Raw genomic sequence first — 72089 nt, forward strand, 5'->3', positions numbered from 1 at the left:
AGGGTCTCAGGTTTGGAAGGGGAAGGAGTTGGATATCCCATCTCATGCTATAGGAATGGTCTCAGGATTGGAATGGGAAGGAGTTGGATATTACATTCTTGCTATAGGAAGGGTCTCATGTGTGGAATGGGAAGGAGTTGGATATCACATATGCTATAGGAAGGGTCTCAGGTTTGGAACGGGAAGGAGTTGGATATCACATCTCATGTTATAGGAAGGGTCTCAGGTTTGGTATAAGCATTGAGATATCACATCTCTGCTATCGGAAGTGTCTCAGGATTGGAATGGGAAGGAGTTGGATATCCCATCTCATGTTATAGGACGGGTCTCAGGTTTGTTATTAGAATCATTGAGATATCATATTGCATGCTGTAGGAAGGGTCTAAGGATTGGAATGGGAAGGACTTGGATATCACATCTCATGCTATAGGTAGGCTCTCAGGTTTGGAAAGGAAAGGAGTTGGATATCACATTTCATGTTAGAGGAAGGATCTCAGGTTTGGTATTAGAGGCATTGAGATATCACATCTCATGCTATAGGAAGGGTCTCAGGATTGGAATTGGAAGGAGTTGGATATCACATCTCATGCTATAGGAAGGGTCTCAGGTTTGGTATAAGCATTGAGATATCACATCTCATGCTATAGGAAGGGTCTCAGGATTGGAATGGGAAGGAGTTGGATATCACATCTCATGTTATAGGAAGGATCTCAGGTTTGGTATTAGAAGCATTGAGACATCACATCTCATGCTATAGGAAGGGTCTCAGGATTGGAATGGGAAGGAGTTTGATATCACATCTCATGCCATAGTATGGGTCTCAGGTTTGGTAGACGCATTGGGATATCACATCTCATGCTATCGGAAGGGTATCAGAATTTTATTTGGAAGGAGTTGGATATCCCATCTCATGCTATAGGAAGGGTCTCAGGTTGAAATGGGAAGGAGTTGGATATCACATCTCATGTTATAGGAAGGGTCTCAGGATTGGTATTAGAGGCATTGAGATATCACATCTCATGCTATCAGAAGGGTCTCAGAATTGGAATGGGAAGGAGTTGGACATCACATCTCATGTTATAGGAAAGATCTCAGGTTTGGTATTAGAAGCATTGAGACATCACATCTCATGTTATAGGAAGGGTCTCAGGATTGGAATGGGAAGAAGTTGGATATCACATCTCATGCTATAGGAAGGGTCTCAGGATTGGAATGGGAAGGAGTTGGATATCACATCTCAAGCTATAGGAAGGGTCTCAGGTTTGGTATAAGCATTGAGATATCACATCTCATGCTATAGGAAGGATCTCAGAATTGGAATGGGAAGGAGTTGGATATCACATCTCATGTTATAGGAAAGATCTCAGGTTTGGTATTAGAAGCATTGAGACATCACATCTCATGTTATAGGAAGGGTCTCAGGATTGGAATGGGAAGAAGTTGGATATCACATCTCATGCTATAGGAAGGGTCTCAGGTTTGGTATAAGCATTGAGATATCACATCTCATGCTATAGGAAGGGTCTCAGGATTGGATTGGGAAGGAGTTGTATATGACATCTCATGACATAGGAAGGGTCTCAGGTTTGGTATAAGCATTGAGATATCACATCACATGCTATAGGAAGGGTCTCAGGATTGGAATGGGAAGGACTTGGATATCACATCTCATGCTATAGGCAGGATCTCAGGCTTGGAAAGGGAAGGAGTTGGATATCACATTTCATGTTAGAGGTAGGATCTCAGGTTTGGTATTAGAGGCATTGAGATATCACATCTCATGCTATCATAAGGGTCTCAGGATTGGAATGGGAAGGAGTTGGATAGCACATCTCATGCTAAAGGGAGGGTCTCAGGTTTGGAAGGGGAAGGATTTGGATATCACATCACATGTTATAGGAAGGATCTCAGGTTTGGTATTAGAAGCATTGAGATATCACATCTCATGCTATCGGAAGGGTCTCAGGATTGGAATCGGAAGGAGTTGGATATCACATCTCATGCTATAGGAAGGGTCTCAGGTTTGGAACGGGAAGGAGTTGGATATCACATCTCATGTTATAGGAAGAGTCTCAGGTTTGGTATAAGCATTGAGATATCACATCTCTGCAATCGGAAGCATCTCAGGATTGGGATGGGAAGGAGTTGGATATCACATCTCATGCTATAGGAAGGGTCTCAGGTTTGGAAGGGGAAGGAGTTGGATATCCCATCTCATGCTATAGGAATGGTCTCAGGATTGGAATGGGAAGGAGTTGGATATTACATTCTTGCTATAGGAAGGGTCTCATGTGTGGAATGGGAAGGAGTTGGATATCACATATGCTATAGGAAGGGTCTCAGGTTTGGAACGGGAAGGAGTTGGATATCACATCTCATGTTATAGGAAGGGTCTCAGGTTTGGTATAAGCATTGAGATATCACATCTCTGCTATCGGAAGTGTCTCAGGATTGGAATGGGAAGGAGTTGGATATCCCATCTCATGTTATAGGACGGGTCTCAGGTTTGTTATTAGAATCATTGAGATATCATATTGCATGCTGTAGGAAGGGTCTAAGGATTGGAATGGGAAGGACTTGGATATCACATCTCATGCTATAGGTAGGCTCTCAGGTTTGGAAAGGAAAGGAGTTGGATATCACATTTCATGTTACAGGAAGGATCTCAGGTTTGGTATTAGAGGCATTGAGATATCACATCTCATGCTATAGGAAGGGTCTCAGGATTGGAATTGGAAGGAGTTGGATATCACATCTCATGCTATAGGAAGGGTCTCAGGTTTGGTATAAGCATTGAGATATCACATCTCATGCTATAGGAAGGGTCTCAGGATTGGAATGGGAAGGAGTTGGATATCACATCTCATGTTATAGGAAGGATCTCAGGTTTGGTATTAGAAGCATTGAGACATCACATCTCATGCTATAGGAAGGGTCTCAGGATTGGAATGGGAAGGAGTTTGATATCACATCTCATGCCATAGTATGGGTCTCAGGTTTGGTAGAAGCATTGGGATGTCACATCTCATGCTATCGGAAGGGTATCAGAATTGGATTTGGAAGGAGTTGGATATCCCATGTATTAGAGGCATTGAGATATCACATCTCATGCTATAGGAAGGGTCTCAGGATTGGAATTGGAAGGAGTTGGATATCACATCTCATGCTATAGGAAGGGTCTCAGGTTTGGTATAAGCATTGAGATATCACATCTCATGCTATAGGAAGGGTCTCAGGATTGGAATGGGAAGGAGTTGGATATCACATCTCATGTTATAGGAAGGGTCTCAGGAATGGTATTAGAGGCATTGAGATATCACATCTCATGCTATCAGAAGTGTCTCAGGATTGGAATGGGAAGGAGTTGGATATCACATCTCATGTCATAGGAAGGATCTCAGGTTTGGTATTAGAAGCATTGAGATATCAAATCTCATGCTATAGGAATGGTCTCAGGATTGGAATGGGAAGGAGTTGGATATTACATTCTTGCTATAGGAAGGGTCTCATGTTTGGAATGGGAAGGAGTTGGATATCACATATGCTATAGGAAGGGTCTCAGGTTTGCAACGGGAAGGAGTTGGATATCACATCTCATGTTATAGGAAGGGTCTCAGGTTTGGTATAAGCATTGAGATATCACATCTTTGCAATCGGAAGTGTCTCAGGATTGGAATGGGAAGGAGTTGATATCCCATCTCATGTTATAGGACGGGTCTCAGGTTTGTTATTAGAATCATTGAGATATCATATTGCATGCTGTAGAAAGGGTCTAAGGATTGGAATGGGAAGGACTTGGATATCACATCTCATGCTATAGGTAGGCTCTCAGGTTTGGAAAGGAAAGGAGTTGGATATCACATTTCATGTTAGAGGAAGGATCTCAGGTTTGGTATTAGAGGCATTGAGATATCACATCTCATGCTATAGGAAGGGTCTCAGGATTGGAATCGGAAGGAGTTGGATATCACATCTCATGCTATAGGAAGGGTCTCAGGTTTGGTATAAGCATTAAGATATCACATCTCATGCTATAGGAAGGGTCTCAGGATTGGAATGGGAAGGAGTTGTATATCACATCTCATGTTATAGGAAGGATCTCAGGTTTGGTATTAGAAGCATTGAGACATCACATCTCATGCTATAGGAAGGGTCTCAGGATTGGAATGGGAAGGAGTTTGATATCACATCTCATGCCATAGTATGGGTCTCAGGTTTGGTAGAAGCATTGGGATATCACATCTCATGCTATCGGAAGGGTATCAGAATTGGATTTGGAAGGAGTTGGATATCCCATCTCATGCTATAGGAAGGGTCTCAGGTTGAAATGGGAAGGAGTTGGATATCACATCTCATGCTATCAGAAGGGTCTCAGTATTGGAATGGGAAGGAGTTGGATATCACATCTCATGCTAAAGTGAGGGTCTCAGGTTTGGAAGGGGAAGGATTTGGATATCACATCTCATGTTATAGGAAGGATATCAGGTTTGGTATTAGAAGCATTGAGATATCACATCTCATGCTATCGGAAGGATCTCAGGTTTGGTATTAGAAGCATTGAGATATCACATATCATGCTATCAGAAGGGTCTCAGGATTGGAAAGGGAAGGAGTTGGATATCACATCTCATGCTAAAGGGAGGGTCTCAGGTTTGGAAGGGGAAGGATTTGGATATCACATCTCATGTTATCGGAAGGATCTCAGGTTTGGTATTAGAGGCATTGAGATATCACATCTCATGCTATAGGAAGGGTCTCAGGATTGGAATTGGAAGGAGTTGGATATCACATCTCATGCTATAGGAAGGGTCTCAGGTTTGGTATAAGCATTGAGATATCACATCTCATGCTATAGGAAGGGTCTCAGGATTGGAATGGGAAGGAGTTGGATATCACATCTCATGTTATAGGAAGGATCTCAGGTTTGGTATTAGAAGCATTGAGACATCACATCTCATGCTATAGGAAGGGTCTCAGGATTGGAATGGGAAGGAGTTTGATATCACATCTCATGCCATAGTATGGGTCTCAGGTTTGGTAGAAGCATTGGGATGTCACATCTCATGCTATCGGAAGGGTATCAGAATTGGATTTGGAAGGAGTTGGATATCCCATGTATTAGAGGCATTGAGATATCACATCTCATGCTATAGGAAGGGTCTCAGGATTGGAATTGGAAGGAGTTGGATATCACATCTCATGCTATAGGAAGGGTCTCAGGTTTGGTATAAGCATTGAGATATCACATCTCATGCTATAGGAAGGGTCTCAGGATTGGAATGGGAAGGAGTTGGATATCACATCTCATGTTATAGGAAGGGTCTCAGGATTGGTATTAGAGGCATTGAGATATCACATCTCATGCTATCAGAAGGGTCTCAGGATTGGAATGGGAAGGAGTTGGATATCACATCTCATGTCATAGGAAGGATCTCAGGTTTGGTATTAGAAGCATTGAGATATCAAATCTCATGCTATAGGAATGGTCTCAGGATTGGAATGGGAAGGAGTTGGATATTACATTCTTGCTATAGGAAGGGTCTCATGTTTGGAATGGGAAGGAGTTGGATATCACATATGCTATAGGAAGGGTCTCAGGTTTGCAACGGGAAGGAGTTGGATATCACATCTCATGTTATAGGAAGGGTCTCAGGTTTGGTATAAGCTTTGAGATATCACATCTCTGCAATCGGAAGTGTCTCAGGATTGGAATGGGAAGGAGTTGATATCCCATCTCATGTTATAGGACGGGTCTCAGGTTTGTTATTAGAATCATTGAGATATCATATTGCATGCTGTAGAAAGGGTCTAAGGATTGGAATGGGAAGGACTTGGATATCACATCTCATGCTATAGGTAGGCTCTCAGGTTTGGAAAGGAAAGGAGTTGGATATCACATTTCATGTTAGAGGAAGGATCTCAGGTTTGGTATTAGAGGCATTGAGATATCACATCTCATGCTATAGGAAGGGTCTCAGGATTGGAATCGGAAGGAGTTGGATATCACATCTCATGCTATAGGAAGGGTCTCAGGTTTGGTATAAGCATTAAGATATCACATCTCATGCTATAGGAAGGGTCTCAGGATTGGAATGGGAAGGAGTTGTATATCACATCTCATGTTATAGGAAGGATCTCAGGTTTGGTATTAGAAGCATTGAGACATCACATCTCATGCTATAGGAAGGGTCTCAGGATTGGAATGGGAAGGAGTTTGATATCACATCTCATGCCATAGTATGGGTCTCAGGTTTGGTAGAAGCATTGGGATATCACATCTCATGCTATCGGAAGGGTATCAGAATTGGATTTGGAAGGAGTTGGATATCCCATCTCATGCTATAGGAAGGGTCTCAGGTTGAAATGGGAAGGAGTTGGATATCACATCTCATGCTATCAGAAGGGTCTCAGTATTGGAATGGGAAGGAGTTGGATATCACATCTCATGCTAAAGGGAGGGTCTCAGGTTTGGAAGGGGAAGGATTTGGATATCACATCTCATGTTATAGGAAGGATATCAGGTTTGGTATTAGAAGCATTGAGATATCACATCTCATGCTATAGGAAGGATCTCAGGTTTGGTATTAGAAGCATTGAGATATCACATCTCATGCTATCAGAAGGGTCTCAGGATTGGAAAGGGAAGGAGTTGGATATCACATCTCATGCTAAAGGGAGGGTCTCAGGTTTGGAAGGGGAAGGATTTGGATATCACATCTCATGTTATCGGAAGGATCTCAGGTTTGGTATTAGAGGTATTGAGATATCACATCTCATGCTATAGGAAGGGTCTCAGGATTGGAATGGGAAGGAGTTGGATATCACATCTCATGCTAAAGGAAGGGTCTCAGGTTTGGTAGAAGCATTGAGATATCACATCTCATGCTATCGGAAATGTCTCAGGATTGGAATGGGAAGGAGCTGGATATCACATCTCATGCTAAAGGAAGGGTCTCAGGTTTGGAACGGGAAGGAGTTGGATATCACATCTCATGTTATAGGAAGGGTCTCAGGTTTGGTATAAGCATTGAGATATCACATCTCTGCTATCGGAAGTGTCTCAGGATTGGAATGGGAAGGAGTTGGATATCCCATCTCATGTTATAGGACTGGTCTCAGGTTTGTTATTAGAATCATTGAGATATCATATTGCATGCTGTAGGAAGGGTCTAAGTATTGGAATGGGAAGGACTTGGATATCACATCTCATGCTATAGATAGGCTCTCAGGTTTGGAAAGGGAAGGAGTTGGATATCACATTTCATGTTAGAGGAAGGATCTCAGGTTTGGTATTAGAGGCATTGAGATATCACATCTAATGCTATAGGAAGGGTCTCAGGTTTGGTATAAGCATTGAGATATCACATCTCATGCTATAGGAAGGGTCTCTGGATTGGAATGGAATGAGTTGGATATCACATCTCATGTTATAGGAAGGATCTCAGGTTTGGTATTAGAAGCATTGAGGCATCACATCCATGCTATAGGAAAGGTCTCAGGATTGGAATTGGAAGGAGTTGGATATCACATCTCATGCCGTAGGAAGCGTCTCAGGTTTGGTATAAGCATTGAGATATCACATCTCTGCAATCGAAAGGGTCTCAGGATTGGAATGGGAAGGAGTTGGATATCCCATCTCATGTTATAGGAAGAGTCTCAGGTTTGGTATTAGAAGCATTGAGATATCACATCTCATGCTATAGGAAGTGTCTCAGGATTGGAATGGGAAGGACTTGGATATCACATCTCATGCTATAGGGAGGGTCTCAAGTTTGATATTAGAAGCATTGAGATATCACATCTCATGCTATAGGAAGGGTCTCAGGATTGGAATGGGAAGGAGTTGGATATCACATCTCATGCTATAGGAAGGGTCTCAGGTTTGGTATAAGCAGTGAGATATCACATCTCATGCTATAGGAAGTGTCTCAGGATTGGAATGGGAAGGAGTTGGATATCACATCTCATGTTGTAGGAAGGATCTCAGGTTTGGCATAAGCATTCAGATATCACATCTCTGCTATCGGAAGGGTTTCAGGATTGGAATGGGAAGGAGTTGGATATTCCCATCTCATGTTATAGGAAGGGTCTCAGGTTTGGTATTAGAAGCATTGAGATATCACATCTCATGCTATAGGAAGGGTCTCAGGATTGGAATGGGAAGGACTTGGATATCACATCTCATGCTATAGGGAGGGTCTCAAGTTTGATATTAGAAGCATTGAGATATCACATCTCATGATATCGGAAGTGTCTCAGGATTGGAATGGGAAGGAGTTGGATATCCCATCTCATGTTATAGGACGGGTCTCAAGTTTGTTATTAGAATCATTGAGATATCATATTGCATGCTGTAGGAAGGGTCTAAGGATTGGAATGGGAAGGACTTGGATATCACATCTCATGCTATAGGTAGGCTCTCAGGTTTGGAAAGGAAAGGAGTTGGATATCACATTTCATGTTAGAGGAAGGATCTCAGGTTTGGTATTAGAGGCATTGAGATATCACATCTCATGCTATAGGAAGGGTCTCAGGATTGGAATCGGAAGGAGTTGGATATCACATCTCATGCTATAGGAAGGATCTCAGGTTTGGTATAAGCATTGAGATATCACATCTCATGCTATAGGAAGGGTCTCAGGATTGGAATGGGAAGGAGTTGGATATCACATCTCATGTTATAGGAAGGATCTCATTTATTTAACATTTATAAAGCGCTCACACAGCCCACAGGCATCGAGGCGCTGTTACAGGAATTGTTTGTTTTTCTTAGTTGTGTAATTGTGTTGTTCTTTTTTTTTTTTTGTCTTAGTTACGTATTTGTAACGCGCTTAAACACCCAGAGGTTTCTAAGCGCGGACCCGGGGATCGAACCTGTTGTTGCTTCGTGTTGTCTTGCTTCCAAGACGCGCACGCTGCCGCTGAGCTATCCTCCCGGGACGATTAGAAGCATTGAGACATCACATCTCATGCTATAGGAAGGGTCTCAGGATTGGAATGGGAAGGAGTTTGATATCACATCTCATGCCATAGTATGGGTCTCAGGTTTGGTAGAAGCATTGGGATGTCACATCTCATGCTATCGGAAGGGTATCAGAATTGGATTTGGAAGGAGTTGGATATCCCATGTCATGCTAAAGGAAAGGTCTCAGGTTGAAATGGGAAGGAGTTGGATATCACATCTCATGTTATAGGAAGGGTCTCAGGATTGGTATTAGAGGCATTGAGATATCACATCTCATGCTATCAGAAGGGTCTCAGGATTGGAATGGGAAGGAGTTGGATATCACATCTCATGTCATAGGAAGGATCTCAGGTTTGGTATTAGAAGCATTGAGATATCACATCTCATGCTATAGGAATGGTCTCAGGATTGGAATGGGAAGGAGTTGGATATTACATTCTTGCTATAGGAAGGGTCTCATGTTTGGAATGGGAAGGAGTTGGATATCACATATGCTATAGGAAGGGTCTCAGGTTTGGAACGGGAAGGAGTTGGATATCACATCTCATGTTATAGGAATGGTCTCAGGTTTGGTATAAGCATTGAGATATCACACCTCTGCTATCGGAAGTGTCTCAGGATTGGAATGGGAAGGAGTTGATATCCCATCTCATGTTATAGGACGGGTCTCAGGTTTGTTATTAGAATCATTGAGATATCATATTGCATGCTGTAGGAAGGGTCTAAGGATTGGAATGGGAAGGACTTGGATATCACATCTCATGCTATAGGTAGGCTCTCAGGTTTGGAAAGGAAAGGAGTTGGATATCACATTTCATGTTAGAGGAAGGATCTCAGGTTTGGTATTAGAGGCATTGAGATATCACATCTCATGCTATAGGAAGGGTCTCAGGATTGGAATCGGAAGGAGTTGGATATCACATCTCATGCTATAGGAAGGGTCTCAGGTTTGGTATAAGCATTAAGATATCACATCTCATGCTATAGGAAGGGTCTCAGGATTGGAATGGGAAGGAGTTGGATATCACATCTCATGTTATAGGAAGGATCTCAGGTTTGGTATTAGAAGCATTGAGACATCACATCTCATGCTATAGGAAGGGTCTCAGGATTGGAATGGGAAGGAGTTTGATATCACATCTCATGCCATAGTATGGGTCTCAGGTTTGGTAGAAGCATTGGGATATCACATCTCATGCTATCGGAAGGGTATCAGAATTGGATTTGGAAGGAGATGGATATCCCATCTCATGCTATAGGAAGGGTCTCAGGATTGGTATTAGAGGCATTGGGATATCACATCTCATGCTATCAGAAGGGTCTCAGGATTGGAATGGGAAGGAGTTGGATATCACATCTCATGCTAAAGGGAGGGTCTCAGGTTTGGAAGGGGAAGGATTTGGATATCACATCTCATGTTATAGGAAGGATATCAGGTTTGGTATTAGAAGCATTGAGATATCACATCTCATGCTATCGGAAGGATCTCAGGTTTGGTATTAGAAGCATTGAGATATCATATCTCATGCTATCAGAAGGGTCTCAGGATTGGAAAGGGAAGGAGTTGGATATCACATCTCATGCTAAAGGGAGGGTCTCAGGTTTGGAAGGGGAAGGATTTGGATATCACATCTCATGTTATCGGAAGGATCTCAGGTTTGGTATTAGAGGTATTGAGATATCACATCTCATGCTATAGGAAGGGTCTCAGGATTGGAATGGGAAGGAGTTGGATATCACATCTCATGCTAAAGGAAGGGTCTCAGGTTTGGTAGAAGCATTGAGATATCACATCTCATGCTATCGGAAATGTCTCAGGATTGGAATGGGAAGGAGCTGGATATCACATCTCATGCTAAAGGAAGGGTCTCAGGTTTGGAACGGGAAGGAGTTGGATATCACATCTCATGTTATAGGAAGGGTCTCAGGTTTGGTATAAGCATTGAGATATCATATCTCTGCTATCGGAAGTGTCTCAGGATTGGAATGGGAAGGAGTTGGATATCCCATCTCATGTTATAGGACTGGTCTCAGGTTTGTTATTAGAATCATTGAGATATCATATTGCATGCTGTAGGAAGGGTCTAAGTATTGGAATGGGAAGGACTTGGATATCACATCTCATGCTATAGATAGGCTCTCAGGTTTGGAAAGGGAAGGAGTTGGATATCACATTTCATGTTAGAGGAAGGGTCTCAGGTTTGGTATAAGCATTGAGATATCACATCTCATGCTATAGGAAGGGTCTCTGGATTGGAATGGAATGAGTTGGATATCACATCTCATGTTATAGGAAGGATCTCAGGTTTGGTATTAGAAGCATTGAGACATCACATCCATGCTATAGGAAAGGTCTCAGGATTGGAATTGGAAGGAGTTGGATATCACATCTCATGCCGTAGGAAGCGTCTCAGGTTTGGTATAAGCATTGAGATATCACATCTCTGCAATCGAAAGGGTCTCAGGTTTGGAATGGGAAGGAGTTGGATATCCCATCTCATGTTATAGGAAGAGTCTCAGGTTTGGTATTAGAAGCATTGAGATATCACATCTCATGCTATAGGAAGTGTCTCAGGATTGGAATGGGAAGGACTTGGATATCACATCTCATGCTATAGGGAGGGTCTCAAGTTTGATATTAGAAGCATTGAGATATCACATCTCATGCTATAGGAAGGGTCTCAGGATTGGAATGGGAAGGAGTTGGATATCACATCTCATGCTATAGTAAGGGTCTCAGGTTTGGTATAAGCAGTGAGATATCACATCTCATGCTATAGGAAGTGTCTCAGGATTGGAATGGGAAGGAGTTGGATATCACATCTCATGTTATAGGAAGGATCTCAGGTTTGGTATAAGCAGTGAGATATCACATCTCATGCTATAGGAAGTGTCTCAGGATTGGAATGGGAAGGAGTTGGATATCACATCTCATGTTGTAGGAAGGATCTCAGGTTTGGCATAAGCATTCAGATATCACATCTCTGCTATCGGAAGGGTCTCAGGATTGGAATGGGAAGGAGTTGGATATTCCCATCTCATTTTATAGGAAGGGTCTCAGGTTTGGTATTAGAAGCATTGAGATATCACATCTCATGCTATAGGAAGGGTCTCAGGATTGGAATGGGAAGGACTTGGATATCACATCTCATGCTATAGGGAGGGTCTCAAGTTTGATATTAGAAGCATTGAGATATCACATCTCATGATATCGGAAGGGTCTCAGGATTGGAATGGGAAGGAGTTGGATATCACATCTCAAGCTATAGCATGGGTCTCAGGTTTGGTAGAAGCATTGGGATATCAAATCTCATGCTATCGGAAGGGTATCAGAATTGGATATGGAAGGAGTTGGATATCCGATCTCATGCTATAAGAAGGGTCTCAGGTTGGAATGGGAAGGAGTTGGATATCACATCTCATTGTTAAGACGGATTTCTGAACTCTGTCCTGGTGGCGCAGAAGTTCAGAAGGCCAACCTAATTACTTGGAACAGGGTAACCTCTGGACGAGCCAGACCAATCAAGGTAGCGATCGCGGCGGTCAAGACTAGGTCTCAAGAGGGGTGAGGGTGACTGAAAGCCCGCAATGAGCACACAAAGCAAGATCACTTACAAACTACTCCAAACAGTTTTTATATTAAAAATATATACACATTTATTTCAAGGCCTTTAAAACAATGACTGTAGCGAGAAAATCACAATATAACTATATTAAACCAACACATACCATATCAACACAATATATATACAAATACGACAGTCTCAAGCGTTATATGCACGAAATGGGTAGTCCACCTAAAAGGGAAGGAAGACAGGCAGTGCGAAATAATGCTTAGACCCAGTTCGCCTTCAGAGGCACCTAACTAGATGGAAGTCTGAGCCCTGCGAAGAGTGGAGCCTTGTGCTCAAAAGTACCTGCACGCGCTGGTGCCAACGGGCAAAAGGAGAAGCTCTTCGAGGGAAATCAGGCAGTTCAGTTTAGTGCACAAAAGAAGAAGAACAAGTTCCGCGACTCAAGCGCAACCTCCACAGTGGGCAGAAGCAGAGCGCGAGTACGGAAAAGGGTTGCTGTTTTACACAGCGGGGAAAAGCAATAGGCTCCTGCAGGAGGGCGACCAGATCCTAGCTATGCTACTCACCGGTCCCCGATGCAAGCAGACCCATGCTTCTCCGCGTCAGTTTCTGCAGCTGGCAGGTTCAGAAGAGCAGGGAACGCCTTGTCGTCGTGTTGAGTAAAAAGACGTCCCAATCGAAGAAACCTGCACAGTTTGTTACCACAGCAGGGCAACGGAGCGGCCGTGTGTATCTGAGCCAAATGTACACTACTCACTTCCGACTTGGGAACGCCAAGTGTACGAAGCGTGTGAGAGTGACAAGGACTTGAAATACTACACAACCTGGCGGCGGTTACAGAGCAAGACTCCCGTGTAAGCTGGTCAGTCAGCTGGATGGCCCAGAGACACTTCCGAAGGCTTACTGGCAGGAGATGGTGAAGATGCCGAGAATAGCTGTTCCCGCTATTCCAAAGGGTCGAAGTACCAGTACAGGCCTTCTGGTTCGATCAAAGGTGAAAAGGGTTTCACAAGACGACATTAGTGCAGAGGAGAAGTCCTTCAGCGGGTCACCAGCGATTCCTCGGTTCAGCCTCTTGGTTGCAGGATACTTGGCTCCTGTATTCCTTCGTTTGTGAGAACTCAGGAGATCGACATGGTAGTGGTGTTTCCAGCCCCCTCTTATCCACGGTTCCCTTCGCGCCAAAACGGAGGGGACCCAATGGGAGATCCGCTCATCAACACTCACACCATTCGTGGACCAATCACGGACCACGGTGGTCCCAGGCATTCACACCACCCTAGACTCTCTGGCACCCAGGATGTGTATTGGGACCAGACATCCCAGCCCACATCCTGGAGGCACACACAAGACATGTAGAAGCCCGCGAAAGCATCCGTGTTTCGTGGGAAAGTACATGCCCAAATAAGGAAGGCCCCGGGTCGGCTCGACCTGGGGAAGGTGAAGGGAGCAAGACGGTCAGCGGACAGGAGAAAGGAGCCTCGTGGTCTGGCCATTTTGGGAGCCAGACCACCATTTTGGGTTAAGCACGGAAAACACGCTTAGAACGCCAAAAGGAGCTCAAAACACAAGAAACGATCGCTGCCACCATTCCCGTCCCTGAATCACTTGCACCGATCAGATACAATCCTAAACAAGTATCTAGGGCCTGTAGAAGGCTAGAGACCCAAGAGAGCTGTAACTTAGCTTACAGTGCCCTCTTGTGTCATGTTGCACGAAAGCCGCAACATTATAAAAGAAACTACGGGAAACAGCGTTCCCCGGTACTGACTGTCTTAAGGGCATGTCAGTTTCCCCGTAAGAAAGGAGCGAAAGCCCAGAGGAGTGCAGCAGAAGGCTGCACTTCTCTGGCAAAGTCAAGAACAAGGTGAAAAACAACAGCAAAAAGTTTAGGGTTTGCCACATGGAAGGAAAATTACCTACAATTACGAAATCTTTCCTAACACTCGCCCCTCCCAGACTATGGACAGGGGGAACTAATCCACCCCTGGATGAGTCTCTTGTTCAGGTCGGTTAAACATTCTGGACAACCCATCAGCATTGCTATGTTGGACACCTGGCCTATGCTCAATAGTGAAGTCGAAGCCTTGTAGACTTATGGACCACCTAAGCAACTTTGGATTCTCCCCCTTCATGTTCATTAGCCACTTTAAAGGCTTATGGTCAGTTTGCACAGTAAAGTGGGTCCCATAGAGGTAGGGCCTCAGCTTCCTTAGGGCCCACACAACAGAGAAACATTCTTTCTCTACCGTGGACCATCTGAGCTCTCTGTCCTTAAGCTGGCGGCTAATAAAACCAATAGGGTGTTCCTTACCCTTCTCATCTACTTGTGATAGTACAGCTCCAATCCCAGTGTCAGAGGCGTCCGTCTGCACGATAAAAGGTCTTTGATAATCAGGGGCCCTGAGGACAGGGGCCTGGCACAAGGAGTCTTTTAAGCCATTGAAGGCCTTCTCACACTCGTCGGTACAAGTTACCTTCTTGGGTTTCTTCGGAGTTGTGAGGGCAGTCAGAGGGGCAGCTATGGTGCCATAGTCTGCCACAAAATTGCGGTAATACCCCGTGAGTCCTAAGAAGGCTCTCACTTGGGTTTGTGTAGTGGGGGTAGGCCAGTCTCGTACTGTTTGTACTTTACTGGGAAGAGGCTGTATCCTCCCTCCACCTACTTCATGTCCAAGGTAAACCACGGAGCCTTGTCCAATCTGGCATTTACTAGCCTTTATGGTCAGGTGTGCTTTCTGAAGAGCCTGGAGCACAATCCCGAGGTGTTTCACATGGTCTTCCCAGGTGGCACTGAAAACTGCTATATCGTCCAGATATGCAAGACAGAATTCGTCCAACCCATTCAACACATGATTCACAAGCCTCTGGAAAGTGGCAGGTGCATTCTTCAACCCGAACGGTATTACCCGGAATTGGTAAAGGCCGTCTGGAGTAGAAAATGCTGTCTTCTCCTAGGCATGTTCTGCTAAATCTATTTGCCAATAGCCAGCAGTGAGGTCAAACGTGCTGAGGTACTTGGAGGCACCCAAAGTATCCACCAGCTCATCTGTTCGAGGCAAGGGGTGTGCATCTGTCTTGGTGACAGCATTCAGAGCCCTGTAGTCCACGCAGAACCTCAATTCAGAAGTGCCTGCCTTTGGAACCAAAACCACAGGGCTGGACCAAGGACTACTAGAGGTTTCAATCACCCCAAGGTCTAACATTTTGTTGACCTCGGTCTTAATATAAGACCGTACTTTATCTGACATCCTGTATCCCCTACTTTTGGTAGGTACACTGTCTCCTGTGTCAATGTTATGTGTGCACCAAGGTGTCAAACCAGGCGACTGTGAGAACAGGGGGGAAAACTGCCTAAGCAAACTTTTCACCTCAGCCTGCTGATCAGAAGTCAGGTGAGGGGCCACTCGGACACCCTCAAAGGAGCTATCTGAAGGACCGCTTTGGAACAGGTCGGGGAGAGGTTCAGACTCCTCTTCCTCAACATCTGAAGCCAGTAGCAGTGCTGCGATTTCGACTCTTGGGACGAAAGCCTTCAGCCTATTCACGTGGAACACTTTTGGAGCCTGTCCAGGCCTTCCAAGGTCCACTAAATAGTTAACCTCACCCAGGGGCTCCACCACTGTGTAAGGGCCTGACCATTTGTCCTGTAAATCTCGAGGCCTTATGGGATTCATGATCAGGACTTGCTGACCAGGTGTAAAGTTGATGAGGGAAGCTTTCTGGTCGTACCAATGTTTCACCAGCGCTTGTCCTGCCTTCAATTTATCACTAGCCAAGCCCATCAGAAGTACCATCCGTTTTCTGAGCCCTAGCACATAATCAACTACGTTGGTAGTAACAGGGGGAGTGGGCATCTCCCATCCCTCTTTGACGATGGCTAAGGGTCCCCGTACGGGATGACCGAACAGAAGTTCGAAGGGGCTGAAGCCAACACCCTCCTGTGGTACCTCTCGGTAGGCAAACAGTAAGCATGATAAAAGAAGATCCCATTTTCTTCTCTGAGGTTCCTCCAGAGCCCCAATCATGCTCTTTAACGTTCTGTTGAAACGTTCCATCAGACCATTGGTCTGGGGGTGGTATGCAGAAGAGAACTTGTAGGTGACCCCACATTCTTTCCACATAGCCTGCATATACTTCGACATAAAGTTGGTGCCACGATCCGACACAACTTCTTTAGGGAAGCCAACCCTAGTAAATATGCCAAGTAAAGCTTTTGCAACTGACTTGGCAGTTACAGTTTTCAATGGGATGGCCTCAGGATATCTGGTTGCATGGTCGACCAGCACCAGGATAAACATATTGCCTGAGGATGTTTGCGGGTCAAGGGGACCAACGATGTCGATCCCTACCCTTTCAAATGGTACCCCCACAACTGGGAGCGGTAGCAACGGAGCTTGGATTGTCGCGCCAACCTTACCAGACAACTAGCAGGAGGCACAACTCCTGCAGTGACTTTCTACTTGCACCCCCATCTTGGGCCAGTAGAAGTGCATGGATAACCTTTGCTTGGTCCTCTTCATACCAAGGTGACCAGCAAGGGGAACTTCATGCACCAACTGCAGGAGGAAGGGCCTAACAGCAAGGGGAACCACCAACCTCCTATGGTCTCCTTCTGTAGACTCTGTGGGCTCACTATAGAGGAGTCCACCTTCCCAATAAATCCTATGCGTCCCAGGAGGTTCACCCTCAAGCTGGGAGCAGGCATGTCTCCTTAGGCCTTCCAGAGATGGGCACTCACGTTGGCCTTTACTGAATTCGTCCCTATCAGGACCTCCTTCAACTAACAAGTCTTTTAGTTCAGGATGATCGTTGGGGTCAAATACTTCAGGCATCGCCACCTCCTCGTCAGGCCCGGGCGATTGACCAACTTTCTCCACCGCAGTGGTAGGCGAGCTCGGGGGAATATCCTCTTTCCCTCGTCTTGACTTGTCGACTCCTTTCGCCTTGGGTTTCCCCTTCGGCTGGGGCGGCGTATTGGTCTTGGCCAATGCTGCCCGTGCTTGAGACCGTGTGTAGGGTCTTTCGGGAGTGTCTCCTACGAGCCCTAAAGCTCTGAGATCATTACCTAACAAGACCTTTCCCCGGACGTTTCTCTGAATGCTCACTGGAATCCTGACTGCTGTACCATTAAAAGTAAGATTTACAGGTATTACTGGGAACATACGGAGTGGGCCGTCAGCCAACTTAGTGGGCATCAGAGTAGCTCTGGCAACTTCCTCTGAGTCTACCAAGGTAGAATCCACTACAGTGCGACTGCACCCACTATCCCTAAGAGCTGGAGTATCTACCCCATTGATCAGCACACTGTCTTTAAAGTAGTGCTTGGTATTATCCGGAATCCTAGCATAAGCCTCTGCGACTTTAGGCTCCCAGGAACCCAGGGAAACTAAAACTACCTCAGCCTCTATCCCGCTGGGAAATGAGTCTGAGGAGAAGGATGCTCCTGTAATCTCTTCTTCCTCGTAGGAGGAGAAGGCCAGATTAGCGGAGTGGACCCCCAAAGGTCTAACCTTACACCGCGGATCCCCCTTCACGTGGTCAGTTGCTCCACAAGCAAAACAAGATCCATTGGGTCTGTTTACATAGGGAGGCTTATTGTGACCAGAGTTCTGTTTCGGAGGCTGACCTCCACTACCCTGCGAGTTCTCTTGTGTCTTACCCTTATGTTACTTTTTGTGGCCCTTATGAGAAGAAGATTTAGCAGATTCTCCACCCTCCATATCTTTGGACTTTTTCCCTTCCTCCTGCTTACCAGGATGAGTTTTGTCCTTATGGGACACTCGATGTGACACCCATAAGTCTGCTGCAATGGCCAGCTTCTTAGGATCTATCTCCTTCGAATCGGCCAAATGCTGCTTAAGCTCCGGCGAAGAAGATGCAAAAATGTGTTCCAGCATGACAAGATTTATCATGCCTTCGAAGGTAGAAACCTTATAACCTTCGACCCAGCCAGTTAAGTTTTTCAAGGATTCAGTGACATAAGATACCCAAGTACCACCTTCCTTTTTCTTATACTCTCTGAAAGGTTTCAAATATTGGGCCGGAGTCTTCCCAAACTTTAAAATGAGAGTTTGCTTTAACATTGCGAAATCAGCTTGCTCAGCCTTCGACATTTCCATAATGGCACTACAGCCAGAATGGGGCAGTCTGCTGAGTAACCAGGCAATCTTATCAGCATTGTCAACTTGTTGAACTTCGCATGCATACTCAAACGCATTCAGCCAGTCCATAATGTCATTCCTTTCTTCATACACACTGAGCAGATCTTTCGGAAACCGTGGATGAGAAGAGGCCCCAGACCCATGTCTAGGACCCTTGGACCCATTTGCAAACTGAAGCTTGGCCAGTTCCAACTGGTGATCCCTGTCTTTTTGTTTTTCTGCCTGTTCGATTTTTAGTTTGGCTATGCTGAATTCAAGCTCCTGCTGCCTAAACCGCAGCTCTTGCTTCTTGAATTCAAGCATAGCCTCCCCATCAGAACTGGCAGAGGAAACATTAGACATCTCGTCCTCCCTGTCCTCGTAGTCGCGATGGATCAGTGCAGCGGCAGAACCGTCGGTTCTACCAGTGAGAGCAGCCCCACCACCTTCCGCACTATCCTCAGAAGTTATAGCGTCAAGCTGCGCTTCTTGCCACGCCACGATTCTTTGGATCATTTCCAATTTCGTGCCTTGAGAGGAAACACCTCTCTCCGCACACATCTTTTTCAATGTTTCTGATTTGGAAGCATTTAAAGTTAACAATGTATTTGTTTCCATACTGTTAGATAGGACTATGGCCTTTTTAAAGTTATACTACAACAATTCACTACCTGTCCTGGTTGGAATAACCTGAAATGCCTTAGTTCGTGCGCAACACTGGATACCTTCAGTCGTATCCCACCGCTGTACACCAATTTGTTAAGACAGATTTCTGAACTCTGTCCTGGTGGCGCAGAAGTTCAGAAGGCCAACCTAATTACTTGGAACAGGGTAACCTCTGGACGAGCCAGACCAATCAAGGTAGCGATCTCGGCGGTCAAGACTAGGTCTCAAGAGGGGTGAGGGTGACTGAAAACCCGCAATGAGCACACAAAGCAAGATCACTTACAAACTACTCCAAACAGTTGTTATATTAAAAATATATACACATTTATTTCAAGGCCTTTAAAACAATGACCGTAGCGAGAAAATCACAATATAACTATATTAAACCAACACATACCATATCAACACAATATATATACAAATACGACAGTCTCAAGCGTTATATGCACGAAATGGGTAGTCCACCTAAAAGGGAAGGAAGACAGGCAGTGCGAAATAATGCTTAGACCCAGTTCGCCTTCAGAGGCACCTAACTAGATGGAAGTCCGAGCCCTGCGAAGAGTGGAGCCTTGTGCTCAAAAGTACCTGCACGCACTGGTGCCAACGGGCAAAAGGAGAAGCTCTTCGAGGGAAATCAGGCAGTTCAGTTTAGTGCACAAAAGAAGAAGAACAAGTTCCGCGACTCAAGCGCAGCCTCCACAGTGGGCAGAAGCAGAGTGCGAGTACGGAAAAGGGTTGCTGTTTTACACAGCGGGGAAAAGCAATGGGCTCCTGCAGGAGGGCGACCAGATCCAAGCTATGCTACTCACCGGTCCCCGATGCAAGCAGACCCAGGCTTCTCCGCATCAGTTTCAGCAGCTGGCAGGTTCAGAAGAGCAGGGAACGCCTCGTCGTCGTGTTGAGTAAAAAGACGTCCCAATCGAAGAAACCTGCACAGTTTGTTACCACAGCAGGGCAACGGAGCGGCCATGTGTATCTGAGCCAAATGTACACTACTCACTTCCGACTTGGGAACGCCAAGTGTACGAAGCGTGTGAGAGTGACAAGGACTCGAAATACTACACAACCTGGCGGCGGTTACAGAGCAAGACTCCCGTGTAAGCTGGTCAGTCAGCTGGATGGCCCAGAGACACTTCCGAAGGCTTACTGGCAGGAGATGGTGAAGATGCCGAGAATAGCTGTTCCCGCTATTCCAAAGGGTCGAAGTACCAGTACAGGCCTTTTGGTTCGATCAAAGGTGAAAAGGGTTTCACAAGACGACAGCAGTGCAGAGGAGAAGTCCTTCAGCGGGTCACCAGCGATTCCTCGGTTCAGCCTCTTGGTTGCATGATACTTGGCTCCTGTATTCCTTCGTTCGTGAGAACTCAGGAGATCGACATGGTAGTGTTGTTTCCAGCCCCCTCTTATCCACGGTTCCCTTCGTGCCAAAACAGAGGGGACCCAGTGGGAGATCCGCTCATCAACACTCACACCATTCGTGGACCAATCACGGACCACGGTGGTCCCAGACATTCACACCACCCTAGACTCTCTGGCACCCAGGATGTGTATTGGGACCAGACATCCCAGCCCACATCCTGGAGGCACACACAAGACATGTAGAAGCTCGCGAAAGCATCCGTGTTTCGCGGGAAAGTACATGCCCAAATAAGGAAGGCCCTGGGTCGGCTCGACCTGGGGAAGGTGAAGGGAGCAAGACGGTCAGCGGACAGGACAAAGGAGCATCGTGGACTGGCCATTTTGGGAGCCAGGCCACCATTTTGGGTTAAGCGTGGAAAACGCGCTTAGAACGCCAAAAGGAGCTCAAAACACAAGAAACGATCGCTGCCACCATTCCCGTCCCTGAATCACTTGCACCGATCAGATACAATCCTAAACGAGTATCTAGGGCCTGTAGAAGGCTAGAGACCCAAGAGAGCTGTAACTTAGCTTACAGTGCCTTCTTGTGTCATGTTGCACGAAAGCCGCAACATGATAAAATAAACTACGGGAAACAGCGTTCCCCGGTACTGAATGTCTTAAGGGCATGTCAGTTTCCCCGTAAGAAAGGAGCGAAAGCCCAGAGGAGTGCGGCAGAAGGCTGCACTTCTCTGGCAAAGTCAAGAACAAGGTAAAAAACAACAGCAAAAAGTTTAGGGGTTGCCACATGGAAGGAAAATTACCTACAATTACGGAATCTTTCCTAACACTCATGTTATAGGAAGGGTCTCAGGATTGGTATTAGAGGCATTGAGATATTACATCTCATGCTATCAGAAGGGTCTCAGGATTGGAATGGGAAGGAGTTGGATATCACATCTCATGCTAAAGGGAGGGTCTCAGGTTTGGAAGGGGAAGGATTTGGATATCACATCTCATGCTAAAGGGAGGGTCTCAGGTTTGGAAGGGGAAGGAGTTTGATATCACATCTCATGTTATAGGAAGGATCTCAGGTTTGGTATTAGAAGCATTGAGATATCACATCTCATGCTATAGGAAGGGTCTCAGGATTGGAATGGGAAGGAGTTGGATATCACATCTCATGCTATAGGAAGGGTCTCAGGTTTGGTATAAGCATTGAGATATCCCATCTCATGCTATAGGAAGGGTCTCAGGATTGGAATCGGAAGGAGTTGTATATGACATCTCATGCCATAGGAAGGGTCTCAGGTTTGGTATAAGCATTGAGATATCACATCTCTGCTATCGGAAGGGTCTCAGGATTGGAATGGGAAGGAGTTGGATATCCCATCTCGTTATAAGAAGGGTCTCAGGTTTGGTATTAGAAGCATTGAGATATCACATCTCATGCTATAGGAAGGGTCTAAGGTTTGGAAGGGGAAGGATTTGTAAATCACATCTCATGTTATAGGACCGGTCTCAGGTTTGGTATTAGAAGCATTGAGATATCAAGTCTCATGGTATAGGATGGGTCTTAGAATTGGAATGGGAAGGAGTTGGATATCACATCTCAAGCTATAGGAAGGGTCTCAGGATTGGAATGGGAAGGACTTGGATATCACATCTCATGTTATAGGAAGGGTCTCAGGTTTTGAAGGGGAAGGATTTGGATATCACATCTCATGCTAAAGGGAGGGTCTCAGGTTTGGAAGGGGAAGGAGTTTGATATCACATCTCATGTTATATGAAGGATCTCAGGTTTGGTATTAGAAGCATTGAGATATCACATCTCATGCTATAGGAAGGGTCTCAGGATTGGAATGGGAAGGAGTTGGATATCACATCTCATGCTATAGGAAGGGTCTCAGGTTTGGTATAAGCATTGAGATATCCCATCTCATGCTATAGGAAGGGTCTCAGGATTGGAATCGGAAGGAGTTGTATATGACATCTCATGCCATAGGAAGGGTCTCAGGTTTGGTATAAGCATTGAGATATCACATCTCTGCTATCGGAAGGGTCTCAGGATTGGAATGGGAAGGAGTTGGATATCCCATCTCGTTATAAGAAGGGTCTCAGGTTTGCTATTAGAAGCATTGAGATATCACATCTCATGCTATAGGAAGGGTCTAAGGTTTGGAAGGGGAAGGATTTGTATATCACATCTCATGTTAACGGACCGGTCTCAGGTTTGGTATTAGAAGCATTGAGATATCAAGTCTCATGGTATAGGATGGGTCTCAGAATTGGAATGGGAAGGAGTTGGATATCACATCTCAAGCTATAGGAAGGGTCTCAGGATTGGAATGGGAAGGACTTGGATATCACATCTCATGTTATAGGAAGGGTCTCAGGTTTGGTATTAGAAGCATTGAGATATCAAGTCTCATGGTATAGGACGGGTCTCAGAATTGGAATGGGAAGGAGTTGGATATCACATCTCAAGCTATAGGAATGGACTCAGGATTGGAATGGGAAGGAGTTGGATATCACATCTCAAGCGCTAGGAAGAGTCTCAGGATTGGAATGGGAAGGAGTTTGATATCACATCTCATGCCATTGTATGGGTCTCAGTTTTTGTAGAAGCATTGGGATATCACATCTCATGCTATCGGAAGGGTATCAGGATTGGATTTGGAAGGAGTTGGATATCCCATCTCATGCTATAGGAAGGGTCTAAGGTTGGAATGGGAAGGATTTGGATATCACATTTCATGTTAGAGGTAGGGTCTCAGGTTTGGCTTTAGAGGCATTGAGATATCACATCTCATGCTATCAGAAGGGTCTCAGGATTGGAATGGGAAGGAGTTGGATATCACATTTCATGCTAAAGGGAGGGTCTACGGTTCGGAAGGAGAAGGATTTGGATATCACATCTCATGTTATAGGAAGGATCTCAGGTTTGGTATTAGAAGCATTGAGATATCACATCTCATGCTATCGGAAGGGTCTCAGGTTTGGTATAAGCATTGAGATATCACATATCTGCTATCGGAAGGGTCTCAGGATTGGAATGGGAAGGACTTGGATATCACAATTCATGTTATAGGAAGGGTCTCAGGTTTGGTATTAGAAGCATTCAGATATCACATCTCATGCTATAGGAAGGGTCTCAGGATTGGAATGGGAAGGACTTGGATATCACATCTCATGTTATAGGAAGGGTCTCAGGTTTGGTATTAGAAGCATTGAGATATCACATCTCATTCTATAGGAAGGGTCTCAGGAATGGAATGGGAAGGAGTTGGATATCACATCTCATGATAAAGGAAGGGTCTAAGGTTTGGAAGGGGAAGGATTTGGATATCACATCTCATGGTATTGGACCGGTCTCAGGTTTGGTATTAGAAGCATTGAGATATCAAGTCTCATGGTATAGGACGGGAGTTTGATATCACATCTAATGCCATGGTATGGGTCTCAGGATTTGTAGAAGCATTGGGATATCACATCTCATGCTATCGGAAGGGTATCAGGATTGGATTTGGAAGGAGTTGGATATCCCATCTCATGCTATAGGAAGGGTCTCAGGTTGGAATAGGAAGGAGTTGGATATCACATCTCATGTTATAGGAAGGGTCTCAGGATTGGAATGGGAAGGACTTGGAAATCACATCTCATGCTGTAGGAAGGCTCTCAGGTTTGGAAAGGGAAGGAGTGGGCTATCACATTTCATGTTAGAGGTAGGATCTCAGGTTTGGTATTAGAGGCATTGAGATATCACATCTCATGGTATCAGAAGTGCATCAGGATTGGAATGGGAAGGAGTTGGATATCACATCTCCTGCTAAAGGGAGGGTCTCAGGTTTGGAAGGGGAAGGATTTGGATATCACATCTCATGTTATAGGAAGGATCTCAGGTTTGGTATTAGAAGCATTGAGATATCACAACTCATGCTATCGGAAGGATCTCAGGTTTGGTATTAGAAGCATTGAGATATCACATCTCATGCTATAGGAAGGGTCTCAGGATTGGAATGGGAAGGAGTTGGATATCACATCTCATGTTATAGGAAGGATCTCAGGTTTGGTATTAGATGCATTGAGATATCACATCTCATGCTATAGGAAGAGTCTCAGGATTGGAATGGGAAGGAGTTGGATATCACGTCTCATGTTATAGGAAGGGTCTCAGGATTGGAATGGGAAGGAGTTGGATATCACATCTCATGCTAAAGGAAGGGTCTCAGGTTTGATAGAAGCATTGAGATATCACATCTCATTCTATAGGAAGGAAGTCGGGATTGGAATGGGAAGGAGTTGGATATCACATCTCATGCCATAGGAAGGGTCATCAGGTATGGTATAAGCATTGAGATATCACATCTCTGCTATCGGAAGGGTCTCAGGATAGGAATGGGAAGGACTTAGATATCACATCTCATACTATAGGGAGGGTCTCAGGTTTGATATTAGAAGCATTGAGATATCATATCTCATGCTATCGGAAGGGTCTCGGATTGGAATGGGATGGAGTTGGATATCACATCTCAAGCTATCTCAGGATTGGAATGGGAAGGAGTTTGATATCACATCTCAAGCTATAGGAATGGTCTCAGGTTTGGAAGGGGAAGGATTAGGATCTCACATCTCATGTTTTAGGACGGGTCTCAGGTTTGGTATTAGAAGCATTGAGATATCACATCTCATGGTATAGGAAGGGTCTCAGGATTGGAATGGGAAGGAGTTGGATATCACATCTCAAGCTATCTCAGGATTGGAATGGGAAGGAGTTTGATATCACATCTCAAGCTATAGGAAGGGTCTCAGGTTTGGAAAGGGAAGGATCTGGATTTCACATCTCATGTTATAGGATGGTTCTCATGTTTGGTTTTTGAAGCATTGAGATATCACATCTCATGCTATCGGAAGGGTCTCAGGTTTAGAAAGGGAAGGAGTTGGATATCACATCTCATGCTAAAGGAAAGGTCTCAGGTTTGGAAGGGGAAGGATTTGGATCTCACATCTCATGTTTTACGACGGGTCTCAGGTTTGGTATTAGAATCATTGAGATATCACATCTCATGGTATAGGAAGGGTCTCAGGATTGGAATGGGAAGGAGTTGTATATCACATCTCATGTTATAGGATGGTTCTCATGTTTGGTTTTAGAAGCATTGAGATATCACATCTCATGCTATAGGAAGAGTCTCATGATTGGAATGGGAAGGAGTTGGATATCACGTCTCATGTTATAGGAAGGGTCTCAGGATTGGAATGGGAAGGAGTTGGATATCACATCTCATGCTAAAGGAAGGGTCTCAGGTTTGATAGAAGCAAAGGTTTGGAATGGGAAGGAGTTTGATATCACATTTCATTTTATAGGAAGGATCTCTGGTTTGGTATTAGAAGCATTGAGATATCACATCTCATGCTATAGGAAGGGTCTCAGGATTGGAATCGGAAGGAGTTGGATATCACATCTCATGCTATAGGAAGGGTCTCTGGATTGGAATGGGAAGCAGTTGGATATCACATCTCATGCTAAAGGAAGGGTATCAGGTTTGATAGAAGCATTGAGATATCACATCTCATGCTATAGGAAGGAACTCAGGATTGGAATGGGAAGGAGTTGGATATCACATCTCATGCCATAGGAAGGGTCATCAGGTTTGGTATAAGCATCGAGATATCACATCTCTGCTCTCGGAAGGGTCTCAGGATAGGAATGGGAAGGACTTAGATATCACATCTCATTCTATAGGGAGGGTCTCAGTTTTGATATTAGAAGCATTGAGATATCACATCTCATGCTATCAGAAGGGTCTCAGGATTGGAATGGGATGGAGTTGGATATCACATCTCAAGCTATCTCAGGATTGGAATGGGAAGGAGTTTGATATCACATCTCATGCCATAGTATGGGTCTCAGGTTTGTAGAAGCATTGGGATATCACATCTCATGCTATCGGAAGGGTATCACTATTGGATTTGGAAGGAGTTGGATATCACATCTCAAGCTATCTCAGGATTGGAATGGGAAGGAGTTTGATATCACATCTCAAGCTATAGGAATGGTCTCAGGTTTGGAAAGGGAAGGATCTGGATTTCACATCTTATGTTATAGGATGGTTCTCATGTTTGGTTTTAGAAGCATTGAGATATCACATCTCATGCTATCGGAAGGGTCTCAGGTTTGGAAAGGGAAGGATTTGGATTTCACATGTTATAGGATGGTTCTCAGGTTTGGTTTTAGAAGCATTAAGATATAAAATGTCATGCTATAGGAAGGGTCTCAGGTTTGGAATGGGAAGGAGTTGGATATCACATCTCATGCTAAAGGAAAGGTCTCGGGTTTGGAAGGGGAAGGATTTGGATCTCACAGCTCATGTTTTAGGACGGGTCTCAGGTTTGGTATTAGAAGCATTGAGATATCACATCTCTGCTATCGGAAGGGTCTCAGGATTGGATTGGGAAGGAGTTGGATATCCCTTCTCATGCTATAGGAAGGATCTCAGGTTGGAATGAGAAGGAGTTGGATATCATATCTCATGTTATAGGAAGGGTCTCAAGATTGGAATGGGAAGGATTTGGATATCACATCTCATGCTAAAGGAAGGGTCTCAGGTTTGGAAGGGGAAGGATTTGGATATCATATCTCATGTTATAGGACGGGTCCCAGGTTTGGGATTAGAAGCATTGAGATATCACATCTCATGGTATAGGAAGGGTCTCAGGATTGGAATGGGAAGGAGTTGGATATCCCTTCTCATGCTATAGGAAGGGTCTCAGGTTGGAATGGGAAGGAGTTGGATATCACATCTCGTTATAGGAAGGGTCTCAGGATTTGAATGGGAAGGATTTGGATATCACATCTCTTGCTATAGGAAGGTCTCAGGTATTTTATTAGAAACATTGAGATATCACATCTCATGCTATAGGAAGGGTTTCAGGATTGGAATGGGAAGGATTTGGATATCACATCTCATGCTAAAGGAAGGGTCTCAGGTTTGGAAGGGGAAGGATTTGGATATCATATCTCATGTTATAGGACTGGTCCCAGGTTTGGTATTAGAAGCATTGAGATATCACATCTCATGCTATAGGAATAGTCTCAGGATTGGAATGGGAAGGAGTTGGATATCTCGTCTATAGGAAGGGTCTCAGGATTGGAATGGGAAGGAGTTGGATATCACATCTCATGCTAAAGGAAGGGTCTTAGGTTTGATAGAAGCATTGAGATATAACATCTCATGTTATAGGAAGGAACTCAGGATTGAAATGGGAAGGAGTTGGATATCACATCTCATGCCATAGGAAGGGTCATCAGGTTTGGTATAAGCATTGAGATATCACATCTCATGCTATCGGAAGGATCTCAGGTTTGGTATTAGAAGCATTGAGATATCATATCTCATGCTATCGGAAGGGTCTCGGATTGGAATGGGATGGAGTTGGATATCACATCTCAAGCTATCTCAGGATTGGAATGGGAAGGAGTTTGATATCACATCTCAAGCTATAGGAATGGTCTCAGGTTTGGAAGGGGAAGGATTAGGATCTCACATCTCATGTTTTAGGACGGGTCTCAGGTTTGGTATTAGAAGCATTGAGATATCACATCTCATGGTATAGGAAGGGTCTCAGGATTGGAATGGGAAGGAGTTGGATATCACATCTCAAGCTATCTCAGGATTGGAATGGGAAGGAGTTTGATATCACATCTCAAGCTATAGGAAGGGTCTCAGGTTTGGAAAGGGAAGGATCTGGATTTCACATCTCATGTTATAGGATGGTTCTCATGTTTGGTTTTCGAAGCATTGAGATATCACATCTCATGCTATCGGAAGGGTCTCAGGTTTAGAAAGGGAAGGAGTTGGATATCACATCTCATGCTAAAGGAAAGGTCTCAGGTTTGGAAGGGGAAGGATTTGGATCTCACATCTCATGTTTTACGACGGGTCTCAGGTTTGGTATTAGAATCATTGAGATATCACATCTCATGGTATAGGAAGGGTCTCAGGATTGGAATGGGAAGGAGTTGTATATCACATTGAATGGGAAGGAGTTTGATATCACATCTGAAACTATAGGAAGGGTCTCAGGTTTGGAAAGGGAATGATTTGGATTTCACATCTCATGTTATAGGATGGTTCTCATGTTTGGTTTTAGAAGCATTGAGATATCACATCTCATGCTATAGGAAGAGTCTCAGGATTGGAATGGGAAGGAGTTGGATATCACGTCTCATGTTATAGGAAGGGTCTCAGGATTGGAATGGGAAGGAGTTGGATATCACATCTCATGCTAAAGGAAGGGTCTCAGGTTTGATAGAAGCAAAGGTTTGGAATGGGAAGGAGTTTGATATCACATCTCATGTTATAGGAAGGATCTCAGGTTTGGTATTAGAAGCATTGAGATATCACATCTCATGCTATATGAAGGGTCTCAGGATTGGAATGGGAAGGAGTTGGATATCACATCTCATGCTATAGGAAAGGTCTCAGGTTTGGTATAAGCATTGAGATATCCCATCTCATGCTATAGGAAGGGTCTCAGGATTGGAATCGGAAGGAGTTGTATATGACATCTCATGCCATAGGAAGGGTCACAGGTTTGGTATAAGCATCGAGATATCACATCTCTGCTATAGGAAGGGTCTCAGGATTGGAATGGGAAGGAGTTGGATATCCCATCTCGTTATCGGAAGGGTCTCAGGTTTGGTATTAGAAGCATTGAGATATCACATCTCATGCTATAGGAAGGGTCTAAGGTTTGGAAGGGGAAGGATTTGGATATCACATCTCATGCTATCGGAAGGGTATCAGGATTGGATTTGAAAGGAGTTGGATATCCCATCTCATGCTATAGGAAGGGTCTAAGGTTGGAATGGGAAGGAGTTAGATATCACATCTCATGTTATAGGAAGGGTCTCAGGATTGGAATGGGAAGGACTTGGATATAACATCTCATTCTATAGGAAGGCTCTCAGGGTTGGAAGGGGAAGGAGTTGGATATCACATTTCATGTTAGAGGTAGGATCTCAGGTTTGGTATTAGAGGCATTGAGATATCACATCTCATGCTATAGGAAGGGTCTAAGGTTGGAATGGGAAGGAGTTGGATATCACATCTCATGTTATAGGAAGGGTCTCAGGATTGGAATGGGAAGGACTTGGATATAACATCTCATTCTATAGGAAGGCTCTCAGGGTTGGAAGGGGAAGGAGTTGGATATCACATTTCATGTTAGAGGTAGGATCTCAGGTTTGGTATTAGAGGCATTGAGATATCACATCTCATGCTATCAGATGGGTCTCAGGATTGGAAGGGGAAGGATTTGGATATCACATCCTACCTCTAACATGAAATGTGATATCCAACTCCTTCCCTTTCCAAACCTGAGAGCCTTCCTACAGCATGAGATGTGATATCCAAGTCCTTCCCATTCCAATCCTGAGATCCATCCTATAACATGAGATGTGATATCCAACTCCTTCAGTCACCCTCACCCCTCTTGAGACCTAGTCTTGACCGCCGCGATCGCTACCTTGATTGGTCTGGCTCGTCCAGAGGTTATCCTGTTCCAAGATGTGATATCAAACTCCTTCCCATTCCAATCCTGAGACCCTCCCTATAGCTTGAGATGTGATATCCAACTCCTTCCCATTCCAATTCTGAGACCCTTCCTATACCATGAGACTTGATATCTCAATGCTTCTAATACCAAACCTGAGACCCGTCCTATAACATGAGATGTGATATCCAAATCCTTCCCCTTCCAAACCTTAGACCCTTCCTTTACCATGAGATGTGATATCCAACTCCTTCCCATTCCAATCCTGAGACCCTTCCGATATCATGAGATGTGATATCTCAATGCTTCTAATATCAAACTTGAGACCCTGCCTATAGCATGAGATGTTATATCCAAGTCCTTCCCATTCCAATCGAGAGACACTTCCTATAGCATGAGATGTGATATCTCAATGCTTCTAATATCAAACTTGAGTCCCTTCCTATAGCATAAGATGTGATATCTCAATGCTTCTAATACCAAACCTGAGAACCTTCCTATAACATGAGATGGGAATATCCAACTCCTTCCCATTCCAATCCTGACACCCTTCCGATAGTGGAGATGTGATATCTCAATGCTTATACCAAACCTGAAATCCTTCCTATAACATGATTTGTGATATCCAACTCCTTCCCATTCCAATCCTGAGACACTTCCTATAGCATGAGATGTGATATCTCACTGCTTATACCAAACCTGAGACCCTTCCTATAGCATGAGATGTGATATCCAACTCCTTCCCATTCCAATCCTGAGACCCTTCCTATAGCATGAGATGTGATATCTCAATGCTTCTAATATCAAACTTGAGACCCTCCCTATAGCATGAGATGTGATATCCAAGTCCTTCCCATTCCAATCCTGAGACACTTCCTATAGCATGAGATGTGATATCTCAATGCTTCTAATACCAAACCTGAGACTCTTCCTATAACATGAGATGGGATATCCAACTCCTTCCCATTCCAATCCTGAGACCCTTCCAATAGCAGAGGTGTGATATCTCAATGCTTATACCAAACCTGAGACCCTTCCTATGGCATGAGATGTGATATCTCAATGTTTATACCAAACCTGAGACCCTTCCTATAGCATGAGATGTGATATCCAACTCCTTCCCATTCCAATCCTGAGACCCTTCCTATAGCATGAGATGTGATATCTCAATGTTTATACCAAACCTGGGACCCTTCCTATAGCATGAGATGTGATATCCAACTCATTCCCATTCCAATCCTGAGACCCTTCCTATAGCATGAGATGTGATGTCTCAATGCTTCTAATACCAAACCTGAGATCCTTCCTATAACATGAGATGTGATATCCAACTCCTTCCCATTCCAATCCTGAGACCCTTCCTATAGCATGAGATGTGATATCTCAATGCTTATACCAAACCTGAGACCCTTCCTATAGCATGAGATGTGATATCCAACTCCTTCCCATTCCAATCCTGAGACCCTTCCTATAGCAGGAGTTGTGATATTTCAATGCCTCTAAAACCAAACCTGAGATCCTTCCTCTAACATGAAATGTGATATCCAACTCCTTCCCTTTCCAAACCTGAGAGCCTACCTATAGCATGAGATGTGATATCCAAGTGCTTCCCATTCCAATCCTTATACCCTTCTACAGCATGCAATATGATATCTCAATGATTCTAATAACAAACCTGAGACCCGTCCTATAACATGAGATGGGATATCCAACTCCTTCCCATTCCAATCCTGAGACACTTCCGATAGCAGAGATGTGATATCTCAATGCTTATACCAAACCTGAGACCCTTCCTATAGCATATGTGATATCCAACTCCTTCCCATTCCAAACATGAGACCCTTCCTATAGCATGCGATGTGATATCTCAATGCTTCTAATACCAAACCTGAGACCAGTCTCATAACATGAGATGGGATATCCAACTCCTTCCCGTTCCAAACCTGAGACCCTTCCTATAGCATGAGATGTGATATCCAACTCCTTCCCATCCCAATCCTGAGACACTTCCGATTGCAGAGATGTGATATCTCAATCCTTATACCAAACCTGAGACTCTTCCTATAACATGAGATGTGATATCCAACTCCTTCCCGTTCCAAACCTGAGATCCTTCCTATAGCATCAGATGTGATATCCAACTCCTTCCCATTCCAATCCTGAGACCCTTCCGATAGCATGAGATGTGATATCTCAATGCTTCTAATACCAAACCTGAGATCCTTCCTATAACATGAGATGTGATATCCAACTCCTTCCCATTCCAATCCTGAGACCCTTCATATAGCATGAGATGTGATATCTCAATGCCTCTAATACCAAACATGAGATCGTACCTCTAACATGAAATGTAATATCCAACTCCTTCCCTGTCCAAACCTGAGACCCTGCCTATAGCATGAGATGTGATATCCAAGTCCTTACCATTCCAATCCTGAGACCCTTCCTATAGCATGTGATGTGATATCTCAATGCTTATACCAAACCTGGGACCCTTCCTATGGCATGAGATGTCATATACAACTCCCTTCCATTCTAATCCTGAGACCCGTCCTATAGCATGAGATGTGATAGCTCAATGCTTATACCAAACCTGAGACCCTTCCTATAGCATGAGATGTGATATCCAACTTCTTCCCATTACAATCCTGAGACCCTTCCTATAACATGAGATTTGATGTCTCAATGCCTCTAATAGCAAACCTGAGATCTTTCCTATAACATGAGATGTGATATCCAACTCCTTCCCATTCCAAACCTGAGACCCTTCCTATAGCATGAGATGTGATATCTCAATGGTTATACCAAACCTGAGACCCTTCCTATGGCATGAGATGTCATATACAACTCCTTCCCATTCCAATCATGAGACCCTTCCTATAGCATGAGATGTGATATCTCAATGCTTATACCAAACCTGAGACCCTTCCTATAGCATGAGATGTGATATCCAACTTCTTCCCATTCCAATCCTGAGACCCTTCCTATAACATGAGATGTGATGTCTCAATGCTTCTAATACCAAACCTGAGATCTTTCCTATAACATGAGATGTGATATCCAACTCCTTCCCATTCCAATCCTGAGACCCTTCCTATAGCATGAGATGTGATATCTCAATGCTTATACCAAAACTGAGACCCTTCCTATAGCTTGAGATGTGATATCCAACTCCTCCCCATTCCAATCCTGAGACCCTTCCTATAGCATGAGATGTGATATCTCAATGCCTCTAGTACCAAACCTAAGATCCTTCCTCTAACATGAAATATGATATCCAACTCCTTCCCCTTCCAAACCTGAGAGCCTTCCTATAGCATGAGATATGATATCCAAGTCCTTCCCATTCCAATCCTGAGACCCTTCCTATAACATGAGATGTGATATCCAACTCCTTCCCATTCCAACCTGAGACACTTCCGATAGCAGATATGTGATATCTCAATGCTTATACCAAACCTGAGATCCTTCCTATAGCATATGTGATATCCAACTCCTTCCCATTCCAAACATGAGACCCTTCCTATAGCAAGAATGTAATATCCAACTCCTTCCCATTCCAATCCTGAGACCATTCCTATAGCATGAGATGTGATATCTCAATGCTTCTAATACCAAACCTGAGATCCTTCCTATGACATGAGATGTGATATCCAATTCCTTCCCATTCCAAACCTGAGACCCTTCCTACAGCATGTGATGTGATATCTCAATGCTTCTAATACCAAACCTGAGACCAGTCTTATAACATGAGATGGGATATCCAACTCCTTCCCGTTCCAAACCTGAGACCCTTCCTATAGCATGAGATGTGATATCCAACTCCTTCCCATCCCAATCCTGAGACACTTCCGATTGCAGAGATGTGATATCTCAATGCTTATACCAAACCTGAGACTCTTCCTATAACATGAGATGTGATATACAACTCCTTCCCGTTCCAAACCTGAGACCCTTCCTATAGCATGAGATGTGATATCCAACTCCTTCCCATTCCAATCCTGAGACCCTTCCGATAGCATGAGATGTGATATCTCAATGCTTCTAATACCAAACCTGAGATCCTTCCTATAACATGTGATGTGATATCCAAATCCTTCCCCTTCTAAACCTGAGACCCTCCCTTTAACATGAGATGTGATATCCAACTCCTTCCCATTCCAATCCTGAGACCCTTATGATAGCATGAGATGTGATATCTCAATGCCTCTAATACCAAACCTGAGATACTTCCGATAGCATGAGATGTGATATCTCAATGCTTCTAATACCAAACCTGAGACCCTTCCTAAAACATGAGATGTGATATCCAAATCCTCCCCCTTCCAAACCTGAGACCCTGCCTATAGCATGAGATGTGATATCCAAGTCCTTCCCATTCCAATCCTGAAACCCTTCCTATAGCATGTGATGTGATATCTCAATGCTTATACCAAACCTGAGACCCTTCCTATGGTATGAGATGTCATATACAACTCCTTCCCATTCCAAACCTGAGACCCTTCCTATAGCATGAGATGTGATATCTCAATGCTTATACCAAAGCTGAGACCCTTCCTATAGCATGAGATGTGATATCCAACTTCTTCCCATTCCAATCATGAGACCCTTCCTATAACATGAGATGTGATGTCTCACTGCTTCTAATACCAAACCTGAGATCTTTCCTATAACATGAGATGTGATATCCAACTCCTCCCCATTCCAATCCTGAGACCCTTCCTATAGCATGAGATGTGATATCTCAATGCTTATACCAAACCTGAGAACCTTCCTATAGCTCGAGATGTGATATCCAACTCCTTCCCATTCCAATCCTGAGACCCTTCCTATAGCATGAGATGTGATATCTCAATGCCTCTAATACCAAACCTGAGATCCTTCCTCTAACATGAAATGTGATATCCAACCCCTTCCCCTTCCAAACCTGAGAGCCTTCCTATAGCATGAGATATGATATCCACGTCCTTCCCATTCCAATCCTGAGACCCTTCCTATAACATGAGATGTGATATCCAACTCCTTCCCATTCCAACCTGAGACCCTTCCTATAGCATGAAATGGGATATCCAACTCCTTCCAAATCCAATCCTGATACCCTTCCGATAGCATGAGATGTGATATCCTAATGCTTCTACCAAACCTGAGACCCATACTATGGCATGAGATGTGATATCAAACTCCTTCCCATTCCAATCCTGAGACCCTTCCTATAGCTTGAGATGTGTTATCCAACTCCTTCCCATTCCAATTCTGAGACCCTTCCTATACCATGAGACTTGATATCTCAATGCTTCTAATACCAAACCTGAGACACGTCCTATAACATGAGATGTGATATCCAAATCCTTCCCCTTCCAAACCTTAGACCCGTCCTTCATCATGAGATGTGATATCCAACTCCTTCCCATTCCAATCCTGAGACCCTTCCGATATCATGAGATTTGTTATCTCAATGCTTCTAATATCAAACTTGAGACCCTCCCTAGAGCATGAGATGTGACATCCAAGTCCTTCCCATTCCATTCCTGAGACCCTTCCTATAGCATGAGGTGTGATATCTCAATGCTTATACCAAATCTGAGACCCTTCCTATGGCATGAGATGTGATATCCAACTCCTTGCCATTCAAATCCTGAGACCCTCCCTATAACAAGAGATGTCATATCCAACTCCTTCCCATTCCAAACCTGAGACCCTTCCTTTAGCATGAGATGTGATATCCAATTCCTTCACATTCCAATCCTGAGACCCTTCCTATAGCAAGAATGTAATATCCAACTCCTACCCATTCCAATCCTGAGACCATTCCTATAGCATGAGATGTGATATATCAATGCTTCTAATACCAAACCTGAGATCCTTCCTATGACATGAGATGTGATATCCAAATCCTTCCCATTCCAATCCTGAGACCCTTCCTATAGCAAGAGATGTGATATCCAAATCCTTCCCATTCCAACCTGAGACCCTTCCTATAGCATGAGATGTGATATCCAACTCCTTCCCATTCCAATCCTGAGACCCTTCCGATAGCATGAGATGTGATATCTCAATGCTTCTAATACCAAACCTGAGATCCTTCCTATAACATGTGATGTGATATCCAAATCCTTCCCCTTCCAAACCTGAGACCCTCCCTTTAGCATGAGATGTGATATCCAACTCCTTCCCATTCCAATCCTGAGACCCTTATGATAGCATGAGATGTGATATCTCAATGCCTCTAATACCAAACCTGAGATACTTCCGATAGCATGAGATGTGATATCTCAATGCTTCTAATACCAAACCTGAGATCCTTCCTAAAACATGAGATGTGATATCCAAATCCTCCCCCTTCCAAACCTGAGACCCTGCCTATAGCATGAGATGTGATATCCAAGTCCTTGCCATTCCAATCCTGAGACCCTTCCTATAGCATGTGATGTGATATCTCAATGCTTATACCAAACCTGAGACCCTTCCTATGGTATGAGATGTCATATACAACTCCTTCCCATTCCAAACCTGAGACCCTTCCTATAGCATGAGATGTGATATCTCAATGCTTATACCAAAGCTGAGACCCTTCCTATAGCATGAGATGTGATATCCAACTTCTTCCCATTCCAATCATGAGACCCTTCCTATAACATGAGATGTGATGTCTCACTGCTTCTAATACCAAACCTGAGATCTTTCCTATAACATGAGATGTGATATCCAACTCCTCCCCATTCCAATCCTGAGACCCTTCCGATATCATGAGATTTGTTATCTCAATGCTTCTAATATCAAACTTGAGACCCTCCCTAGAGCATGAGATGTGACATCCAAGTCCTTCCCATTCCAAACCTTAGACCTGTCCTTCATCATGAGATGTGATATCCAACTCCTTCACATTCCAATCCTGAGACCCTTCCGATATCATGAGATTTGTTATCTCAATGCTTCTAATATCAAACTTGAGACCCTCCCTAGAGCATGAGATGTGACATCCAAGTCCTTCCCATTCCATTCCTGAGAAGCTTCCTATAGCATGAGATGTGATATCTCAATGCTTCTAATACCAAACCTGAGACCCTTCCTATAACATGAGATGGGATATCCAACTCCTTCCCATTCCAATCCTGAGACCCTTCCGATAGCAGAGATGTGATATCTCAATGCTTATACCAATCCTGAGACCCTTCCTATAGCATGAGGTGTGATATCTCAATGCTTATACCAAATCTGAGACCCTTCCTATAGCATGAGATGTGATATCCAACTCCTTCCCATTCCAATCCTGAGACCCTTCCTATGGCATGAGGTGTGATATCCCAATGCTTATACCAAACCTGAGACCCTTCCTATGGCATGAGATGTGATATCCAACTCCTTGCCATTCAAATCCTGAGACCCTCCCTATAACATATCCAACTCCTTCCCATTCCAAACCTGAGACCCTTCCTTTAGCATGAGATGTGATATCCAATTCCTTCACATTCCAATCCTGAGACCCTTCCTATAGCAAGAATGTAATATCCAACTCCTACCCATTCCAATCCTGAGACCATTCCTATAGCATGAGATGTGATATATCAATGCTTCTAATACCAAACCTGAGATCCTTCCTATGACATGAGATGTGATATCCAAATCCTTCCCATTCCAATCCTGAGACCCTTCCTATAGCAAGAGATGTGATATCCAAATCCTTCCCATTCCAACCTGAGACCCTTCCTATAGCATGAGAAGGGATATCCAACTCCTTCCCAATCCAATCCTGAGACCCTTCCGATAGCAGAGATGTGATATCTCAATGCTTCTAATACCAAACCTGGGACCCGTCCTATAACATGAGATATGATATCCAAATCCTTCCCATCCAAAACCTGAGACTCTTCCTATAGCATGAGATGTGATATCTCAATGCTTCTACCAAACCTGAAACCCTTCCTATAGCATGAGATGTGATATCCAACTCCTTCCCATTCCAATCCTGAGACACTTCCTATAGCATGAGATGTGATATCTCAATGCTTCTAATAGCAAACCTGAGACCCGTCCTATAACATGAGATGTGATATCCAAATCCTTCCCCTTCCAAACCTGAGACCCTTCCTTTAGCATGAGATGTGATATCCAGCTCCTCCCATTCCAATCCTGAGACCCTTCCTATACCATGGGATGTGATATCTCAATGCTTCTAATACCAAACCTGGGACCCGTCCTATAACATGAGATATGATATCCAAATCCTTCCCATTCCAATCCTGAGACCCTTCCTATAGCATGAGGTGTGATATCCCAATGCTTATACCAAACCTGAGACCCTTCCTATGGCATGAGATGTGATATCCAACTCCTTGCCATTCAAATCCTGAGACCCTCCCTCTAACAAGAGATGTCATATCCAACTCCTTCCCATTCCAAACCTGAGACCCTTCCTTTAGCATGAGATGTGATATCCAATTCCTTCACATTCCAATCCTGAGACCCTTCCTATAGCAAGAATGTAATATCCAACTCCTACCCATTCCAATCCTGAGACCATTCCTATAGCATGAGATGTGATATATCAATGCTTCTAATACCAAACCTGAGATCCTTCCTATGACATGAGATGTGATATCCAAATCCTTCCCATTCCAATCCTGATACCCTTCCTATAGCAAGAGATGTGATATCCAAATCCTTCCCATTCCAACCTGAGACCCTTCCTATAGCATGAGATGTGATATCCAACTCCTTCCCATTCCAATCCTGAGACCCTTCCGATAGCATGAGATGTGATATCTCAATGCTTCTAATACCAAACCTGAGATCCTTCCTATAACATGTGATGTGATATCCAAATCCTTCCCCTTCCAAACCTGAGACCCTCCCTTTAGCATGAGATGTGATATCCAACTCCTTCCCATTCCAATCCTGAGACCCTTATGATAGCATGAGATGTGATATCTCAATGCCTCTAATACCAAACCTGAGATACTTCCGATAGCATGAGATGTGATATCTCAATGCTTCTAATACCAAACCTGAGATCCTTCCTAAAACATGAGATGTGATATCCAAATCCTCCCCCTTCCAAACCTGAGACCCTGCCTATAGCATGAGATGTGATATCCAAGTCCTTCCCATTCCAATCCTGAGACCCTTCCTATAGCATGTGATGTGATATCTCAATGCTTATACCAAACCTGAGACCCTTCCTATGGTATGAGATGTCATATACAACTCCTTCCCATTCCAAACCTGAGACCCTTCCTATAGCATGAGATGTGATATCTCAATGCTTATACCAAAGCTGAGACCCTTCCTATAGCATGAGATGTGATATCCAACTTCTTCCCATTCCAATCATGAGACCCTTCCTATAACATGAGATGTGATGTCTCACTGCTTCTAATACCAAACCTGAGATCTTTCCTATAACATGAGATGTGATATCCAACTCCTCCCCATTCCAATCCTGAGACCCTTCCGATATCATGAGATTTGTTATCTCAATGCTTCTAATATCAAACTTGAGACCCTCCCTAGAGCATGAGATGTGACATCCAAGTCCTTCCCATTCCAAACCTTAGACCCGTCCTTCATCATGAGATGTGATATCCAACTCCTTCCCATTCCAATCCTGAGACCCTTCCGATATCATGAGATTTGTTATCTCAATGCTTCTAATATCAAACTTGAGACCCTCCCTAGAGCATGAGATGTGACATCCAAGTCCTTCCCATTCCATTCCTGAGACCCTTCCTATAGCATGAGATGTGATATCTCAATGCTTCTAATACCAAACCTGAGACCCTTCCTATAACATGAGATGGGATATCCAACTCCTTCCCATTCCAATCCTGAGACCCTTCCGATATCAGAGATGTGATATCTCAATGCTTATACCAATCCTGAGACCCTTCCTATAGCATGAGGTGTGATATCTCAATGCTTATACCAAATCTGAGACCCTTCCTATAGCATGAGATGTGATATCCAACTCCTTCCCATTCCAATCCTGAGACCCTTCCTATAGCATGAGGTGTGATATCCCAATGCTTATACCAAACCTGAGACCCTTCCTATGGCATGAGATGTGATATCCAACTCCTTGCCATTCAAATCCTGAGACCCTCCCTATAACAAGAGATGTCATATCCAACTCCTTCCCATTCCAAACCTGAGACCCTTCCTTTAGCATGAGATGTGATATCCAATTCCTTCACATTCCAATCCTGAGACCCTTCCTATAGCAAGAATGTAATATCCAACTCCTACCCATTCCAATCCTGAGACCATTCCTATAGCATGAGATGTGATATATCAATGCTTCTAATACCAAACCTGAGATCCTTCCTATGACATGAGATGTGATATCCAAATCCTTCCCATTCCAATCCTGAGACCCTTCCTATAGCAAGAGATGTGATATCCAAATCCTTCCCATTCCAACCTGAGACCCTTCCTATAGCATGAGAAGGGATATCCAACTCCTCCCCAATCCAATCCTGAGACCCTTCCGATAGCAGAGATGTGATATCTCAATGCTTCCAATACCAAACCTGGGACCCGTCCTATAACATGAGATATGATATCCAAATCCTTCCCATCCAAAACCTGAGACTCTTCCTATAGCATGAGATGTGATATCTCAATGCTTCTACCAAACCTGAAACCCTTCCTATAGCATGAGATGTGATATCCAACTCCTTCCCATTCCAATCCTGAGACACTTCCTATAGCATGAGATGTGATATCTCAATGCTTCTAATAGCAAACCTGAGACCCGTCCTATAACATGAGATGTGATATCCAAATCCTTCCCCTTCCAAACCTGAGACCCTTCCTTTAGCATGAGATGTGATATCCAGCTCCTCCCATTCCAATCCTGAGACCCTTCCTATACCATGGGATGTGATATCTCAATGCTTCTAATACCAAACCTGGGACCCGTCCTATAACATGAGATATGATATCCAAATCCTTCCCCTTCCAAACCTGAGACCCTTCCTTTAGCATGAGATGTGATATCCAAATCCTTCCCATTACAATCCTGAAACCCTTCCTATAGCATGAGATGTGATATCTCAATGTTTCTAATAAAGAACCTGAGACTCTTCCTATAGCAAGAGATGTGATATCCACATCCTTCCCATTCCAATCCTGAGACCCTTCCTGTAACATGAGATGTGATATCCAACTCCTTCCCATTCCAACCTGACACCCTTCCTATAGCATGAGAAGTGATATCCAACTCCTTCCCAATCCAATCCTGAGACCCTTCCGATAGCAGAGATTTGATATCTCAATGCTTATACCAAACCTGAGACCCTTCCTATGGCATGAGATGTGATATCCAACTCCTTGCCATTCAAATCCTGAGACCCTTCCTATAGCATGAGATGTGATATCTTAATGCTTCTACCAAACCTGAGACCCTTCTTTTAGAATGAGATGTGATATCCAAGCCCTTCACATTCCAATCCTGAGACCCTTCCTATAGCATGAGATGTGATATCTCAATGCTTCTAATACCAAACCTGAGATCCTTCCTATAACATGAGATGTGATATCCAATTCCTTCCCATTCCAAACCTGAGACCCTTCCTATTGGATGAGATGTGATATCTCAATGCTTCTAATACCAAACCTGAGACCCTTCCTATAACATGAGATGGGATATCCAACTCTTTCCCATTCCAATCCTGAGACCCTTCCGATAGCAGAGATGTGATATCTCAATGCTTATACCAATCCTGAGACCCTTCCTATAGCATGAGGTGTGATATCTCAATGCTTATACCAAATCTGAGACCCTTCCTATAGCATGAGATGTGATATCAAACTCCTTCCCATTCCAATCCTGAGACCCTTCCTATAGCATGAGGTGTGATATCTCAATGCTTATACCCTTCCTATAGCATGAGATGTGATATCCAACTCCTTCCCATTCCAATCCTGAGATCCTTCCTATAACATGAGATGTGATATCCAACTCCTTCCCGTTCCAAACCTGAGACACTTCCTATAGCATATGTGATATCCAACTCCTTCCCATTCCAAACATGAGACCCTTCTTATAGCAAGAATGTAATATCCAACTCCTACCCATTCCAATCCTGAGACCATTCCTATAGCATGAGATGTGATATATCAATGCTTCTAATACCAAACCTGAGATCCTTCCTATGACATGAGATGTGATATCCAAATCCTTCCCATTCCAATCCTGAGACCCTTCCTATAGCAAGAGATGTGATATCCAAATCCTTCCCATTCCAACCTGAGACCCTTCCTATAGCATGAGAAGGGATATCCAACTCCTTCCCAATCCAATCCTGAGACCCTTCCGATAGCAGAGATGTGATATCTCAATGCTTCTAATACCAAACCTGGGACCCGTCCTATAACATGAGATATGATATCCAAATCCTTCCCATCCAAAACCTGAGACTCTTCCTATAGCATGAGATGTGATATCTCAATGCTTCTACCAAACCTGAAACCCTTCCTATAGCATGAGATGTGATATCCAACTCCTTCCCATTCCAATCCTGAGACACTTCCTTTAGCATGAAATGTGATATCCAGCTCCTCCCATTCCAATCCTGAGAACCTTCCTATACCATGGGATGTGATATCTCAATGCTTCTAATACCAAACCTGGGACCCGTCCTATAACATGAGATGTGATATCCAAATCCTTCCCCTTCCAAACCTGAGACCCTCCCTTTAGCATGAGATGTGATATCCAGCTCCTCCCATTTCAATCCTGAGACCCTTCCTATACCATGGGATGTGATATCTCAATGCTTCTAATACCAAACCTGGGACCCGTCCTATAACATGAGATATGATATCCAAATCCTTCCCCTTCCAAACCTGAGACCCTTCCTTTAGCATGAGATGTGATATCCAAATCCTTCCCATTACAATCCTGAAACCCTTCCTATAGCATGAGATGTGATATCTCAATGTTTCTAATAAAGAACCTGAGACTCTTCCTATAGCAAGAGATGTGATATCCACATCCTTCCCATTCCAATCCTGAGACCCTTCCTATAGCATGAGAACTGATATCCAACTCCTTCCCAATCCAATCCTGAGACCCTTCCGATAGCAGAGATTTGATATCGCAATGCTTATACCAAACCTGAGACCCTTCCTATGGCATGAGATGTGATATCCAACTCCTTGCCATTCAAATCCTGAGACCCTTCCTATAGCATGAGATGTGATATCTTAATGCTTCTACCAAACCTGAGACCCTTCCTTTAGAATGAGATGTGATATCCAAGTCCTTCACATTCCAATCCTGAGACCCTTCCTATAGCATGAGATGTGATATCTCAATGCTTCTAATACCAAACCTGAGATCCTTCCTATAACATGAGATGTGATATCCAATTCCTTCCCATTCCAAACCTGAGACCCTTCCTATTGGATGAGATGTGATATCTCAATGCTTCTAATACCAAACCTGAGACCCTTCCTATAACATGAGATGGGATATCCAACTCCTTCCCATTCCATTCCTGAGACCCTTCCGATAGCAGAGATGTGATATCTCAATGCTTATACCAATCCTGAGACCCTTCCTATAGCATGAGATGTGATATCTCAATGCTTATACCAAATCTGAGACCCTTCCTATAGCATGAGATGTGATATCAAACTCCTTCCCATTCCAATCCTGAGACCCTTCCTATAGCATGAGGTGTGATATCTCAATGCTTATACCAAATCTGAGACCCTTCCTATAGCATGAGATGTGATATCCAACTCCTTCCCGTTCCAAACCTGAGACACTTCCTATAGCATATGTGATATCCAACTCCTTCCCATTCCAAACATGAGACCCTTCCTATAGCAAGAATGTAATATCCAACTCCTACCCATTCCAATCCTGAGACCATTCCTATAGCATGAGATGTGATATATCAATGCTTCTAATACCAAACCTGAGATCCTTCCTATGACATGAGATGTGATATCCAAATCCTTCCCATTCCAACCTGAGACCCTTCCTATAGCATGAGAAGGGATATCCAACTCCTTCCCAATCCAATCCTGAGATCCTTCCGATAGCAGAGATGTGATATCTCAATGCTTATACCAAACCCGAGACCCTTCCTATGGCATGTGATGTGATATCCAACTCCTTGCCATTCAAATCCTGAGACCCTTCCTATAGCATGAGATGTGATATCTTAATGCTTCTACCAAACCTGAGACCCTTCCTTTAGCATGAGATGTGATATCCAAATCCTTCACATTCCAATCCTGAGACCCTTCCAATAGCATGAGATGTGATATCTCAATGCTTCTAATACAAACCTGAGATCCTTCCTATAACATGAGATGTGATATCCAATTTCTTCCCATTCCAAACCTGAGACCCTTCCTATTGGATAAGGTGTGATATCCAACTCCTTCCCATTCCAACCCTGAGACCCTTCCTATACCATGAGATGTGATATCTCAATGCTTCTAATACCAAACCTGGGACCCGTCCTATAACATGAGATATGATATCCAAATCCTTCCCCTTCCAAACCTGAGACCCTTCCTTTAGCATGAGATGTGATATCCAAATCCTTCCCATTCCAATCCTGAAACCCTTCCTATAGCATGAGATGTGATATCTCAATGTTTCTAATAAAAAACCTGAGACTCTTCCTATAGCAAGAGATGTGATATCCACATCCTTCCCATTCCAATCCTGAGACCCTTCCTGTAACATGAGATGTGATATCCAACTCCTTCCCATTCCAACCTGACACCCTTCCTATAGCATGAGAAGGGATATCCAACTCCTTCCCAATCCAATCCTGAGACCCTCCCTTTAGCATGAGATGTGATATCCAGCTCCTCCCATTTCAATCCTGAGACCCTTCCTATACCATGGGATGTGATATCTCAATGCTTCTAATACCAAACCTGGGACCCGTCCTATAACATGAGATATGATATCCAAATCCTTCCCCTTCCAAACCTGAGACCCTTCCTTTAGCATGAGATGTGATATCCAAATCCTTCCCATTACAATCCTGAAACCCTTCCTATAGCATGAGATGTGATATCTCAATGTTTCTAATAAAGAACCTGAGACTCTTCCTATAGCAAGAGATGTGATATCCACATCCTTCCCATTCCAATCCTGAGACCCTTCCTATAGCATGAGAACTGATATCCAACTCCTTCCCAATCCAATCCTGAGACCCTTCCGATAGCAGAGATTTGATATCGCAATGCTTATACCAAACCTGAGACCCTTCCTATGGCATGAGATGTGATATCCAACTCCTTGCCATTCAAATCCTGAGACCCTTCCTATAGCATGAGATGTGATATCTTAATGCTTCTACCAAACCTGAGACCCTTCCTTTAGAATGAGATGTGATATCCAAGTCCTTCACATTCCAATCCTGAGACCCTTCCTATAGCATGAGATGTGATATCTCAATGCTTCTAATACCAAACCTGAGATCCTTCCTATAACATGAGATGTGATATCCAATTCCTTCCCATTCCAAACCTGAGACCCTTCCTATTGGATGAGATGTGATATCTCAATGCTTCTAATACCAAACCTGAGACCCTTCCTATAACATGAGATGGGATATCCAACTCCTTCCCATTCCATTCCTGAGACCCTTCCGATAGCAGAGATGTGATATCTCAATGCTTATACCAATCCTGAGACCCTTCCTATAGCATGAGATGTGATATCTCAATGCTTATACCAAATCTGAGACCCTTCCTATAGCATGAGATGTGATATCAAACTCCTTCCCATTCCAATCCTGAGACCCTTCCTATAGCATGAGGTGTGATATCTCAATGCTTATACCAAATCTGAGACCCTTCCTATAGCATGAGATGTGATATCCAACTCCTTCCCGTTCCAAACCTGAGACACTTCCTATAGCATATGTGATATCCAACTCCTTCCCATTCCAAACATGAGACCCTTCCTATAGCAAGAATGTAATATCCAACTCCTACCCATTCCAATCCTGAGACCATTCCTATAGCATGAGATGTGATATATCAATGCTTCTAATACCAAACCTGAGATCCTTCCTATGACATGAGATGTGATATCCAAATCCTTCCCATTCCAACCTGAGACCCTTCCTATAGCATGAGAAGGGATATCCAACTCCTTCCCAATCCAATCCTGAGACCCTTCCGATAGCAGAGATGTGATATCTCAATGCTTATACCAAACCAGAGACCCTTCCTATGGCATGTGATGTGATATCCAACTCCTTGCCATTCAAATCCTGAGACCCTTCCTATAGCATGAGATGTGATATCTTAATGCTTCTACCAAACCTGAGACCCTTCCTTTAGCATGAGATGTGATATCCAAATCCTTCACATTCCAATCCTGAGACCCTTCCAATAGCATGAGATGTGATATCTCAATGCTTCTAATACAAACCTGAGATCCTTCCTATAACATGAGATGTGATATCCAATTTCTTCCCATTCCAAACCTGAGACCCTTCCTATTGGATAAGGTGTGATATCCAACTCCTTCCCATTCCAACCCTGAGACCCTTCCTATACCATGAGATGTGATATCTCAATGCTTCTAATACCAAACCTGGGACCCGTCCTATAACATGAGATATGATATCCAAATCCTTCCCCTTCCAAACCTGAGACCCTTCCTTTAGCATGAGATGTGATATCCAAATCCTTCCCATTCCAATCCTGAAACCCTTCCTATAGCATGAGATGTGATATCTCAATGTTTCTAATAAAAAACCTGAGACTCTTCCTATAGCAAGAGATGTGATATCCACATCCTTCCCATTCCAATCCTGAGACCCTTCCTGTAACATGAGATGTGATATCCAACTCCTTCCCATTCCAACCTGACACCCTTCCTATAGCATGAGAAGGGATATCCAACTCCTTCCCAATCCAATCCTGAGACCCTTCTGATAGCAGAGATGTGATATCTCAATGCTTATACCAAACCTGAGACCCTTCCTATGGCATGAGATGTGATATCCAACTCTTTGCCATTCAAATCCTGAGACCCTTCCTATAGCATGAGATGTGATATCTTAATGCTTCTACCAAACCTGAGACCCTTCCTTTAGCATGAGATGTGATAGCCAAATCCTTCACATTCCAATCCTGAGACCCTTCCTATAGCATGAGATGTGATATCTCAATGCTTCTAAAACCAAACCTGAGATCCTTCCTATAACATGAGATGTGATATCCAATTCCTTCCCATTCCAAACCTGAGACCCTTCATATTGGATGAGGTGTGATATCCAACTCCTTCCCATTCCAACCCTGAGACCCTTCCTATACCATGAGATGTGATATCTCAATGCTTCTAATACAAAACCTGGGACCCGTCCTATAACATGAGATATGATATCCAAATCCTTCCCCTTCCAAACCTGAGACCCTTCCTATAGCAAGAGATGTGATATCCAAATCCTACCCATTCCAATCCTGAAACCCTTCCTATAACATGAGATGTGATATCCAACTCCTTCCCATTCCAACCTGAGCCCCTTCCTATAGCATGAGAAGGGATATCCAACTCCTTCCCAATCCAATCCTGAGACCCTTCCGATAGCAGAGATGTGATATCTCAATGCTTATACCAAACCTGAGACCCTTCCTATGGCATGAGATGTGATATCCAACTCCTTGCCATTCAAATCCTGAGACCCTCCCTATAACAAGAGATGTCATATCCAACTCCTTCCCATTCCAAACCTGAGACCCTTCCTTTAGCATGAGATGTGATATCCAATTCCTTCACATTCCAATCCTGAGACCCTTCCTATAGCATGAGATGTGATATCTCAATGCTTCTAATACCAAACCTGAGATCCTTCCTATAATATGAGATGTGATATCCAACTCCTTCCCATTCCAATCCTGAGATCCTTCCTATAACATGAGATGTGATATCCAACTCCTTCCCATTCCAAACCTGAGACCCTTCCTATTGGATGAGATGTGATATCTCAATGCTTCTAATACCAAACCTGAGACCCTTCCTATAACATGAGATGGGATATCCAACTCCTTCCCATTCCAATCCTGAGACCCTTCCGATAGCAGAGATGTGATATCTCAATGCTTATACCAATCCTGAGACCCTTCCTATAGCATGGGGTGTGATATCTCAATGCTTATACCAAATCTGAGACCCTTCCTATAGCATGAGATGTGATATCAAACTCCTTCCCATTCCAATCCTGAGACCCTTCCTATAGCATGAGGTGTGATATCTCAATGCTTATACCAAATCTGAGACCCTTCCTATAGCATGAGATGTGATATCCAACTCCTTCCCATTCCAATCCTGAGACCCTTCCTATAACATGAGATGTGATATCCAACTCCTTCCCGTTCCAAACCTGAGACACTTCCTATAGCATATGTGATATCCAACTCCTTCCCATTCCAAACATGAGACCCTTCCTATAGCAAGAATGTAATATCCAACTCCTACCCATTCCAATCCTGAGACCATTCCTATAGCATGAGATGTGATATATCAATGCTTCTAATACCAAACCTGAGATCCTTCCTATGACATGAGATGTGATATCCAAATCCTTCCCATTCCAATCCTGAGACCCTTCCTATAGCAAGAGATGTGATATCCAAATCCTTCCCATTCCAACCTGAGACCCTTCCTATAGCATGAGAAGGGATATCCAACTCCTTCCCAATCCAATCCTGAGACCCTTCCGATAGCAGAGATGTGATATCTCAATGCTTATACCAAACCCGAGACCCTTCCTATGGCATGTGATGTGATATCCAACTACTTGCCATTCAAATCCTGAGACCCTTCCTATAGCATGAGATGTGATATCTTAATGCTTCTACCAAACCTGAGACCCTTCCTTTAGCATGAGATGTGATATCCAAATCCTTCACATTCCAATCCTGAGACCCTTCCAATAGCATGAGATGTGATATCTCAATGCTTCTAATACAAACCTGAGATCCTTCCTATAACATGAGATGTGATATCCAATTCCTTCCCATTCCAAACCTGAGACCCTTCCTATTGGATAAGGTGTGATATCCAACTCCTTCCCATTCCAACCCTGAGACCCTTCCTATACCATGAGCTGTGATATCTCAATGCTTCTAATACCAAACCTGGGACCCGTCCTATAACATGAGATATGATATCCAAATCCTTCCCCTTCCAAACCTGAGACCCTTCCTTTAGCATGAGATGTGATATCCAAATCCTTCCCATTCCAATCCTGAAACCCTTCCTATAGCATGAGATGTGATATCTCAATGTTTCTAATAAAAAACCTGAGACTCTTCCTATAGCAAGAGATGTGATATCCACATCCTTCCCATTCCAATCCTGAGACCCTTCCTGTAACATGAGATGTGATATCCAACTCCTTCCCATTCCAACCTGACACCCTTCCTATAGCATGAGAAGGGATATCCAACTCCTTCCCAATCCAATCCTGAGACCCTTCTGATAGCAGAGATGTGATATCTCAATGCTTATACCAAACCTGAGACCCTTCCTATGGCATGAGATGTGATATCCAACTCCTTGCCATTCAAATCCTGAGACCCTTCCTATAGCATGAGATGTGATATCTTAATGCTTCTACCAAACCTGAGACCCTTCCTTTAGCATGAGATGTGATAGCCAAATCCTTCACATTCCAATCCTGAGACCCTTCCTATAGAATGAGATGTGATATCTCAATGCTTCTAAAACCAAACCTGAGATCCTTCCTATAACATGAGATGTGATATCCAATTCCTTCCCATTCCAAACCTGAGACCATTCCTATTGGATGAGGTGTGATATCCAACTCCTTCCCATTCCAACCCTGAGACCCTTCCTATACCATGAGATGTGATATCTCAATGCTTCTAATACCAAACCTGGGACCCGTCCTATAACATGAGATATGATATCCAAATCCTTCCCCTTCCAAACCTGAGACCCTTCCTATAGCAAGAGATGTGATATCCAAATCCTACCCATTCCAATCCTGAAACCCTTCCTATAACATGAGATGTGATATCCAACTCCTTCCCATTCCAACCTGAGCCCCTTCCTATAGCATGAGAAGGGATATCCAACTCCTTCCCAATCCAATCCTGAGACCCTTCCGATAGCAGAGATGTGATATCTCAATGCTTATACCAAACCTGAGACCCTTCCTATGGCATGAGATGTGATATCAAACTCCTTGCCATTCAAATCCTGAGACCCTCCCTATAACAAGAGATGTCATATCCAACTCCTTCCCATTCCAAACCTGAGACCCTTCCTTTAGCATGAGATGTGATATCCAATTCCTTCACATTCCAATCCTGAGACCCTTCCTATAGCATGAGATGTGATATCTCAATGCTTCTAATACCAAACCTGAGATCCTTCCTATAATATGAGATGTGATATCCAACTCCTTCCCATTCCAATCCTGAGATCCTTCCTATAACATGAGATGTGATATCCAACTCCTTCCCATTCCAACCTGAGACCCTTCCTATAGCATGAGATGGGATATCCAACTCCTTCCAAATCCAATCCTGATACCCTTCCATGAGATGTGATATCCCAATACTTCTACAAAACCTGAGACCCATACCATGGCATGAGATGTGATATCAAACTCCCGTCCTATACCATGAGACTTGATATCTCAATGCTTCTAATACCAAACCTGAGACCGGTCCAATAACATGAGATGTGATATCCAAATCCTTCCCCTTCCAAACCTTAGACCCTTCCTTTATCATGAGATGTGATATCCAAGTCCTTCCCATGCCATTCCTGAGACCCTTCATATAGCATGAGATGTGATATCTCAATGCATCTAATACCAAACCTGAGACCCTTCCAATAACATGAGATGTGATATCCAAGTCCTTCCCATTCCAATCCTGAAATCCTTCCTATAGCATGAGATGTGATATCTCAATGCTTCTAATACCAAACCTGAGACCTTTCCTATAACATGAATTGTAATATCCAAGTCCTTCCCATTCCAATCCTGAGACCCTTCCGATAGCAGAGATGTGATATCTCAATGCTTATACCAAACCTGAGACCCTTCCGATAGCATGAGATGTGATATCTCAATGCTTCTAATACCAAACCTGAGATCCTTCCTATAACATGAGATGTGATATCCAAATCCTTCCCCTTCCAAACCTTAGACCCTCCCTTTAGCATGAGATGTGATATCCAACTCCTTCCCATTCCAATCCTGAGACCCTTCTGATAGCATGAGATGTGACATCTCAATGCCTCTAATACCAAACCTGAGATCCTACCTCTAACATGAAATGTGATATCCAACTCCTTCCCCTTCCAACCCTGAGAGCCTTCCTATAGAATGAGATGTTATATCCAAGTCCTTCCCATTCCAATCCTGAGACCCTTCCTATAACATGAGATGTGATATCCAACTCCTTCCCATTCCAACCTTAGACCCTTCCTATAGCATGAGATGGGATATCCAACTCCTTCCAAATCCAATCCTGATACCCTTCCGATAGCATGAGATGTGATATCCCAATGCCTCTACAAAACCTCAGACCCATACCATGGCATGAGATGTGATATCAAACTCCTTCCCATTCCAATCCTGAGACGCTTCCTATAGCTTGAGATGTGATATCCAACTCCTTCCCATTCCGATTCTGAGACCCGTCCTATACCATGAGACTTGATATTTCAATGCTTCTAATACCAAACCTGAGACTGGTCCTATAACATGAGATGTGATATCCAAATCCTTCCCCTTCCAAACCTGAGACCCTTCCTATAGCAGAGATGTGATATCTCAATGCTTATACCAAACCTGTGACCCTTCCTATGGCATGAGATGTCATATACAACTCCTTCCGATTCCAATCCTGAGACCCTTCCTATAGCATGAGATGGGATATCTCAATGCTTATACCAAACCTGAGACCCTTCCTATAGCATGAGATGTGATATCCAACTCCTTCCCATTCCAATCCTGAGACCCTTCATATAGCATGAGATGTGATATTTCAATGCTTCTAATACCAAACCTGAGATCCTTCCTATAACATGAGGTGTGATATCAAACTCCTTCCCATTCCAAACCTTTGCTTCTATCAAACCTGAGACCCTTCCTTTAGCATGAGATGTGATATCCAACTCCTTCCCATTCCAATACTGAGACCCTTCCTATAACATGAGACGTGATATCCAACTCCTTCCCATTCCAAACCTTTGCTTCTATCAAACCTGAGACCCTTCCTTTAGCATGAGATGTGATATCCAACTCCTTCCCATTCCAATACTGAGACCCTTCCTATAACATGAGACGTGATATCCAACTCCTTCCCATTCCAAACCTTTGCTTCTATCAAACCTGAGATCCTTCCTTTAGCATGAGATGTGATATCCAACTCCTTCCCATTCCAATACTGAGACCCTTCCTATAACATGAGACGTGATATCCAACTCCTTCCCATTCCAAACCTTTGCTTCTATCAAACCTGAGACCCTTCCTTTAGCATGAGATGTGATATCCAACTCCTTCCCATTCCAATCCTGAGACTCTTCCTATAGCATGAGATGTTATATCTCAATGCTTCTAAAACCAAACATGAGAACCATCCTAAAACATGAGCTGTGAGATCCAAATCCTTCCCCTTCCAAACCTGAGACCTTTCCTTTAGCATGAGATGTCATATCCAACTCCTTCCCATTCCAAACCTGAGGCCCTTCCTATAGCATGAGATGTTATATCTTAATGCTTCTAAAACCAAACCTGAGAACCATCCTATAACATGTGAAATCCAAATCCTTCCCTTTCTAAACCTGAGACCCTTCCGATAGCATGAGATGTGATATCTCAATGCTTCGAAAACCAAACATGAGAACCATCCTATAACATGAGATGTGAAATCCAGATCCTTCCCTTTCCAAACCTGAGACCCTTCCTATAGCTTGAGATGTGATATCAAACTCCTTCCCATTCCAATCCTGAGATAGCTTGAGATGTGATATCCAACTCCTTCCCATTCCAATCCTGAGACCCTTCCTATACCATGAGATGTGATATCTCAATGCTTCTAATACCAAACCTGAGACCCGTCCTAAAACATGAGATGTGAGATCCTAATCCTTCCCCTTCCAAACCTGAGACCTTTCCTATAGCTTGAGATGTGATATCAAACTCCTTCCCATTCCAATCCTGAGATAGCTTGAGATGTGATATCCAACTCCATCCCATTCCAATCCTGAGACCCTTCCGATAGCATGAGATATGATATCTCAATGCTTCTAATATCAAAACTGAGACCCTCCCTATAGTATGAGATGTGATATCTAAGTCCTTCCCATTCCTATCCTGAGACCCTTCCGATAGCAGAGATGTGATATCTCAATCCTTATACCAAACCTGATGATCCTTCCTATGGCATGAGATGTGATATCCAACTCCTTCCCATTTCAATCCTGAGTTCCTTCCTATAACATGAGACGTGATATCCAACTCCTTCCCATTCCAATCCTGAGACTCTTCCTATAGCATGAGATGTGATATCTCAATGCTTCTAATACCAAACCTGGGACCAGTCCTATAACATGAGATATGATATCCAAATCCTTCCCCTTCCAAACCTGAGACCCTTCCTTTAGCATGAGATGTGATATCCAAATCCTTCCCATTCCAATCCTGAAACCCTTCCTATAGCATGAGATGTGATATCTCAATGTTTCTAATAACAAACCTGAGACCTTCCTATAGCAAGAGATGTGATATCCAAATCCTTCCCAGTCAAATCCTGAGACCCTTCCTATAATGAGATGTGATATCCAACTCTTTCCCATTCCAACCTGAGACCCTTCCTATAGCATGAGAAGGGATATCCAACTCCTTCCCATTCCAATCCTGAGACCCTTCCTATACCATGAGATGTGATATCTCAATGCTTCTAATACCAAACCTGGCACCCATCCTATAACATGAGATATGATATCCAAATCCTTCCCCTTCCAAACCTGAGACCCTTCCTTTAGCATGAGATGTGATATCCAAATCCTTCCCATTCCAATCCTCAAACCCTTCCTATAGCATGAGATGTGATATCTCAATGTTTCTAATAAAAAACCTGAGACCCTTCCTTTAACATGAGATGTAATATCCAAATCCTTCCCATTCCAATCTTGAGACCCTTCCTATAACATGAGATGTGATATCCAACTCCTTCCCATTCCAACCTGAGATCCTTCCTATAGCATGAGAAGGGATATCCGACTCCTTCCCAATCCAATCCTGAGACCCTTCTGATAGCAGAGATGTGATATCTCAATGCTTTTAATACGAAACCTGAGACCCGTCCTAAAACATGAGATGTGAGATACAAATCCTTCCCCTTCCAAACCTGAGACCTTTCCTTTAGCATGAGATGTGATATCCAACTCCTTCCCATTCCAAACCTGAGACCCTTCCTATAGCATGAGATTTTATATCTTAATGCTTCTAAAACCAAACCTGACAACCATCCTATAACATCTGAAATCCAAATCCTTCCCTTTCCAAACCTGAGACCCTTCCGATAGCATATGTGATATCTCAATGCTTCTAAAACCAAACATGAGAACCATCCTATAACATTAAATGTGAAATCCAGATCCTTCCGTTTCCAATCCTGAGACCCTTCCTATAGCCTGAGATGTGATATCAAACTTCCCATTCCAATCCTGAGATAGCTTGAGATGTGATATCCAACTCCTTCCCATTCCAATCCTGAGACCCTTCCTATACCATGAGATGTGATATCTCAATGCTTCTAATACCAAACCTGCGACCCGTCCTAAAACATGAGATGTGAGATCCTAATCCTTCCCCTTCCAAACCTGAGACCGTTCCTATAGCTTGAGATGTGATATCAAACTCCTTCCCATTCCAATCCTGAGATAGCTTGAGATGTGATATCCAACTCCATCCCATTCCAATCCTGAGACCCTTCCGATAGCATGAGATGTGATATCTCAATGCTTCTAATATCAAAACTGAGACCCTCCCTATAGTATGAGATGTGATATCTAAGTCCTTCCCATTCCTATCCTGAGACCCTTCCGAGAGCAGAGATGTGATATCTCAATGCTTATACCAAACCTGATGACCCTTCCTATGGCATGAGATGTGATATCCAACTGCTTCCCATTCCAATCCTGAGACCCTTCCTATAACATGAGATGTGATATCCAACTCCTTCCCATTCCAATCCTGAGACTCTTCCTGTAGCATGAGATGTGATATCTCAATGCTTCTAATACCAAACCTGGGACCAGTCATATAGCATGAGATATGATATCCAAATCCTTCCCCTTCCAAACCTGAGACCCTTCCTTTAGCATGAGATGTGATATCCAACTCCTTCCCATTCCAACCTGAGATCCTTCCTATAGCATGAGAAGGGATATCCAACTCCTTCCCAATCCAATCCTGAGACCCTTCCGATAGCAGAGATGTGATATCTTAATGCTTCTAATACGAAACCTGAGACCCGTCCTAAAACATGAGATGTGAGATACAAATCCTTCCCCTTCCAAACCTGAGACCTTTCCTTTAGCATGTGATGTGATATCCAACTCCTTCCCATTCCAAACCTGAGACCCTTCCTATAGCATGAGATTTTATATCTTAATGCTTCTAAAACCAAACCTGAGAACCATCCTATAACATGTGAAATCCAAATCCTTCCCTTTCCAAACCTGAGACCCTTCCGATAGCATATGTGATATCTCAATGCTTCTAAAACCAAACATGAGAACCATCCTATAACATGAGATGTGAAATCCAGATCCTTTCGTTTCCAATCCTGAGACCATTCCTATAGCTTGAGATGTGATATCAAACTTCCCATTCCAATCCTGAGATAGCTTGAGATGTGATATCCAACTCCTTCCCATTCCTATCCTGAGACCCTTCCTATACCATGAGATGTGATATCTCAATGCTTCTAATACCAAACCTGCGACCCGTCCTAAAACATGAGATGTGAGATCCTAATCCTTCCTCTTCCAAATCTGAGACCATTCCTATAGCTTGAGATGTGATATCAAACTCCTTCCCATTCCAATCCTGAGATAGCTTGAGATGTGATATCCAACTCCATCCCATTCCAATCCTGAGACCCTTCCGATAGCATGAGATGTGATATCTCAATGCTTCTAATATCAAAACTGAGACCCTCCCTATAGTATTTGTTTGTTTGTTTATTTATTTGGTAATGCGCTCCGAGCCCGTGGGCATCTGGGCGCAGCAGTACAAGAGGACTCGAAACTTAGTTACAATGCCTGACACAGGCTAACACAGCAAAACAGTGGTCACTTACAGTGGGTGATACAATGCATATAAAATAACAGGGTTAAGCGCATAAGAGTAACATTTTAACAGGTTGTACCGTTTCCGCTAGGGTGAGGGTCGTTGCATGTCGTTGTTGTGCAGCCATTTGAGAGCGTAGGATCTGAATCTTGTGTAGGGTAAAGGGCATCTAAGGTCGGATGGGAGTGTGTTCCATGATTGTGCAGCTCTAACTGGGAAGCTAGCACCGCCCGCTGTGGTAAGTTTGAATCTGGGGACTTCCAGTAGGAAGGTGTTGGCAGATCTTGTCAGTCGGTTAGAGGGTCTCCAGTTGATTCTTTCCACTAGGTAGGGGGGTGCTTGATTGTTGAGGCATTTAGAAGTGAGGGAAATAGTTTTAAGTAGGATTCTGTCCTTTATTTTTAGCCAATGGGCTTCTGTCCGGTGTTTGGAGATATGTTCTCTGCGTGGGATGTTCAGAGCTGCTCTAAGAGCGTTATTTTGTAATCTCTGGAGTTTGTCAGTGACCGACTTGTTGGCACCTGAGTATAAGGCGTTGCAATAGTCCAGTCTGGACATGACAAGGGCATTGGCCAAGGTGAGGCAGCTGGCACTGGACAGGAAGGGTCTGGCGGCACGGATGAGTTTACACGTGTAGGTGGTTGAGGAGGCAAGGGAGTTCACTTGTTTTTTGAGGGTGAGAGCTGAGTCGAGGTAAAAACCCAACGTTTTGACCTCGCGCATAACCTTGATAGTATTGTTATCAATGTTAAATGAGGTATAGTCCGGGATGAGTTTGGATAATTTGAGGTTGAACCGAGGAGCAGGATTTCAGTTTTATCGTCGTTCAGGCAGAGGCCATGTGTGGCCATCCATGCTTGAATGAGGATGTAAATTTTATTCACCAGAGCCAAGTCCACTTCATAGTTGCCCGAAATGGGTATGAGGATCTGGGTGTCATCTGCGTAATTAGTGTAGGTGACGCCCAGTCTGTCCAACTTGTCGAACAATGGCTTGGTGAAGATATTGTACATAGTGGGTGAGACACAGGAACCCTGTGGGTCTCCACATGTGATTTGGATAGGGTCAGCACAAGTGGAAGAGGAGAACACTCTCATAGTCCGGTTGGCTAGAAAGGATTGGACCCATGCTATAGCGTCTCCTGTGAAGTTGGCAGCCAGCTTGAGGTGGTTGCATAAGACTGCATGGTCCACCAGATCAAAAGCTGCTGACAAGTCCAGTAAGAGTAGCAGCACTGTTTTCCCATTATCCTTAAATTCCTCCATTTTGGTTTTGAGATCTAGCAGGGCTGTTTCCGTGCCTTGGAGGGGGCGGAAGCCCGATTGGCGCGAGCCTAGAAGATGATTAGCTTCTAGGTACTCTTGAATTTGGAGATAGACTACTCTGTCGATAATTTTTAGTAGGAAGGGTACCGTGGTGATAGGCCTATAGTTAGTCGGGATAGATGGATCAAGGGTTTGTTTTTTGAGAAGGGGGAGGACCCAGGATTCCTTTAAGTTGGCTGGCACTGTGTTGGATTTGAAGGATGAGTTGATAAGCTTCGAGATGAAAGGGGCTAAGTCTCTGGCAGCGTCCTTTATTATTTGAGCTGGGCAGCTGTCGCCCTTACAGTTAGAGGGCTTCAGTGAGAGGATAGCCTTTTCAGTGTCAATGATGGAGATGGGTTTAAAGCTAAAAGGGGGGATAGTGATAGGTTCAGTTACTGGAGGCACTTGTTGATCAGTAAGAGAGAGGGTGTCTTTTTTATTCATTATTTTAAGTTGGAGGGTGGAGATTTTGTTTGATAGGGCATTCTGTATATTAGTGCACCATATCTTGTCCTTTGGGACCGTGTCAGATGGTTGGATAGGGGATTCCATTTCCCGGAGGATGGCAAATAGTTCCTTGGTATTCGATTTGGCATTGGTAATTCTGTCATTGAATATGTTTTTTTTAGTGTTGATAATTTCAGACTTGTAATGTTTTGTAGCTTGGGTTAGCTTGGCGTTGTTATCGTTGGTGGGTGAATTACGCCAGATGGTTTGGAGTTTCCATTTCTGCTTTCTAAGGTCCTTAAACTGGGGGGTGAACCAGGCATTGAGGTGGGCTTCTTGCTTAGCTTTGCGTAGTTTTGCAGGTGCAATGGTGTCTAGTGCGTGAGACATAGCTTTGTTAAAGGTGTCTACTAGTGTGTCTGGGTCGGTGTTGTCCTTCAGACCGTTAATAGTGGGCAGGAGGAGGGGGATAAGTTTTTCTGTAGTGATATCTTTTTTACTTCTGGTAGGGTGTGGTGGTATCATTTTGATAGTTTTGGGGCTGGGGAGGTCAAGTGTGGCAGTGAAATTTATTAGAAAGTGGTCAGTCCATAGTTGAGGGGTGATGGCAGTGATGACTATGTTACAGTTGAGTTCTGAGACCCAATCAAGGGTTCTGCCTTTAGCATGTGTGGGGGAGAGAACTTTTTGGGTAAGGCCTTGGTCATTTAGGATAGATGTTATAGAAAGGGCATTTTTATTGCCTGGCTCATTGAAACCGATGTTGAAGTCACCCATCAGCAGCGTTTGTGAGTGTTTTTGAGTATTGTTCGCTATGAGGGTAGTAAGGTCATCTTCAAAGGTTCCCAGGGGACCTGGGGGCCTGTAGATCAGGTGAATGGCTAGCGTGCGGTTGTTGGAGAGTTGCATTTTTGCTGAGAGTACTTCGCAGGAAGCACAGGGGTATGAGGTGGTGAGTCGGATAGGCAAGGTGGTTTTCGCGATGATTGCTAGGCCACCGCCTTTAGCATTGGGTCTGTCTACTCTGTGGATCTGGTAGTTGTCAGGTATGTCTAACATCAGTGAGGGTCCTGCTGCCTCATGGAGCCAGGTTTCAGTTACGGCAAGGAAGTCAATGCTACTGTTGTTTAGTATGTCAGCAATTTCAATTGCATGAGCTACCATGGATCTGGCATTGATAAGGGATCCAGTAAGAGTTAGGGTGTTATTGGGAATAGGATGACTTGCAAGTGTATCTGTATGCTTATTTTGACTCCGGCGTTTCTTTTGGTGGGGGTGAGTAGGAGTTGGGGTTGGAGTTAAAGGTGTCGTAGCTAGAGTTTGCTTATCCATGTGTGTCTGTATAGATGGGAATCTAGCAGTATTGTTAGTACTGTTTCTTTTAGGTTCGTATATGCAGGGTAGCCTTGCCCTGAGTCTCAGGTTTCTATCTGTGGGGGGGCGAGAGCTGAGGGTAGCAAAGGTCTTGATTGTAGCTAGGAGGGTCAAGGAGGTCAAGTTTCTGCACATGGTAGTTGGTGTGGTCCGCTGATGGAATTTACTTCCCTTGTTTCGCTAAGATGTCTGGCTAGGGTGACGCAAAGTGTAGTGCAGGTGGCTAGTTGAAGCTGGGGCTGCGCCTAGTGATAAAGGGCATGATATTCACGAAACACAGTATGGGCTAGAGTGCATGGTCTGTTAATGATGATAGGGTACTACAAATCAAGGTGGCCCGTTAGCGACCATAAGGCACAACACAGTTAAAGTGGTCCGTTAGCGACCGTAAGGCACAACGCAGTTAAAGTGGCCCGTTAGCGACCATAAGGCACAACACAATTAAAGTGGCCAGTTAGCGACCATAAGGCACAACACAATTAAAGTGGTCCGTTAGCGACCATAAGGCACAACACAGTTAAAGTGGTCCGTTAGCGACCGTAAGGCACAACACAGTTAAAGTGGTCCGTTAGCGACCGTAAGGCACAACACACTGAGGTGAGCCATGAACACCTGGGTATAAGTAGCACCCAGAGAACTAGGGTCTAAGTAAGTGTACACAGCTATGGTAGTTATCGTGGGTACGGGTGTAGATCAGATCATGCAAGCATGAATCGATACATTAACAATGCAATGGGACGCAAATTAAATGCATAGGTTCAGGGGTACCTAGATTCGAATTTAGCAAGAGGATAGGCGCAGTACAAGGACATCTAGATGGGAAATGGCACAATTAGGCAGCCAGCAGCAGTGCAACACAATTTACTAGGCGCAGTATAAGGTCATCTAGATACAAGATGGCATTAGGCAGGCATTACAGTCTGAGTCAGGAGATGAAATGCGAGGTATCCAAGTGGCACGTTATAGGCAAGGACAGCATAGGCATGTGCAGCCGTGCGGGGTGGCAACGTTAAATAGACAGGAACGTAAGTAATGCGCTGTGAATTAGATGCTTCTGGTCAACAGATGGTGTTATGCATGTGGCAGTATGAGATGTGATATCTAAGTCCTTCCCATTCCTATCCTGAGACCCTTCCGAGAGCAGAGATGTGATATCTCAATGCTTATACCAAACCTGATGACCGTTCCTATGGCATGAGATGTGATATCCAACTGCTTCCCATTACAATCCTGAGACCCTTCCTATAACATGAGACGTGATATCCAACTCCTTTCCATTCCAATCCTGAGACTCTTCCTGCAGCATGAGATGTGATATCTCAATGCTTCTAATACCAAACCTGGGAGCCTTCCTACAGCATGAGATGTGATATCCAAGTCCTTCCCATTCCAATCCTGAGACCCTTCCTATAGCATGAGATGTGATATCTCAATGCTTCTAATACCAAACCTGAGAGCCTTCCTACAGCATGAGATGTGATATCCAAGTCCTTCCCATTCCAATCCTGAGATCCTTCCTATAACATGAGATGTGATATCCAACTCCTTCCCATTCCAACCTGAGACCCTTCCTATAGCATGAGATGGGATATCCAACTCCTTCCAAATCCAATCGTGATACCCTTCCATGAGATGTGATATCCCAATGCTTCTACAAAACCTGAGACCCATACCATGGCATGAGATGTGATATCAAACTCCCGTCCTATACCATGAGACTTGATATCTCAATGCTTCTAATACCAAACGTGAGACCGGTCCAATAACATGAGATGTGATATCCAAATCTTCCCCTTCCAAACCTAAGACCCTTCCTTTATCATGAGATGTGATATCCAAGTCCTTCCCATGCCATTCCTGAGACCCTTCCTATAGCATGAGATGTGATATCTCAATGCTTCTAATACAAAACCTGAGACCCTTCCTATAACATGAGATGTGATATCCAAGTCCTTCCCATTCCAATCCTGAAACCCTTCCTATAGCATGGGATGTGATATCTCAATGCTTCTAATACCAAACCTGAGACCTTTCCTATAACATGAATTGTAATATCCAAGTCCTTCCCATTCCAATCCTGAGACCCTTCCGATAGCAGAGATGTGATATCTCAATGCTTATACCAAACCTGAGACCGTTCCGATAGCATGAGATGTGATATCTCAATGCTTCTAATACCAAACCTGAGATCCTTCCTATAACATGAGATGTGATATCCAAATCCTTCCCCTTCCAAACCTTAGACCCTCCCTTTAGCATGAGATGTGATATCCAACTCCTTCCCATTCCAATCCTGAGACCCTTCTGATAGCATGAGATGTGATATCTCAATGCCTCTATTACCAAACCTGAGATCCTACCTCTAACATGAAATGTGATATCCAACTCCTTCCCCTTCCAACCCTGAGAGCCTTCCTATAGAATGAGATGTTATATCCAAGTCCTTCGAATTCCAATCCTGAGACCCTTCCTATAACATGAGATGTGATATCCAACTCCTTCCCATTACAACCTTAGACCCTTCCTATAGCATGGGATGGGATATCCAACTCCTTCCAAATCCAATCCTGATACCCTTCCGATAGCATGAGATGTGATATCCCAATGCCTCTACAAAACCTGAGACCCATACCATGGCACGAGATGTGATATCAAACTCCTTCCCATTCCAATCCTGAGACCCTTCCTATAGCTTGAGATGTGATATACAACTCCTTCCCATTCCAATTCTGAGACCCGTCCTATACCATGAGACTTCATATCTCAATGCTTCTACCAAACCTGAGACCCTTCCTATAGCTTGAGATGTGATATCCAACTCCTTCCCATTCCAATCCTGAGACCCTTCCTATAGCATGAGATGTGATATCTCAATGCTTCTACCAAAACTGAGGCCCTTCCTTTAGCATCAGATGTGATATCCAAGACCTTCCCATTCCAATCCTGAGACCCTTCCTATAACATGAGATGTGATATCCAACTCCTTCCCATTCCAACCTGAGACCCTTCCTATAGCTTGAGATGTGATATCCAACTCCTTCCCATTCCAATCCTGAGACCCTTCCTATAGCATGAGATGTGATATCTCAATGCTTCTAATACCAAACCTGAGAGCCTTCCTACAGCATGAGATGTGATATCCAAGTCCTTCCCATTCCAATCCTGAGATCCTTCCTATAACATGAGATGTGATATCCAACTCCTTCCCATTCCAACCTGAGACCCTTCCAATAGCATGAGATGGGATATCCAACTCCTTCCAAATCCAATCCTGATACCCTTCCATGAGATGTGATATCCCAATGCTTCTACAAAACCTGAGACCCATACCATGGCATGAGATGTGATATCACACTCCCGTCCTATACCATGAGACTTGATATCTCAATGCTTCTAATACCAAACCTGAGACCGGTCCAATAACATGAGATGTGATATCCAAATCTTCCCCTTCCAAACCTAAGACCCTTCCTTTATCATGAGATGTGATATCCAAGTCCTTCCCATGCCATTCCTGAGACCCTTCCTATAGCATGAGATGTGATATCTCAATGCTTCTAATACCAAACCTGAGACCCTTCCTATAACATGAGATGTGATATCCAAGTCCTTCCCATTCCAATCCTGAAACCCTTCCTATAGCATGAGATGTGATATCTCAATGCTTCTAATACCAAACCTGAGACCTTTCCTATAACATGAATTGTAATATCCAAGTACTTCCCATTCCAATCCTGAGACCCTTCCGATAGCAGAGATGTGATATCTCAATGCTTATACCAAACCTGAGACCCTTCCGATAGCATGAGATGTGATATCTCAATGCTTCTAATACCAAACCTGAGATCCTTCCTATAACATGAGATGTGATATCCAAATCCTTCCCCTTCCAAACCTTAGACCCTCCCTTTAGCATGAGATGTGATATCCAACTCCTTCCCATTCCAATCCTGAGACCCTTCTGATAGCATGAGATGTGATATCTCAATGCCTCTATTACCAAACCTGAGATCCTACCTCTAACATGAAATGTGATATCCAACTCCTTCCCCTTCCAACCCTGAGAGCCTTCCTATAGAATGAGATGTTATATCCAAGTCCTTCCCATTCCAATCCTGAGACCCTTCCTATAACATGAGATGTGATATCCAACTCCTTCCCATTCCAACCTTAGACCCTTCCTATAGCATGAGATGGGATATCCAACTCCTTCCAAATCCAATCCTGATACCCTTCCGATAGCATGAGATGTGATATCCCAATGCCTCTACAAAACCTGAGACCCATACCATGGCACGAGATGTGATATCAAACTCCTTCCCATTCCAATCCTGAGACCCTTCCTATAGCTTGAGATGTGATATCCAACTCCTTCCCATTCCAATTCTGAGACCCGTCCTATACCATGAGACTTCATATCTCAATGCTTCTACCAAACCTGAGACCCTTCCTATAGCATGAGATGTGATATCCAACTCCTTCCCATTCCAATCCTGAGACCCTTCCTATAGCATGAGATGTGATATCTCAATGCTTCTACCAAAACTGAGGCCCTTCCTTTAGCATCAGATGTGATATCCAACTCCTTCCCATTCCAATCCTGAGACCCTTCCTATAGCATGTGATGTGATATCTCAATGCTTCTAATACCAAACCTGAGATCCTTCCTATAACATGAGATGCGATATCCAACTCCTTCCCATTCCAATCCTGAGACCCTTCCTATAGCATGAGATGTGATATCTCAATGCTTCTAATACCAAACCTGAGATCCTTCCTATAACATGAGATGTGATATCCAAATCCTTCCCCTTCCAAACCTGAGACCCTCCCTTTAGCATGAGATGTGATATCCAACTCCTTCCCATTCCAATCCTGAGACCCTTCCTATAGCATGAGATGTGATATCTCAATGCTTCTACCAAAACTGAGACCCTTCCTTTAGCATCAGATGTGATATCCAACTCCTTCCCATTCAAATCCTGAGACCCTTCCTATAGCATGAGATGTGACATCTCAATGCTTCTAATACCAAACCTGAGATCCTTCCTATAACATGAGATGCGATATCCAACTCCTTCCCATTCCAATCCTGAGACCCTTCCTATAGTATGAGATGTGATATCTCAATGCTTCTAATACCAAACCTGAGAGCCTTCCTACAGCATGAGATGTGATATCCAAGTCCTTCCCATTCCAATCCTGAGATCCTTCCTATAACATGAGATGTGATATCCAACTCCTTCCCATTCCAACCTGAGACCCTTCCTCTAGCATGAGATGGGATATCCAACTCCTTCCAAATCCAATCCTGATACCCTTCCATGAGATGTGATATCCCAATGCTTCTACAAAACCTGAGACCCATACCATGGCATGAGATGTGATATTAAACTCCCGTCCTATACCATGAGACTTGATATCTCAATGCTTCTAATACCAAACCTGAGACCGGTCCAATAACATGAGATGTGATATCCAAATCTTCCCCTTCCAAACCTAAGACCCTTCCTTTATCATGAGATGTGATATCCAAGTCCTTCCCATGCCATTCCTGAGACCCTTCCTATAGCATGAGATGTGATATCTCAATGCTTCTAATACCAAACCTGAGACCCTTCCTATAACATGAGATGTGATATCCAAGTCCTTCCCATTCCAATCCTGAAACCCTTCCTATAGCATGAGATGTGATATCTCAATGCTTCTAATACCAAACCTGAGACCTTTCCTATAACATGAATTGTAATATCCAAGTCCTTCCCATTCCAATCCTGAGACCCTTCCGATAGCAGAGATGTGATATCTCAATGCTTATATCAAACCTGAGACCCTTCCGATAGCATGAGATGTGATATCTCAATGCTTCTAATACCAAACCTGAGATCCTTCCTATAACATGAGATGTGATATCCAAATCCTTCCCCTTCCAAACCTTAGACCCTCCCTTTAGCATGAGATGTGATATCCAACTCCTTCCCATTCCAATCCTGAGACCCTTCTGATAGCATGAGATGTGATATCTCAATGCCTCTATTACCAAACCTGAGATCCTACCTCTAACATGAAATGTGATATCCAACTCCTTCCCCTTCCAACCCTGAGAGCCTTCCTATAGAATGAGATGTTATATCCAAGTCCTTCGAATTCCAATCCTGAGACCCTTCCTATAACATGAGATGTGATATCCAACTCCTTCCCATTACAACCTTAGACCCTTCCTATAGCATGAGATGGGATATCCAACTCCTTCCAAATCCAATCCTGATACCCTTCCGATAGCATGAGATGTGATATCCCAATGCCTCTACAAAACCTGAGACCCATACCATGGCACGAGATGTGATATCAAACTCCTTCCCATTCCAATCCTGAGACCCTTCCTATAGCTTGAGATGTGATATCCAACTCCTTCCCATTCCAATTCTGAGACCCGTCCTATACCATGAGACTTCATATCTCAATGCTTCTACCAAACCTGAGACCCTTCCTATAGCATGAGATGTGATATCCAACTCCTTCCCATTCCAATCCTGAGACCCTTCCTATAGCATGAGATGTGATATCTCAATGCTTCTACCAAAACTGAGGCCCTTCCTTTAGCATCAGATGTGATATCCAAGTCCTTCCCATTCCAATCCTGAGACCCTTCCTATAGCATGAGATGTGATATCTCAATGCTTCTAATACCAAACCTGAGAGCCTTCTTACAGCATGAGATGTGATATCCAAGTCCTTCCCATTCCAATCCTGAGATCCTTCCTATAACATGAGATGTGATATCCAACTCCTTCCCATTCCAACCTGAGACCCTTCCTATAGCATGAGATGGGATATCCAACTCCTTCCAAATCCAATCCTGATACCCTTCCATGAGATGTGATATCCCAATGCTTCTACAAAACCTGAGACCCATACCATGGCATGAGATGTGATATCAAACTCCCGTCCTATACCATGAGACTTGATATCTCAATGCTTCTAATACCAAACCTGAGACCGGTCCAATAACATGAGATGTGATATCCAAATCTTCCCCTTCCAAACCTAAGACCCTTCCTTTATCATGAGATGTGATATCCAAGTCCTTCCCATGCCATTCCTGAGACCCTTCCTATAGCATGAGATGTGATATCTCAATGCTTCTAATACCAAACCTGAGACCCTTCCTATAACATGAGATGTGATATCCAAGTCCTTCCCATTCCAATCCTGAAACCCTTCCTATAGCATGAGATGTGATATCTCAATGCTTCTAATACCAAACCTGAGACCTTTCCTATAACATGAATTGTAATATCCAAGTCCTTCCCATTCCAATCCTGAGACCCTTCCGATAGCAGAGATGTGATATCTCAATGCTTATACCAAACCTGAGACCCTTCCTATAGCATGAGATGTGATATCTCAATGCTTCTAATACCAAACCTGAGATCCTTCCTATAACATGAGATGTGATATCCAAATCCTTCCCCTTCCAAACCTTAGACCCTCCCTTTAGCATGAGATGTGATATCCAACTCCTTCCCATTCCAATCCTGAGACCCTTCTGATAGCATGAGATGTGATATCTCAATGCCTCTATTACCAAACCTGAGATCCTACCTCTAACATGAAATGTGATATCCAACTCCTTCCCCTTCCAACCCTGAGAGCCTTCCTATAGAATGAGATGTTATATCCAAGTCCTTCCCATTCCAATCCTGAGACCCTTCCTATAACATGAGATGTGATATCCAACTCCTTCCCATTACAACCTTAGACCCTTCCTATAGCATGAGATGGGATATCCAACTCCTTCCAAATCCAATCCTGATACCCTTCCGATAGCATGAGATGTGATATCCCAATGCCTCTACAAAACCTGAGACCCATACCATGGCACGAGATGTGATATCAAACTCCTTCCCATTCCAATCCTGAGACCCTTCCTATAGCTTGAGATGTGATATCCAACTCCTTCCCATTCCAATTCTGAGACCCGTCCTATACCATGAGACTTCATATCTCAATGCTTCTACCAAACCTGAGACCCTTCCTATAGCTGAGCAAATAGGAAAGCTCTATACAGCGCAAAAACAACCTTCCAAAGAGGGGGCTGATGGCCATAGCAATGACCGGGGGGCTTCCGAAAAGTGACTAAGTACTCATGATAACTGCAGTGCCAAAATGACAGATTGCTCTGATATAATTTTGCATAACGACTCTGAGATGCCTAATGGATTAAAAATGAAAGTACCAGTAAATGAAATTGTGATAGAAAGTGCAAATACTTCTAAAAAAGAGGTACGGTTTAACTTAGAGCTAAATAAAACAGTAAAGATTTGCACAAATGAAAAAGAAACATTAGGAATTCCAAAAGAACAAAGGAACAGATTTAAGAAAAATGACTCATGCATGGGGAATACCAGTGAACAGGGAGTAAGTGGGGATGCCATAGCTCCTTCCCTGGGCAAGCAAAACAATGACCAAACACAGACAGAAAAAGGAAATACTCACAAGGAGGGTACAAGTCAATCACCTGAAGAATTCTTTGAGCCACATATTTTTGAAGAGGCTGAAAGGGCTGGTATTACACTAAATGATCACAAATGCACAGAATTAAAAAATGACAAATTGCTGAATGATGTTGTTACACATGTTCAGTTGGAAGGTTGTAATGTGGTCTCTGATGTTACCCAGATGGATGGGCGAACAGTGGCCACACTCCAAAAAACCTCTGAACATGGAGAAATGAATAAAATATCTCGCACAGAAATGGGTAAAAAGGAGGGAAAAATGTCTTTTCATTTACCAATGTGCTTAGCCAAAAGTGAAAAAGATCTGAGAAAGGTGAGCCCTGAAATCAGTAAGAATTCAAATTTCTTATGTGTATTAGAGGAAGTTGAGGACAGATATTATGCACCCATCACTGTAGAAGAAAAATGCCACACCTTCGCTATGATTGACACTGGCGCACAGGCCACAATTATGTCCAAGGAGCTGGTAAAGAGTATCAATGAAGGGAGGCCTCCACAGAGTCAGATCACAGTGAAGGCAAATCAAGGCCCAGTGCATAACTTTAATGGGGAGGAGGTGCCCATCATAGGTGTAACTGAGGTTGACATAAAAATAGGAAAGCACAGAATGAAACAAGAGGTATTGATCACATCTATTTGTGAAATTCCATTTCTGATGGGGACAGATTGCCTGAAAAGATTGTCTCCTCTCATAGATGGGGTGAATGGAGTGCTGTGGTCCTTAACCAAAAAACCATTGAGGCCTAAGAAACTAAAATCACAAAACAGCAATATAAATGAATGTCACACCGTTGCCAAAACAAATGATGCTGTGGAGGTATATCTCCAGAATAGCTGCATACCTAGTGTCACTGTTATATTAATGTGTCAAGACAAAATGCAGAGCGACAGTGAAAAACTACCTGTACAAATATACTTGGATCCAAGGAAAGATTGGCAGACTGCCATAGATGAGCACACATTACGTTTCTATTTAAAAGAGAAAACATGCAAACAGAATATTGCTCCTAAAACAGATTCAGAAAAACACATTACCACTCTGGCAGAAATACACATGGAAGATGAGCAACCATGGGTTCATGTTGGTATAAATGATTATCTTAAAACAATAAAAGCCACTTTAGCACTTGAACATGAAAGGAGTTTCATTAATGAGAAATTGTTGCAAAAAATTATGGAGAGGGAAGAAATCCCGAAATTTAGGATTAAAAACCAATATGTTTCTGGGTTGGACAGTCCAGACTTTGAAAACCGAATTGCAGGCAGATGCATGCTTAAAATTAGCTTTGGGCAGAAAACAATTTACCATAATGTATGGATAGTGAGTGGAGCACAAAATGAATTTTACATGGGCAATGACATCATGCACAGAATGTGTATGGTGTTAGATTTCCTTAATCAAAAAATATGGTCACGCCTGGGTGGTCCGGCACCTGAATTTGAAGACAAAAGAAGGGCTTATCATTGTGCACAACTGGTTCCTTATGCAGTCGAATTACAAATAAGGAAAGATACTATTATTCCTGCATTTACAAAACAGTTTGCAATAACACTGAAATGCAAAAATGGGCAGCAGATGAAAGGCTCTGATGCATTTGTATGCCTGAATGAATCCATAAAACAGCAAGGCCTGGATTATGAATACATTCCATTGGTAGACATTGGTGAGGGATCTGTAAAAATCATGGTAAATAATAAAGGTTATCAGGATATTCATTTAGAGGAAAACTCCCCATTAGGAATGGCCATACAAAAGTCACATTATACGGCAGATTTAAATAACATGGTGATTGGGAATATTCCTGAAAAATATGTAGATGCCAAGGGCGAGTTGCCAGAACACCTGGACTCTCAGCCCAAAGGAATATTTAAAATTCATTCTGTATATCCTTATGATTCAAATGAGACAGTGTGCTGCCATCAAGAGGATTGCATAATATTTAATTTAAATGAAAATGAAACAGGAAATCAGCCCATTGAAGTGGAAGCTGATATGCCAAAATATTTAAAAGTGGCAGCTCTACAAAAAGACACAGCCACACAGTTAGAGGAAAGCGCTGAGATTCCTTTACCAGAAGAGTTTCCAGAATTTTCCAGAATGGTAGAAGAGCAGATCTCCTTAGCGGATGCATGTGACAGCGATAAGGATAGAGACGACCTGAGGGAAATATTTATGGAGTTTAAGGATGTATTTGCAAAAGATGCTTATGATTGTGGTTTAACTGATTTACATGTGGCCACACTACCAGAAGGTTGTAGCAGAAATCCAGTGTTTGTACGCCAGTATAGACTACCGCTGGCATGTTTAGAATCATTGGCAGAGATTATTAAAAATTTGGAATCACGGGGAATAATCAGGCCCATTCATAGCACATCCAATACGCCTATTTTAGGTGTGTTAAAGCCAAATGGTCAATGGCGGCTGTGTGCAGACTTAAGAGAGTTAAATAAAAGAGTACCAGTATCTAGATGGCCACTACCATTCATTGATCAGGGCCTAGCTCAGATACATGGTTCAAATGTATTTACCACATTAGATCTCACATCTGGATATTGGTGTGTGCCATTGGCAGAGGGGATACAACACATATTTTCCTTTACATTTGACAGGACTCAATATGCCTGGCTTAGAGCTCCGTTCGGGTACATCAATAGTGGGAGTGAATTTGGCATATGTTTGAGAAAGGCCATGCCGGATGCAGCGGAAAGAGGAACAATAGTTTATGTGGATGATGTCCTGATAAAAAATGAAAGCCTGAAAAGCCATTTTGATGAAATAAGACATGTACTTGGCCAATTGCAGAAAGCAGGCGCCAAAGTATCTTTGCAAAAAGCACAATGGTGCAAGAAAAAAAGTGAACTTTCTAGGGCATGAAGTAACTGAACATGGGCTAAATCCACAAAGGAAGAAAATAGAGGCCATACAAAGATTAAAAGATCCTAAAAATGTGAAACGAGTAAAAAGTTTATTAGGGATGACAGGCTATAACAGAAAGTTCATTGAGAATTATGCAGAAATCACTCAACCATTGACTAAACTGCTTAAACTAAATACTCCCTGGAGATGGGAAAGAGAGCAGTCTGATGCAGTGGCTAGATTGAAGGAATGTCTTGTAAAGGCACCATGTTTAGCATACCCCATAAAGGACAGGGATTTCTTTATAGAAATAGGTTTTTCTGAACATTGTATGTCAGCAGTATTATCAAAAAAACACGATTTGAATCACAAAACCATTGCATATGCAAGTAAGGCATTTTCCCAAGTTGAAATGAAATTTAATGAATGTGAAAAGGCCCTATTAACCACTGTGTGGGCGCTACAACATTTCCGCCCCATTGTTCAGGGAGAAAAGGTGATTATTGAAACAAATCATCAACCTTTGCAATTTTTAGAGAATAAAAGAATTAGATCAGTCAATCTAGCACAATCCATAATCACTTCATGGACGCTGGCATTACAAGGTTTTCCCGTAGAAGTGAGATATGGACAAAATAAAAAGAGCCCAATTGCTCAAGGGTTAGCTGACTTACATGACTGTGCAGCTGAACAAATACCAAATGAAATGGAAGTGGAAACTAGTTTGCAGGAATTTGAACAATCACCACACAAAGCTTTTGATGAAAAAACATGCAAGGATTTGCCAACTGTATATGTGGATGGTTGTGCTTTTCACATTGAAAATGACAGTAATAAACAATTAGTGGCAGGAATAGGAAATGTCTGGTTGAAATGTGAAGGCGTCCCCAGTATAGGGATGAGGATTGGGGATAGGAGCAGTCAGGTGGCGGAATTGGCAGCCATCTATAAAGCAATTGCTCCTGCAGTTGATAAAAAGTTCAGTGAAATTGTCCTGGTGACTGATT

Source organism: Ambystoma mexicanum, chromosome 9 (assembly GCF_040938575.1).
Source record: "Ambystoma mexicanum isolate Mex_15411 chromosome 9, UKY_AmexF1_1, whole genome shotgun sequence".
NCBI lineage: Eukaryota > Metazoa > Chordata > Amphibia > Caudata > Ambystomatidae > Ambystoma > Ambystoma mexicanum.